The sequence below is a fragment of the Stigmatopora argus genome, chromosome 1 (genome assembly GCF_051989625.1).
Source record: "Stigmatopora argus isolate UIUO_Sarg chromosome 1, RoL_Sarg_1.0, whole genome shotgun sequence".
NCBI classification, from domain to species: domain Eukaryota; kingdom Metazoa; phylum Chordata; class Actinopteri; order Syngnathiformes; family Syngnathidae; genus Stigmatopora; species Stigmatopora argus.
Window position 1 is genome coordinate 24,919,624 of NC_135387.1, and position 60,948 is coordinate 24,980,571.

General features: G+C 40.7%; 1 protein-coding gene across 1 annotated transcript; it reads left to right on the plus strand.

Moving 5' to 3' along the window:
- The first annotated feature begins 2,204 nt into the window (after nucleotides 1-2,204).
- On the plus strand, nucleotides 2,205-53,631 carry tshz2 (teashirt zinc finger homeobox 2). The gene is made up of 2 exons (XM_077612161.1): nucleotides 2,205-2,825; nucleotides 49,261-53,631. The coding sequence occupies exons 1-2, from the start codon at nucleotides 2,786-2,788 to the stop codon at nucleotides 52,281-52,283; spliced, it is 3,063 nt and encodes a 1,020-aa protein (XP_077468287.1). The 5' UTR covers nucleotides 2,205-2,785; the 3' UTR covers nucleotides 52,284-53,631.
- The last annotated feature ends 7,317 nt before the right edge of the window (nucleotides 53,632-60,948 follow it).

The following is a 60,948-nucleotide window of genomic DNA, read 5'->3' on the forward strand; positions in this document are numbered from 1 at the left end:
TTAAGATCCCTTTAACCACTTCATTTTTATGCCCACATAAAATTGATACTATTGTACTCATCAAGTCGTCGAAGCATTTTATACGTATATGTTAAGTTGTTAACACTACCTTTTTTGTTTACATAATTAAAATATTTCATTAGATCCGAACAAGCGACATATGCGAAAGGTCAAGTATTCTTGCACAATTTACACATTTTTTTTGATGAAATCAGGGGATTGCCAAGATTTTTGTCATGCAACACTACTTATTTTGTATATATAATAAAATTATTTCAGTAGATCCGAACAAGCAACAAATGCCAAATATCAAGAATTTTAGTACAATTTACACGGTTTTGCTGAAATTAACGAGTTTTGAGGTGCTACCCTTGTGATACAGCACTTATCTAAGACTATGATACCGGCGACGAATTGTCCGTCGACGAATTGTCCGTCGATGAAATGTCCGGCGACGAAATGCCCGTCGACGAAATGTCTGTTCGAACGAACTGTCCGGGGACGAAACGTCCGTTCGACGAAACGTCTGTTCGACGAACTGTCCGGCGACGAAACATCCGTTCGACGAAACGTCCGATGATAAAGTGTCCGTCAACGAAATGTCCGGGTGCCCAATGACACAATGATGGGAAGGGATTTTCTCACCATGACAACTACGCATGGCTCTAGAGTGGCTGCCCTCAGTGACCCAAATATAAAAAAGCAATGGCGGATCATTTGCGAGCAGCCACAAAGGCAACAAAAGCAGGGACTACGTTTCAGAACTTCCTGACCGAGGGGAAAGGGCTAAGAATAAATTGACGCAAATTAAATCCCAAAAGAATACAACCCCAACAAACCTGTTTACTTTTTGTCGGTGAATCCAAAGACTGTAGTTATCTGTTTTGACCACATACCTCCAAAAAAGACGTTAATCTGCCGTCGACATCTGCATTGCTCCAAACACTGGATCTCAAAGAAGTTCTTGAGATGTGGGCACCAGCAGTAAATGCTCCAAGTGATAAGGTCCATGTCTGTGTTGGGGTGAGGGTGTCGGTTGCATAAACATAAGGTGCTTCCAACTGTCAGACAGGTACGACTCAGACCTGATCTGAGGCGTGATTGATCGCTTGAGTTCAGGTGGAGTTCAGGGGAGGTCTCCGGTATCGGCTTCAGCGTGAGTGAGTGACAGACACAAAATAGGCTGATGGAATATTATCAGGAAGCCATTTGTAACTTGGGCCGAGCCTGGATCTCTGAGGGGTGTTGTCTCTCTGGTATCAAGTCATCCATCACCTTGGCTTCAAGTTAGATGAAGTCATGAACGGCTTTTGAGGAAAGACAGACACTTCCCAAATGTTCCTGGACAAGATATTTAAACTGCCAATTTGTCCTAGGTATACAGAAACAAGACTCCATTGATTCTATTTCAGATTTTAAAAAAATGCTCCAGTTGTATCTTACTCTCTAAAGGACATTTTCCCAGAAGTTTATTATTATTATTTTTTAATTATTATTTTGCCTTGAATAGCTTAATTGTTCTTGATGGGCTGCCAATATTTGCACTTTGGCTGTTCATGCATTACACATCATGCCACCAAACAAGTGCAAGTGTAATCAGTTAATTAAAGTCAGGTGTTACTTATTTTAGAAGACACCTGATTGGTTAAAATATCGGCACTGGATCGGTTGGAACAAAGACCAGGACCCACTGAGGCCCTCGGCGGAATCGGTTTGACACATGTGACTTACACAAAATCGAAAAAAATCCACTCAAATACAGATGTGATCAAAACCTTAAGATTAGTTTAAACATTTTTTTCATCTTCATGAAGTTTTAAGTAGAGCTACAATATGCAAAAGCAAGAAGGGGGTGGGGCAAAAAGTTTTAAATCAGGGATTAGATTCAGCACAGTATGTCAGGTAGATATTTCAACTATAAAAATGTGCCCCCAAAAAAGGCTTCAAAACAATTTGACACCAGTAACTACAATATAGGAGTCTCTGTTCCTTTAATAAACTGCTGCTCATCTATTCCCACAAATGTCTCCTTGCCATCATCGTCGTCGTCGTCGACGTCGTCAGGTCCGGCCCGGTGGAAGGAGGGAGAGAAGAGAGGGAGAGAGAGGGAGAGAAAAGACAGAGAGAGGGAGAGAGGGAGGGTGGGAGGCTGGGATTGGAGGGAGGAGTTTTCAATGTTCAGTTTCTCGCGTGGATGTCTCCGCGCTGACATCGCCTCTCTTCTCTGCGCGTCCCCCCGGCACCCAGCAGTCCGCGAAAAAAAAAACATATATATATTTATATATATAAAAACAAGAAAAATTGTATTCCCCGTCCACCTCCATGCCATCTTCTCCAAAGAGTCCACGGAGGGAGAACCGGACTCGCACACACGCGGGGGACAGCGATCAGATGGACAAGAAGAGGAGATCGCCCCGTCCCGCTTAGAAGACGGAAGAATCCCCGATTTGATTTCTTTTTTTTTTAATTTTAATTTTTTATTGATAGCTTTTTTTTTTCTTTGAATCTAGTATATATCGCGTCTCATCGCGAACTGGATTCTGCTTGAGAGCCACGAGCGACATCCGGAAAGAAATATCCAAACAAATCCAAAACACAACAACGAAGAAAAAAAAAGAAAAGAGAAAGCACGCACTCCGCGCGCGTGTGCACTCTCTATGCGCGCGCACGAGCGCGGGCCCGCATTGTGGTTGCACCTGGGCACGCGCGTGAACAGACACCCGGCGGAGGCGGAACCACCACCGGCGGAGGTACCGGCACCGGCGGAGGGACCGGCACCGGCACCATGCCACGCAGGAAGCAGCAGGCTCCTCGACGGGCTGCGGGTAAGAAATCTCTTCTTCTTTTTTCTTCATTAGGGACATTGTTAGGCTTGTTTTGCCTTTGTTACCATGGTCACCGCCTCACCTCCGCTCATGCACTCCCCCCTCCATCACGCCTTTTCTCCCTCCCTGCAAACTTTTTGCACTTGTTTTCATACAAAATGTATCTTGCAGGCGTTCTTATTCTGCTGTAATAACTTTTGAAAAAGTCATCTACGGTGTTTGTAAGGTTTTTGGGGGGTTTGTAAGGGGAATCATAATCATTTATAAGGGCAGTTATCGGCAGAGGTTGACAGGTATACACATGAGCTGGAGTTTGGTGGGGTGCACCCTGGACTGGTCACCAGCCAATAGCTAATTATAATGACTCATGCAATGATACTACCTTTAAATGTGAATATTGCTACATTGATCTTTTTTACATGTTCATTGTTGGTGGGTGTAAACAGTCTGGGGTATACCCCGCCTCCTGCAGCTGGAATCGATTCCATCACCCCCGTAACCCTTGTGAAGATAAACGATGAATCATTGTTGTAGCTTCGGGAGAACATGAAAATAAAATGTAGCTAATAAAACGCACTGTATGTGTATACAGACTTATAGGGTATTTGTTAAATCAAAGTAAAAAGAACTCAATTTGTTTATTTCACTCACCAGCTCCTTCTAAGCAAAAAAAAAATCCCAATTTGGATCATCATCAAGTTGTAAACCTCCAATGATCCACACTTTCCGCCTCAAAGTGAATTAGTAGCAAATAATTTGCAAGTCCCTCATGGCTGCACGATGAGCTGCTGTATCCTGCTTGTGTGAACTCTCGGTGAACTCTTCGTCATCTTCCGGACAGAAATACATTTTGCTGGGCTGTAATCTGGATCTGTTACAATTTTGCATTTTTGCCTTTAGGGATTCCGAGCTTGCTTTACAATAGGTGTCATAATCAGCGGCCTCCGCCCCCATCCCTTTCAACCTTTAGGCCGTCAGAGAATGCCCTGTCTGTTTTTTCTTCTTCTTCTATTTCTTTTTCTTGCGTGTTAGGCTGCGTGAAGTTATCAGTCTTTATTATGGCTGCGGATGCTGTGAGCAGATGGCGATTATTTTCTCCGCCAATAATAGCGCAGCATTTCTACGTGAGGAAGATAGTGAGTTTTCCACAAACACACACACACACACAAATGGGGGCTCGCGCGTACACAAAAGCACCTGCTGAGAGATGTACAAAAATATTTACCCACATATTAATTTGTAATTGTCGTTTCTCTCATTCCTCCAATAAATTCTAACATGTTCTTGAAAATAAATTTGTGTTCAGACCACTGAGCACACACTTCAATCTCCATAATTTGTTCCCCAGTTAAGCATGATTGTTTATACCGTCATTGGCCATTCATGCATGTCAATCATAAAAGAAGCAGTATTGATTGGTGGCGTGTCCATCATTACCGCATGTGTTATGACAACCATCATATAGACAAGTGGCATTGTCATTGCACCTGTAAGTTTAGAGAACTCGTTTTAGTAGGATATACCCATTCTATATTTATCATTACTATATATAAATATATATTTGTCTATAGTATGTGTGTGTTCTAAAAATCTCATCAGTCTCCCAGTGGCTTAGTGACTTAGTAAAAAAAACAGTAACTACACAACATATTTTTATTGTTACAGCGATTTAGACATAAAAAATGTATTAAAACAACCCCATTTTAACAATTGGAATTTCATATGTTTTTTATTGAACTTCCCCTGAAAAGCTTTTGGTTTTTTTCCCATTGTTGTTTCTTTTAGTGTCAAAAGAGTCTATTGGGACTCGTATTCAATTTTGTGATGTGAAAAAGAACACGTTATTTTACTATTTGTGTTTGTGGGTATCGTTAAAGTCAAATTCTTTATTTCCCTCCAGCATACACACACACACACACACACACACACACACACACACACACACACACACACACACACACACACACACCACTCGATTTCTTTGACTTTCTATTTTTTGATTTTCAAAATCTAGTCACCCTGCTCCTTTAGGCACAGTATTTTTCCCACATTTCATCCTTTACAAAAAAAAAAAATGCTCTTGCTTTTATTATTGGGAAGGGGGTTGGGCAAACTTTTTCGACGGTGCCTAAGTGATCCTTTTACATGCTCCCTAAATGTGTCGGGCCTGTGCAAGCGTACAAATAAGCCCTCCAGAAGAGTTTCTTCATTGTTGAGGTAATTGTCTCCTGGCTGACAGGCACATTCATCAGTGGCTTAATGGTCAATCAAAAGTTGGCAGGCAGAGTGTTTTCATTCTTTCCTATCCACTACATTAGGAATACTTCATCAAAATGTCGGCCCGCTAATGGCTGTGAAGAGTTCATGACTGACTGATCCCTTGTCTGCTAGCCCCCCGCCTCCCCTTTCCCAACCCCCTCTGCTTGAAAATTAACAGCTTTGTGCTTGTGAGATGTGGGCCCACAGATAAACAAATTGTGCATTAATATTTCATCTTCAAGACCTGCGCCGGTGCCGCAGAATATTCTCGGCCCCGGTTGTCATTTTTCTTATTTTTCCGTGCCCCTCCTCCTTGAGTATTCTTGAAGGCTCTTTGCAGCTGTAACTCATTTCACTTGATGACTTTACTGAGGTTACGGAGAGTGACGACAAATTGATTACCTGGCAGAGCAAGAATAGAGCGAGCGGAGACGGCGGCTGACAGTCATGTTATAATAATATGTTTAATGATGTGTGCAGAGGGAACAAGGAGAAAGTAGGATGGAAATAAGCACAGGCAAGATGCAAAGGAATATATTTTTAAGTGTGTTCATTGTCGATGCGGGGGCTCTTAAAGACGCTCTGTCCCTCTTTTTGGAGTTCTTTTTTTTCCACTAGTCAAGATTCTCCTCTAGGAATTGTAGCATTTATTAATAGGTGCCTATGGAAATGTCAGATCATAGATAACCCCACTGGACATTACATTAAGCTCACCTGCTTACTATACTGATATCTAATATGAAAGCACTATATAGAAATAATCCAAATACTACAATAGAACCCCAAAAGGCCTAACAATTCTGAATTCATTTTCCATCCCTGCAGACAATGTATTAGAATAGGTTCATATGCCGTAGATTCATGCATGATTTGCTTAGTAATTCCGTCTGCGGACCTTCACGAGTCGTTATCAAATCGGCACGTGTCGCATCAAATAATCAATGTATAGGGCACGCTTCTACTACTGGATATACATGTAGAGTATGCATATATCAGATTTTCTGTCTGTCAATCTATTCGGGCTTCGGGGGGGAGGTGGAGGACGGGTTATTTTATAATAAAAAATCAGAACAGCTTTCAGATACTGATGCATAGAAAACACAGATCGAATTAATTCATCTTCCATGCAGTTTAGACTCACAGAGGTCGTGGGGGTGCTGGATCTTTTCCCAGCTAACCAACCCTGGGTAGTAAATAGGCAGGGTTTACCCCGAATTAGTAGCTAGCCAGTCACAGAGCCCAAGGAGAAAAACAACCATTCACGCACTCAGTGTCATTTTTTCTCATTTAATAAAATGAGAAAAAATCACACTCGACTGCACCCTCTCCAAAAAAACAAAAACATATATACACAACATTGGTATGAGACCTGCAGGGATCAAATCCATAGAAAATTAGCTGCTTATGGTATAGTCTGAAAATGACCATAACCTAAAACATTTTGGGAATTTGTTTTAAAAATGTAAAAAAAAGGCTGATAGAATGTGCAAATCTGGGCAACTTTGAACATTAAAAATGAACTCAAAGCATTTTGGGAAATAGCGCCTAAAGCATTACTATGAGACGTTATCAGTCACGTTGTCCGTTTACGCAGTTTAAAGGTGCCGTAATAGCGCAAGGTTCACGTTTGAGTGAAAGGAGCCATATGTTACTGTGCAACCCGTGGGAGGATCCCTTTCGCTGTTGTTGTTTTTAATTTTTACAATAGCGCTGTGCCTGTAACCCAATTTGCTGTTAACAAGATGAATTGGGGAGTAGACAAAGGCATTAAATGTTGCAGCGCCAGCTCGTGACTGACAGCAGCTTGTGGGAATGGCCTTGCAGAAATTCCTCCTAAGTGGTTACTTCAGAAAACATCCCAGCATCACGACAGATGTTGTTGATCTACTCAAGTTGGGAAAAGGTTTGAAACGGAAAAACAAGGCATGTTTATTTCTTTTCTTTAAACTGGGAAATATTTTTTTGTCTAAATGGATCATTTGTATACACAACTACTAAAACGTTATAATTTCGAGCACTTAAATATCGGGCTCTATTCTAGATGCTTTCCTTGACAACCTGACTTTTCAACTCAGTAAGACATGGAAGTGAAATTACCATATTTTTTGGACGATAAGTCGCACCAGCCAAACAATGCACAAGGAAGTGGAAAAAAAATAAATCACATTTTTGGGAGGGCAATTTTTTATTTGATCAGAAACCAAGAACAAACGGACGTCAAAATAACAATTGTGAAATGGAGAACAACAGGGTAAATAGGCACCTGTTAGCATAACAGTTTTCCAGATTTCAATAGCCTCAAAACACGGAAAATACATATATAAGTCGCACTTGAGTTCCAGTTGCAGGTTCAGCCAAATGATGAAAAAAGTGAGACTAGTATTCCAGTAATACGCTAAATTAGATTTTAAATTCGAAAAGTATTCAGCCCGCAAAATTAATGGCTTCTAACTTTGGCCTAGTTCCCAAAGTTTGGAGGAAAGCAATTAATGCGTTATCCAGCCAATAAACAAACAGCAATGCGTGTGACCTATATTTACTGATCTAAAATAAATTGCGCTACATTTTGTTATCCTTCCGTTGGAGTACCAAGCATAGCGTTGTGATACCTAAAATCTGATGACGTCTCGTGTGTTGATTCGAGAGCATAAAATGCTTACTCTTAGAATAGGAGCGACCATCGCAAAAAACAAAAACAAAAAAAACTTTGTTTTATAAGCAAAAATGCCATTTCGATTTATTTTGACGATAATACGAGCAAAACTTTAGCGTGTGTTGGGGGAAGACTAAAGTTTGGCTCCAGGTCTAGGAAGTTGCATAGTGATGCAATCATTAGCGAGCATTAAATCTTTTTCTCCGCGACGAGGTTGCGTCAACAAATGTTTTGATCAAATGCAGTCTCCTGAGCGCCGCACACTTCGCTGCAGCGTTCGCAGTTTTCGGCTCTCCACCCGTAGAGATTTCCCGTAATGAACTTCCTCTTCATCAGCGACTTTTTACTGTAAAAACACGTGGAGAAATTTGAAGTCAGGTGAGATGGTGGCAGGTGCCGCTAGCAGTGGGGACTCGGACGTTTCGTCGAAAGACGTTTGGTCCCCGGACGTTTGGTCCCCGGACGTTTGGTCCCCGGACGTTTGGTCGACCGGACGTTTGGTAGAACGGACTCTCTCTCTCATGATTATAATTTTGAGAGCAAGAGATTGCCTGGTTGCTCGCTTTCAACAGTAAACTGTCTCTCTCTCTCATAATTTGACAGCGAGCGAACCCGGCGACCAAACGTCCGGTCGACGGCCCGTCCGTTCTACCAAACGTCTGGTAGACCAAACGTTCAGGGACCAAACGTCCAGGGAACAAACGTCTTTCGACAAAACGTCTGGTCACGCTAGCAGTGTGCTCTAGCTGTTGCTACTTTGCGTGCACACGTGGATAATGGAGTTGTTTTCTACATGATGAGAAGCGAGAGTCCTTTGCGTGACTGGATGTTTCCATTATGTGCGAGTGGACAGGTAGATTGCGGACATACTAAATGCACACGGACACAAATGCTTATATCGTGTGAATAATGGACATAATTTTTTTCGACAGTATATAAATACTAGTTATGTACATTATGTCAACAGATATTTACTGAATCATATACATTGAATCTGTATGTGAGAGTATGTAAATGGATAAATACCTCTCAGGCTTTATTTATATTCGTGGAAAAACTATATTTACATTATGAGTGTGCAACTTATGGACTTACATACTATCTATATTCAGGTGTGTATGTGAACAGATGTTGACATTAATCTGTATGTAAATTGACAGAAAAAATGTTTATGTTGTATTGTAAACGGACAGACAGATGTTTGTATGTGTGGATGGGTGGATGTTTACATGATCTGGATCTGAATGGATGGACAGATGTTCTCATTTTCTGTATAAATGTATGTAAAGGTCGCATTTAGTGTGTATGAAATGGATAAACAGAATTTAAAAAAAATAGATTTACAGATTTTTACATTGTGTTTATATGAATTGCGGGATTTCACTCGGTCTGTAGTTTTGTAAAATATGTTAACATTCCTTTGGTGAGTGGTGAGTAATTTTTGCAGTAGTAAAAAAAATCAGAACACCTTTTCTCATGACCTTTTGACCCCTGCACTCATTGAGAGACCTGGAAGTTCAAAATTGTAACTTTAAGCAGTATATCATTGCTGTTTATTAGCTTTGAAAAACCACATAATGCTAGTTACTCAATGTAAGCATTTGGTATTATTATCATCTTATGTCACCAAATGTGGTTTCTCGCACTGTAAAGGAATATCTGTACAGAAAATGTACGTACAGGTATTTGTACATATGGATTGATCAGCTGAAAAATCAGGAAAACTCTCCAAGACATAAGAAAATGTCCATCTGTCCCCGTGCCGGCATTAGCGTTCATTTACCTCGCCATCCCTCTTGAGGCGTGCGCTAGTTTCCGGGCAAATGACACCATTTGATTCATGTATTGTATATACCATGCACAAACTAGACAATTTCTTTTAGCGGTGTCTATTTTTCACTTATTTCTCATTAGGTCTGAAAACAAGTTTGTGAGTTCAATGCAGAAAAAACTATAAACCAACCAAAAAAATAAAACGAGAATGATACAATGGCAAAGGGGACCCTGCTATCGATTACAAAGTGCTGGTGGGGTTGTGTGTTTTATGTTTCTTGCTCTGAAACGAACACTTCCTCGTGTGCCTTGTATTACTTTTACGACGCACATTCTTCCAGAGCTTTCGTCTTGTAATTTATACTTTGTGTCGCACGTCATCTCCGTCTTTTTCAAGCAGAGATTTAGACCTTCCTCTTGTACTTGTTGACCTACATGTGTTCTATCGGGAGGTGGGAAGTTGGGGGAGGGGCTTGTTGGCCATATGGAGGCAAATTACAAATGAATTATGTTCTGCTTTTATCTCGCAGCACTTTGAAAATCAAAAATAGTCCAGTTTCACCATTCTATTGGATTTTGACCATTTTGCGTCGACATCGCTGAGAAATTGAAACATTCGTTCTCAGTTAGTGTCATTAACACAGATTGATTTATTAATATCAAAACCTGAATTATTATTATAATTCCTATTGATTAGTCATTCTTGGATTCCTCCCAGACGCAAGCTGCATGTCCATTATCACATCCCAGAAGTGCAGTCTGATGCCGTCCACTGCCAATGCATCTGCAATAAGATCCAAAATGCAAACCGACAGCTGATTCTGACTGCAAGCAACTTCTCAATTCTCCAACGATTCACTAAATCTTCCAAATAAATCAACCTATTTTTATCTTGAAAATGCCTAGATAAATTTGTCTTTGAGTCACAGAGTACTTTTTTCAAGTGCTGAATCAAATTTAGCTCAAGAGCAAATAGACCGACCGCTGTTTGCCAAGATAGCCAAATGACTATTAAAAATGGGTATGGAATTAACAAAAGGGAATGTTTATTTTATACGTATAGGCCTAAAATGGGGATTCCCAGTGAATAGTTTTTGTGATAATTTCCGATTTCTTGTTGAAGTTTTTGTATGCTTGCCGATTTTTTGATAATGAAGTACCAGGTGATCTACCACGTCCTTTTTGAACATTTTCACCGAGTGAAATCTTTTTATTATTTATGTTTTATTATCCCCGAATTTCTCTATTTGACTTTCTATTTATTTTTCTACTCCAGATCCCATTTTGTTGTAAATGAAAATCATTTAGAAACAGCCTTCCCATGGGTCAGATAATTACTATATTTTTTTTATTAAATATCCTACATGGAAATACATGCTCTAAATAATAGCAGTAAAAAACATCCATCTTAAGGTATCTTATCTGCTTCTTATCAAACTCTTAATGAGTTGTAATTCTGATGAATTATGCAAATTAACCTTTGACTGCTCATGATGGCAGGAGAGATGACAACATTAGTGCTAATTCTAATAGAGCTTGGTAGTACGTAATTGCAAAGAAAAATCAGCGTTACAATACGTGTACGTGTACGACACCATACTTGATTCTTCGTGAGTAGAAAAAACAAATTCGTTACTTGACTGGGTGTTAAGAATTGACAACATATTTTGATATTATAAACTATATGACAAAGCAAGAAATACTGTTTAAGTCAACTTGAAATATGGTGCTTATTGTAAAATGTGCTTTCAATTTTCAGTGTTCGTTCTGAGTTTAATGACTGGCAGTGTCCTCTAGTGAAATTTTCAAAAAATATGAATTATTGTTCAGCAGGCATCTCATCAACATTATGCTCATGTCTATTTAACTATTACTGTTATTATTAAGTCAGTCCCTACCAAATATGAAATCTACACAATTGGATTGGATAACTTTAATTCATCCCGTATTCGGGAAATTTCATTGCATTCAATGCTATTTATGACGCTCGGGAAGTCATACATTGTAATATTGTGGAGTAAAAGTCATTAAATTATGAGATTAAAAATGTTACATGACTTATTTTTACATCAAGTGAACCAATTGTTTGGGTTCAGACATTAAAAAATTCAATTTTGGAATAGTATTTAGGGTTTATTTGATATTTGGCGATGGGAACGAGTTTATATTGTTAATATAAGTGATATAGTTAAATGAGACGGTTTTCAGCTGGAGGGGAGCTTTTGAGAATTGTTTTCATATTTTGGGAAACACTGGCCGAAAGCATCTCCCTTGTCTTAAAACAGGGGTGTCAGACTCGGGTTGGTTCGCGGGCCGCTTTAACGTCAACTCGATTTCACATAGGCCGGACCATTTTAGATATAATATTTAGATATTTTTTTTATATAAATGAATTAAAAGAACTGGATTAATAGCCCTGAATATTCAGTTTTTTAATAGATCTAAAACAATGTTTATTTTAGCTTTTTTTAAAATATATTTTTAGATTTTACCAAATGATTTTTGAACTAAAAACACAGAAAAAATGATTTAAAAATTTCAATTATTGATTTAAAAGGGGTAAAATCAGGAAATTTAATATACATCCATACTCTTCATTTTAATTTGATCCTAAAACATAAAGTCGACACTCATCATTTACTGTCCCGGGCCACACAAAATGATGCGGCGGGCCAGATTTGGCCCCCAGGCCGCCACTTTGACACATATGTCTTAAAACATTGGCTTCAGGCTCTTAAGGATGCTTTGCCCAAAGCCCCTTGGTAACGGCGAGCATGTGATCAGACGACGTGTTGCCAGACACGTTCCCGCGGCACTGTATGAAGTGCTGAACTTTGCACCTTTGGTAACTTCGTTTACCGCCAGCTTGATGGCGCCCCGACAGCTTTATGTGCCCCGTGTTTTATGAGTCGTCATGTGGGGCAATTACGCACCATCTAATTTGATGAATCAAGTCAATGCTCAGCTGCCATCGTTGACCTTGCTGGACCGCTATATTCCATCTCCCAGCGCAGGTCAAACCGAGGTCTTGTGCATCACTGATGAGATTTGGTAACTAGCCCTTGTTGGCGTCTTTTGGATGCACTTGGTCGTGCCGCTAAATATTTCAACTTTTTATCTTTTGTGTGCGGTCATAAAACAAGCTGATATATTAAGTGAACAGTGTAATGTAATAATAATACGCAGAGTCGCAAGAGCGGAAGCAAAAACAAAAGCACAAGAAAGGAATTTAGCGACATGTCTTTTGGCCGTATTTAGCCTCCCTAAAATAACATTCATTTGTCGAAAGAAAAACACAACAATCCAAAGAGGGTAGATACTGAAAATAAAAAATTTAAAACCAATAGCATACATTCTAATAATAGCTTTTCATACCTTAACGAAGACGCATCATCTTGCTAAGTCTAAAGGTGTCGATTTGTGCATTTTAAACCAGTTGATCTATGTGTGTGTATTCCCAGTCACCTGTAATTCCATGGATAGTCGCAATTATATTCCGTGACCGGACGTTTCGTCGAAAGACGTTTGGTCCCCGGACGTTTGGTCCCCGGACGTTTGGTCGACCGGACGTTTGGTCGACCGGACGTTTGGTAGAACGGACGTTTGGTAGAACGGACGTTTGGTAGAACGTCCGTTTGGTAGAACGGACGTTTGGTAGAACGGACGTTTGGTAGAACGGACTTTTGGTCGCCGGGTTCGCTCGCTGTCAAATTATGACAGAGAGTTTACTGTTGATATTTTGATATTAGATATTTAGATATTAAACTCACTCTCTCTCATGATTATAATTTTGAGAGCTGGTTTCAACAGTCTCAGATCAAACGTCTTTCGACAAATGTCCGAGTACCATTATATTCTGCATAGCTTCTTTTAAGAAGCTCGCTGTGAATGTGTTTGTCTGAATGACAGACCCAGATGCCAACAAGAAAGTAAGAACAGAAGCTTTGAAAAACAGATTAAATCAAGTCTAAAATGGACTTTATTGACTGACGGCCCAAGTTTAATCAAATCATCGTTAGCTGTCTACCGAGTTACAGAGACAACTCTAAATTTAATGCCCACTGTGGGTAAGAATGACAGTATTTCATAGCAAAAGACACAATTTTAGCTGTACTTCTCCATCTTAAGCAGAAGGCAATTAACGTATTTCTAGTTCAAACAGTGTGGATCTTCATTGCAAAATACTCATTTTGTCGTGTATTGCTTTTTGCCTACTTGATGGAAAGCACAACTTGAAAACATTTAACTTGACACAGTACAGTACTTATTTGCATTTAGTCTTTTTAACCTAACTAGAACTGAAGTCTTTAATTCCTCTTTATTTGTAAATGCTCATTTCCATCATTCCATTACTCATTCAGTTGTTTCTATAAAATCAAACAAAACCAAACAATAACTTTGAGCCCTAAATATGCAATCCATCTGCTAAGAACTGGCCTTCTGCGGCAGATTCCTGGCACATTGTGTTTGTAGTATGCACATTTTTCTTATTGTTTTGCCATCTTTTCAGCCTTTCAGAGAGATCGTATGTCGAGCTTTTCATAACTCGAGCGGACGTTTCCCATTGAAATGAATTGAAAACAAATTAATTGGTTCCAACCCTCTGAAAAAACACCAAAAACAGGATATTGGATTGGAAAAAATAGTTTATTTCTTCTAATTCGCCATCTATTAACAAAGTAACACATAAATAATGGTTTAATAGTAATAAAATGTGTTTAATAGAAGTAAAATTAGACGCATTTCGCGGAGGGTAGAGACAGCGACATACCCGGAGGCGGGGGGTATTCGGGGTGGAGCAACACACTCGTAACCGAACAAACAAATTTAAATGAACTTGGATTAATATATACAGACACACTCAAACATACGTTTAATGTAACTTTACACAAAACTGAATTCTAATTTTGTTTTAATTTTTTTTACCTTCGTTCTGGCCGGGTTAGCTGTTTGCCACGCCTTCACCCTCACGTTCGCTATTGATGGGCTGTTTGCTGTTGTATTCCCTTCAAAATATTCCGAAAATGATGCACACAAATGTCCTCACAATAGGATAACGCACGACCACTTGCCAACGAGAAGTAGTCTTGAATGAGCGATCGCGGGAGCTAACAGGCTAAGGAAGGAATAACAGCCTACCCACGTATTGATTGTGGGTAATGAAGGTTTATTCTGAGAAAGGGTGCCATTGCCTTGTCGGTGTTGTGTGCACGAGTATATTTCATTACCCAGAAAGCCCTCTTTTTGCCCACGCATGCGCGTTGTGCGTTTCCTGGTCAATGCGTAGGAGAAACTAGTCTGAATAAATCGTTCAGTCCTCGTAGATATCTGTTATACACGAAAGAGATGCGGCAAAAAAAGACAGTGCGCTACAATGATAAGCAGCCTCTCATGTCATGGCCACCTGGCTTGGTCGCATCTCGAAATTTTGATCGTATCTTGGGCGAATTATTCGATTGAAATTTTCATCGTACCTCGAGCATGTCGTAGGTAGAGCTGATCGCAGGTCGAGGTAAAACTGTACCTGTTTTGTTGTGATGCCTCAGGTTAAGGCTAACTCTTAAGTGATCATTTTAGTTTTTAACATTACATAGTAACCATCGACTTAAACCCTCTACTTACCATCTAATTGTATCCAGTTATTTTTCAATTTCAAAGAGTAGGGAGAGTGCTGTAGTTGTTGTTTTTCTCTTCACAAACATTCAAATGAAGCCGTTATTTCAAGCCAAAATGACGACATATTGTCGCATTAAGATCATTGTGCCTGAAGGTCTTTTGTGTTTGGAGGTCGTCCGCTTGTGTCTTCTCAACGTGCTGAGCGAGTCAGTTGAAACGACTTAATTGATACTCATTAAACAGCGGTGACAGCTTCAGTGTCCGTGATGGATGTGGAATAATTGTGTTGTGCTCACAACTTGATTAAGAGAAGCAACAACAGCGGCTGACGAGTCTGTCGGGCCGCCGCGCCCGCGGGACGTCCTGAAATATCGTCAAGCTTAGGGAGTCGTATCATTTATTGGAGTCAATTGGAATTTCTAAGGGTTGCATCTGATGTTGAAAAATGCATGAATTTAAGGTTAATTTATGTTTTTTTTTTAATAATTATAGGTTAGCCATGATTATAATACATTACAGTAGTGTTAGTTGTTAATTAGTTATTAAAAACCCTGAATTGGCCATATTTGCGAATGTGAGCATGAATTATTTTGTTAAGACCTTCCCTGCAAGTCTAGCTATCATGATTGTTGAACTTTTATTCATTTCATATATGATATTTTTGCATACCATAACGTTGTTTAATCTCAGCCAGATGACAAATGTGCTCCTCGTGTGATTTGAGTTTGATAATACAAGCATTTGGAATTGACTGTCGCACTAATAACTCCATGAAAAATGGTGCCATTTAGAAGAGAAAATGAATGCGGAGGAAACTCATTATTATTATTATTTTTTATTGTGCTTGCTTTAGATTGGCAGTATTCCATGAATCTGCTCTGGTTTGGTAAAATGCATCAAATCTTTCCCTGATACTTTTTTTGCAAGCTCAGTTGGTATCAGGGGGGAAAAAAAGCAAGTTTGTCACTTTGACATTCTAAGACACTTACAGCTGATTAAAGCCACACCCCTCGTAGACATTAATGCAAGTAGGATTTACAACTTTATCCCCACATGATTAATATTAGACAGGGAGGTCTTTGTACGGGAAGCGGCTCGCATGTCTGGCGTAGAGCAACGGCCGCTGGTGGGAACCGTGCTGACACGTCACGCGCACGCTTCCCGTGGGTGCGGCAGCTGATGTCATTGCCGCTATTCGCTACGTTGAGCAATTGAGCAAAGGCAGAGGCCTTTTCCAGATCTTAGGAAGCTTTGACGCGGCTTTTTTTTCTATTTTTACCTTGATTTTTTCCCCCAAATCTCACCTCTAGAATTAATATATCACCAAGTGAAAAAGCAGATCTCTGACAAACCTATCCAAGGTTGTTTTGTAATCATGCGGTAGATACTAGTACACAGACAGTGTTTGTAAATCTATTTATGTTTTCATTAGGCTTGATGGAAAACAAAGGTACAAAATAGTCTTGTCATTTTGACTTTGTATTGTATTGGTAAAATTAAATAAATGATTGCATTTTGATGCAAATTCATATATAATTTGAATAATCAAAATGCAGTATTTTCTTTTATGTGTTTTACTCTAAAACCACTTCCCCATTAAAGTGAACGCAGCCCCGTTTAAAAACCTACTAGTTATGAACTTGTTAAAACTACAGTGGTACCTCGACCTACGAGCAGCTCTACCTACGAGATGCTCGAGAGACGATGAAAAAGTTGATTAAATAATTCGCCCTAGATACGAGAAAAATTTCGAGATGCGAGAAAGCCAGATGGCCATGACATGAGAGGCTGTTTATCATTGTAGCGCACTGTCTTTTTTTGCCGCATCTCTTTCGTGTATAACAGATATCTACGAGCGCTGAACGAGTTTCTCCTACGCATGGACCAGAAAACGCACAACGCGCATGCGCGGGCAAAATGAGGGCTTTCTGGGTAATGAAGTATACTCGTGCACACAACATCGATAGCCAAGGGAACCCTTTCTCAGAATAAAACTTCATTACCCATAATCAATACGTGGGTAGGCTGAGCTGTTGCATTTTCTGTTTTTCCTTCTTTAGCCTGTTAGCTCCCGCGATCGCTTATTCAAGACTTCTTCTCGTTGGCAAGTGGTCGTGCGTTATCCTATTGTGAGGACATTTGTGTGCATCATTTTTGTAATATTTTGAAGGGAATACAACAGCAAACAGCCCATCGATAGCGAACGTGAAGGTGGAGCTGTGGCAAACAGCTAACCCGGCCAGAACGAAGGTAAAAAATAAATAAAATAAAATTATAATTCAGTTTTGTGTAAAGTTACATTAAACGTATGTTTGAGTTTGTCTGTATATATTAATTTAAGTTAATTTAAATTAGTTTGTTCCGTTACGAGTGCGTTATCGTGGAAAGATGCCCCCACCCCCTCTCCCCTCTCTTTCTGTTCCTCTCTGTACCGTCCGCGAAATCCGCCCAATTTTAATATACTATTAAACACATTTTATTACTATCAAACCACTAGTAATGTGTTACTTTGTTAATAGATGGCGAATTAGAAGACATAAACATTTTTTTCCAATCCAATATCCTGTTTTTGGTGTTTTTTCACAGGGTTGGAACGAAATAATTTGTTTTTAGTTCATTTCAATGGGAAATGTTCGCTCGAGTTACAAGAAGCTCGACATACGAGCTCAGTCCCGGAACGGATTAAGATCGTATGTCGAGGTACCACTGTATATATTTTCCAAATTCTTTTTTGTGGCCCCTTTTCAAAACCCACTGTATCTTGTGTAAATTTGGCAATGACCCAGGCAGAAGTTGCCGTGCTGTCCAGTCATTTCCTTGAGGGACCTCATCAGCCCCTCAACGGCCCGAGGACATCCATATTCATTTCCTTCTCTGATTTGGCTGAAATGATGAAAAGCCGCCTTGGCTCCCGCCCCCGCCCCTCTTATTTCCTGCCATAGGTCGCCCCCATTTCAATCGGTGGCAAAACCTCAAGAGCTCCCGCTAAAACACAAGCTGTGTCAGCTGCCGTCAAGAGGAAAATAGAAGGTTACTTTTCAGATCAGCTCCGCACAGCATGCGAGCGCTCCGTTCATAAACACTGTTATTGTAGTCAAGTTGGCCCATTGTCTTGTGCACATGACTGCTTCCTCTGCCTGTCTCTTCCCAGACATCTACCACCACCTCCCCATAAAATAAATATGGCATTCAGTGTCAAGTCACGAGGGCGGGGTGATATCACAGAGAGAGATAACTGCACTGTGATTATACTTGTGGGTGGATGTTTACTCTTTCAGCCTAGACGGGAAGTGAATGTTCATCAAAATAACATATGGCCGTAACTCAGCTCTCTAATTATCGCTAGTGTTTGATGACGAACCTCAGTTAGCCTATTCGCTCTGCTCCGCCCGCCCGCCACCACGCTAGCCAAGGTGTGGATATGTTCGCAGTAGTCACGGCAACGCCAAACACCTAAGTACACAAAGGGAAGGCCTTGCCCGGGGTGTGGATCATCTCCACCTCATGCCGGATAAAAAGCTGGAATGTAATTAGAGGCGTGTACAGCGGAGGGTTTTTGAACAGGCAACTATGATTGACATCTCACTACTCTTATCTATACATGGCCAGTCGATTTATTTTGTTTCTGTTTTGAGCCGTATGAAAAGAAATAATCCACATCACTGTGAGGGAAAGGCTCACATGCACATTTTTCTTTTTTTATAGCATCATCATGAAGTTTTAGCAGACCAAAAGGGCAGAACTAGAAAGAGCAACGTTCTCAAACTGGAGCTGTGCTATAGTGAGCTAAACGGAATGCGGCTGCCTGGTGGCTTTAGGGGTGTCTCGCACAGATTTATGTCCCTCGGAACCTTGTGTGTCTATTGTTGGCATGTGAATCTGGGCCACATGTGATAACAGCATTATCCTTTTGTGCAGTAAGCTTTTGGAGGTTCACATTTTCAAATGTTAGGAGCCTGAAAAAGGAAACATGTTGTGTGTAGTACTAGTTTGTTTTCTGAACCGGAGGGGACACACTGATTTTTAACAAATGGCTCATAAAATGTGGGTGAGCACACAGTAAAGAAACCAAGTAGTGTTTGCTGACTGTTCTCGTGGCTTGTGTTGTAGTTGAAATGACCATCACAGCACAAAATAAATAACGATATCAACGTCGACAATCTTGAGTGTCATCTTCCAGATTCATGTGATAGCACAGGACAGGAGATTTGCTCCTTACTTTGTAGGGATGAACTCATTTCATTTTATCTTATTGTATGATAACCAGTTGTTTCTCGGTTTGTTCCCATTATCATTTCTAAAGGGAATATTGTTCTTTGTATTCGACATCATAGCTATAAAATCACTGACACCACCCAACTATCTGGTTACCACATAGAGTACATAAAGATTTGTGACTATAACATCGAATAGGTTTAACGTTGGAGAGAATATGATTCATTTTGACTGATTATCGACATGTCATATCACGCAACACACAGAATTTGCTTCCAGTTAAAACATGACACAGCTTTATAATGTGTTTCAAAATAATATGGAGTCTCACGGTTTGAAAGTGGAAAACCAATTCTATAAATGGCAAGTAAAAACTTTTAAAAATTGCTCTGGGACACTATCCAGCTAACTGTAAACATGTATAGTTGAGGTGACTCATCAGATGGTCAGAACTTGAAAACAATGCAGTTACATCTGGCAGGGAAAACATGCAAATCTGCTAATTAGAGGAAAAGGCAGTGGGATCGCCCCAAAACAGATACAAAGGAGACAAAAATAAAAAAAAGAATTGATATCATAGACCAGGGGTGTCAGGGTTGGTTCGTGGGCCGCGTTAACGTCAACTCGATTTCATGTGGGCCGCACCATTTTAGATATAATATTTAGATATTTTTTTAATAAATGGATTAAAAGAACTGGATTAAAATCCTTTAATATTCAGTTTTTTTATAGATTTAAAACAATGTTTATTTTAGCTTTTTTAAATATATTTTTAGATTTTACAAAATGATTTTTGAACTAAAAACACAGAAAAAATGATTAAAAATTACAATTATTGATTTAAAAGGGGGAAATCAGGAAATTTAATATACATCTATACTCTTCATTTTAAGTTGATCCTAAAACAGAAAGTCGACACTCATGATTTAGTTTCCCGGGCCACACAAAATGATGCGGCGGGCCAGATTTGGCCCCCGGGCCGCCACTTTGACACATGTGTCATAGACAATCCATAAAGGATTTTCCAGTCAAGATTTGAACCACTGGTGTTATCCTGTTTTACACCCCAAGGAATTATTATTTTCAGGATGAGTGTGACAACATTGAATCATGTTTCTATTGGTGCATCTCAGGAGAAGATGTGATATTTCTTCCTGAGTTCCATAAGCAAGCAAGCAAGCCAAACATATTTTTTAATTAGAGAAGAGCTGGTTGAACGTATGGTTATCTTCTGGAGCAAACTGGAGGTGGCGAGAAGGATTTATGGGCACATTGCCACTCAGCTCTAAGTCTGGTCATCATTGACCCACTTTGAAGGGTCGTGAATGACAAAGGAAGGGCTTTAGCCTTAGTCACTGGCAAGTGTGCTAGAGTAAGAAATGCTCCTCAATGTCATTTATTTATGACAACGGAACGAGGGAGACTGACAACATATTGGTGCAGCTTAAGGAACTTGAAATTTCTTACATGTTCACAGGAGTCAGGTGGCAAAAACACGGCTAACCAACTAAACCGCAGTGTTTTTGCTTTGTAAATTTGTGTTGCGCTTCAACAAACAATCGTTTTGTGTTACATTCAGGTGCAACTCCAATACAAGATGAATAAAGTTATCTAACCTAATCTAATTACATGTCTGCCTTGAGGCATTTAAATTCCTTGTGTCCGGAAAAAATGCAAACATATGATCACTTAATGCAAAAGATGTAGCAGGCCATGTCACTTATTTGGACAATGTGTTTCAGATGTAATGTACACATTGCAGTTTGTGTTTACAATCAAATTTACAAACTTGAAGAACGTCCTCTAAACACAAAAACAACAATATAGGCCATGATTGTCGTTTGGTTTGGAAGACACATTTTAAGCTTCAAAGTGCAGAAGAATAAGCAGAAATGAAAGTGTTTGTACTCATTTTCAGTCAAAAACCTTGTCGTGTAAAGCTCACCTCACATCCTAACCGGGAAACAATAGAAAACCCTCCTCTTTTAGAATATAGCCATCCATCACTTAAAATGTCTTTAGTAAAACCGGCAGCAAAGTTTTGGTGATTTGATCCACATCTTTGGACAAAGCAATCTTTGATAGTGTGGCCCTGTCAGTGACTTTAGATTCCCTGAGTGAGACATGGGAAGCTAAGAGGGCCACAAACAACTGGGGTGTGCTTAGAGGCTGGAAATGAGGAGGAGATGAACTACACAGTTCCAGCACACAGTATATCATCAAGTGTGTGTATGTGTATGTGTGCGTATGCGTGTTCACTCCACTCATAAATATCTACCACAGGAGCACACAACCCTCCCCTCCACCCCCCTCCAAAAGGGGCCTCTCTGATAGTGATGGCTAAAGGATGTCGCTGTCCGGGTGATTGAGTGCTGCCCTGGGCACATCTCGCTGGGATGGCCCCACGCTGAATGCTGCATCGAGGGGTTGGGGGGTGGGGATGGGACGTGGTTGTATTTGGGCATGTAGTTGGAGGTGCCGTCTGCCCGGGTCTTGGGGTATTGACCCGATTTAATGAGTAAACTCTAGATCAGGGGTGTCAGACTCGGGTTGGTTCGCGGGCCGCGTTAACGTCAACTCGATTTCATGTGGGCTGGACCATTTTAGATATAATATTTAGATTTTTTTTATAAATGGATTAAAAGAACTGGATTAAACGCCCTGAATATTCCGTTGTTTTATAGATCTAAAACAATGTTTATTTTAGCTTTTTTTTAAATATATTTTTTGATTTTACAAAATGATTTTTGAACTAAAAACACAGAAAAAAATGATTAAAAAATTACAATTATTGATTTAAAAGGGGGGAAATCAGGAAATTTAATATACATCTATACTCTTCATTTTAATTTGATTCTAAAACAGAAAGTCGGCACACATGATTTACTTTCCCGGGCCACACAAAACGATGCGGCGGGCCAGATTTGGCCCCCAGGCCGCCACTTTGACACATGTGCTCTAGATCACTGGTGTCAAAGTGGCATCCGGGGGGCCAGATCTAGCTCGCTGCATCACCTTGTGCGGCCCACGGAAGTAAATGAAGTGTGGCAACTTCCTTTTTTATGATTTAAATCAGGGCTGTCCAAACTGGAAAATATGAAAATATCATTCATTATAGCCCGCAAAAGAATACAGCCAACATTCTTTGGGAATTTTAACACTAGATAGGGGTGGGCACTTAAACAGTGCCTCTCCATTATTTCTAATTAATGTTGGCAACTGTAAAATGTTAGTTTTTCCTAAAATACATTTGTTTAAAAAAAATAATCCTGTCTGATTAAGAGCTATCTTGGTTGTAATTTTTCTGACGTTTTTAGCGGTTACTGGGCACTGGACATATTCTCAATATCAAACATATTGAAAGCAGCAATATATGTACATATATATGTACATATATTGCTGCTTTCAATATGTTTGATTGAGATTAATCACATGCAGTGGTTGATTAATTTTGGCAGCTTAGTTGGCAGACAAAAAAGGCGATACTGCCTATAACATGCAGTAATAATTCTCAATCTGTATTTAAGTAAAACCGCCTGATGATGGAGGGGTTAACTTGCCTGACTTTGTTGCGGAGAGTTTCGGGCTCGATTCTCGCTGCTGGTGGTATGATTGTGAGTGCGAATGGTCGTCTGTCTCTCTGTGTGCCCTACGGGTGACCAGTCTAGGATGTAGCTTCCCTTTTTCCCGAAGTCAGCTGGGATAGGCCCCTGCAATCCCGGTAATCCTTTGAGGATGCGCAGTACGGAATATGTATTAAAGTAACTTGATTGTAATGATATTTACATAATGGAAAGTTTTTTTTCCTGCTGGAGTCATTTTCTCATAAACTGTGCTTTGAAACCAATTAAGCCAAACTATATAAATATAACGGTATTCTTCATGCCATTTATGTTTTTCCGTTTGGGACGCTAGTCAAGCACTGCTAAAGGTCACCCCAGATTTGGACATTAAGAAACATAGTCTATAATTAGCACATTTAGTTTCAAAGAAATGTCTATGGTCACATTGGATCCGTGCGAGTTCTTTCTCAAATCAATGACTCGCTAATTAGCCCTGCTCACAGCAGTCTAATTGGGGGCAGATGGAGGTTGCAAGATCTTGTTTTTTGTTTTTTTTCAACCAACCCTCCCCCCTACCTTGCTTTTGTTTTATTTTCGAGACTTGTGTGTCTTTCATCAGTGGTTAGAAGTATTTTGGACCTGCCGTTTATTCCCTTTTTGGTCTTGAGGAGGACCGAACCCGCACGCCTCCCTCCCTACTGCTTCTTCCCCAAGAGTTTGACGCTGTCCAGGTCCGTTCTACTTGGCGAGCGGGAATACTGCACTGAAGGGCCGAGTTTATTTCCTGTTCTTGTGAATCATATATCAGTACAATTCCCCTCTGTACTGTTTGGCAGCAGTGGAATGACGTGTGTCATTTATCATGCCGACTGAAAGAGGCTGTGGGAAAAGGGATTTGAACCCTCTTGGAAGCAAGTGGATGCTCTTCATGGTGAATCATTAAACGGAGGCAGGATATGAGTAACTCCTCACTTTGCTGTGTCGACTAGCTGCGTTGTTAATGGTCTCAAAGATACAATTTTCGGATTTGAAATGAACAGTTAAACTTTGATTTGTCCTCCTGAATCCTTCCCAAGTTGTTGTCAATTGCAAGGTTCCGTGGTTAGTTGATTAGCACTGTTTTTGTCATATCCTTGTCTGGCTTTTATCAACACTTTTCTGCTTCTTTTGGTGTTTCAAATTGTGCTTTATAAACATTTTGTGTACCGTTTGGGTTTCTCTTTTCACTTGTCAGCAATGGTTACTCTTCCCAACCCCCTGCATTTTTTTTTGAGTCGGCTGATCAAAGCAGTCGACTGATGACAAGCTGTCGCCAACGACTCAGCTGTGATGGCAGCAAATAAATGCGTGAAACTTTAACGTGTCCTCCAAAAACAGATTCCTAAGCCCATAGTGTTCTAATTGAGTGACATATCTTGAAAACTCCTTTTTTTAAGGTGCCCCCCCCCCAAAAAAAATCTGTGCCTGTCATGCTACCACTGCCCGGCACACTTGGGACGAGCACTGCTAATCAATTTTGGATCGCGAACAGTTTTAGTATAGTTATCTGACCAATCGTTATGTTAACCAATGGCTACTTAGCCTACTGGTCTCCATTTTGCAATTTTTACTTTAATGTTTGTGTTCTAGCCAATCATAGTTGGTGAAAGCGATGACATATCCCTACGCCTGCGAGAAGGCCTTGGTGTCACCAAATCGAATTCTGATTGGTTAAAGCAACAGTCTTATTGACGCTTGTTTAATGCAGCAAAGCCTGCAGAACAGATTGTGAAGGCCTTGAGGCCGATTTCGGACGCTGGCAACAAATAATGGCTGAAATGTGATTGGTTAAATGCTTCAATATGAAAACACACATCTGGAATTAGTGCAACCAGGGGGAAAGCAATGAAAGGAAGCTAACAGACAATTTGGAATTATTTAATAAGTATTCATGGACAAAATATAATTAACATCAGTCTGTGATTCAGATATTTCTTAGGCCAGCAGAGAAGGCCTTGAAGGCGCTGATGGCACACCACTGGTAAATATAGACCTAATTGTGGTGCTTGTGCATTAGCCTCAATTACCGGCCTGATGGCTTTAGCCGGTCATCTCCACTCTGTCTTGCACAAAGTTCTACTTACATTGTGGTTTCCCAAACCAAGAGTGTGTGACCCTTCCCGATCCTACCACTGCAGAGTGCAGATGCCCCTGAGGTAAATGAAAACATTTGCTTGTTGCCAGAGCAGCTCACGTCCGAGTTCATACGGGACAACACGACTTGGCAGGTGACGCGTGTACCAAGCAGAACTGGCGACCACGGCGGTGGCCTACTTATTTTCTTCCACCACAGGCCAGCACAACCCAAAAAAACACATCTCTGTTTCTTCCTGACAAAGACTGACCTGCGTTCAGGTGAAACTCAGCCTCAGCCACACTAACAGGCAATCCTCCCCTAGCTCCTCCTCCCGATGGTTCTTTTTTTTTAAGTTCTGCATTTTAACTTAACATGGCGACACCGTCATCTCATTTCAACATCTGCAATTACCAGACAAGCCTCACTCAGTTCTCACGGGTGTCTGTGATTGCAATTAAAACCATCGGGCAAATGTTAATTAAGAAAACTACTTAAGACCAGAGAGGGGCGATGTTGTGAATGTCTGTCACTTTTGACCTCCATCTGCTTTTTAAAATTATAGCTAATTTATACTGGAGCAGATTACAACACTTTTCTTTTTGTTCTTGGTGTTGAGTTGTCTGTCATTAAGAACATACATTATCTTAGAAGGGTTCTTTTGATTACCAAGCTGATAGGCTCTCACACTTCCATTTTGTTTAGTATTTAAAAAAGTTGTAGTTACTCTAAACTTTGTCTGTCCTTTATAACCTTGACATTGTGGCTTCACAATTAGAGTCATTCATCAGCACTGTGTGCCTTTTTTCTCCTACCATGAATGCTCCTGAGATACAAATACTATGGTCAGGAAATGATTTAAAAATGAAGGCTTCACCTGAACAGGTTTTTGTAAGTTTTGTGTTGGAATTGTGTGAATTTTCTCCAATTCAAGTTTAATCAGTACGCTGTACATGCATAGGTCAACGCTTGTTAAGAGTCTGTGTACTTTTTATTGCAAGTACCTAGAGACAACGGCATAATCAATTAATTGACTTGAAACAATTATTTTGGCTGTGCGAAATTGATTGTTGGCTAATTGCGTCTTGAAGCATTTGAGACCAAAAGGCATGCGTAACAGAAATGCCACCAGCAGAGGCACTTTTCACGCAGTTAATCTGCTGTTTAAAGAACTCCAAAGTATCATGAGCCGTGGATTGCTGGGATATAGAAATGCGACCTTGGTCTTGCTTAGCTCCGTGAAGCATTTTTCTAATTAATGAATCAATTTTACACACAGATCATGTTTTAAAATGTCATTGATTTTTGTTTAAAAAATTTAGGGCTACCACACCACAAAGTAATCCAAAGGTATTGGCAAAAAGAACAACAAAAAATATGCATTTTCTAATACTCAACACACTAGGAAATGGCTGGTAGCTGTTGGTAATGCAAGGGGAAAATATTGCCCCATGCAAGGATGATAATATTTCCAGGGGTACACAGTCGATTGGTCGCCGGTCTTTTGGTCGCCCAGAAGGTTATTGATAATTACCATTTAAATCGTTGCTCAAATTCCCTAAATACAAACTGCGAATTACTATTTAGTCATACTTAATGCCGTAGTAATTATTAGGCTAAAGAAAAGCTCCAAATTTCCCGGACTTTTATTGTTTTTTGTTGGAGAACTTGTTAAGACCCTGACGGATGTAGCTTCTTAAAGGGACAACGCATGTACAAACTCTTCTACACTCACACGTCGGCTCAGTGAAACTGCTTATGGCCATTGTTGGCTTTTATTGATGCGTAGACCGTGTTGTTTTACCTTGTTTTGTCTCCGGTCTTTTGGTCGCCCGGACCGCGACAACGGGCGACCAAAAGACCGCGACCAAAAGACCGGCGACCAATCAACCGCACACGATTTCCAGGTGGCAAATCATTTACTTTTTATGCTTTATTTTCCACTTAAAATTGGCTCCCCTCGCCACTAACTTGTAAGTGTGCTGATTTGGAAACCCATGCATGAGTCGAGTGCGCCAACTAATAGCAAAGCAAACCACCAGCCTTGGCCTTTGGCTCTATTGAATTCTCACTGGGGCTCGCCTGGAGTGCAATGCCGCCAGACCCTCTTGAGAGAAGGTGGGAGCCAGAGGCAGGTGCGTCTGTAACCATGCCCGTGAAGTCTACGCTTCACTAGGCTGTGCCTAGCAGCTGGCGAACAGGTCATTCTTAGAAAGCGACTAAAAATGATTACACACTGAAAAAGAAGTGGAAAAACCTCAGAGTCAGTCATCTTTTCCAAAGCAAGTTATTGAGCTGCTGATTTTTTACTTGCACCAGCACTTACTACAGGTACAAGTTTGGTTGGTGCCACGTTAATAACAGTGGTTGGAATCGAAACGTGGTTGGTGATGCTATGTAATGACACTATGTTGCAGTACTAAAAGAATAATTTACTCCGAGTATTATGACTACAATGACATGATCAGGCACAGGGTGCCTTTGAAGCAGCATAAAAAATAAACTTTTTCATATAGATGACTACCGTCAAGATTCCTGGAAAGTGCTGATTTCCAAAGTCTCCCGTAGTTTTTTACGTTACTTGGCACTTACCACTCGACAACAGAAAACTGGAGATTTGATTGTTTTGATGGTCGAAAATGTATTTATTAATGTATTTAGTTCATCAATCATTGATCTTCTCAATTTAATGCTTTATATTATCGGTACTACTCTTTATTCCTAATTTCGTATTAGTGATAATTAAAAAAAGAATAATAAAACAACAAAAACTCAACTTTTATTTATTCATGCATAGTTTTTACAATTTTAAGAATAAAATGTTTATCCCAGAATATTAAATCATCATTTGTGAACATTTCAAAAATACTGGTACATAATGAGAAATTTAAAGAAAAACTGTTTTTTTCTTTTCTTTATCAGCAGATCGTCAAAATGAGTCGACTCGAACTCAGATTTAACATTTTGTCATCGAGACCCCCCTGCAATGGATAAAAATGTGTAGTACTTTTTGATTGAGTGTAAGAAAATTTAGTCAAATTGTCATTATTAATAGTACGTGAATACAAACCGTTCTGGCAAAAGCCAGCCTAAAATACCTCCTCTTAATGCTCTCCATGAGATATTTACATTCGGAGCTCCCGGACACAAAATGCTAGAGGAATGTTCACCAGCTGACACTACTACAGTTCATCGGGTTATTAAATCAGAGCCAATACGAGGCCGACTTGCGGCCATTGTGTTGATTGATGAGCCAAGGTTTATTTGCTGAGGCGGTGCGTTTGTTCTGCCGTAATTGTCTACCAGATGGCTAAGCTAACTGCTCTTCAACGCCTTCAGACCAGCAGGGGTGTGAACATCTCTTCTCGTACTAATGACATCATGTCCCGAAACAACATCGGCTTGCTTTTTTTAAGATCCCTTATTTTCAGGATGGCTTCCTTTGACTCCGTTGGAATCTGCTTTTGATTTATTTGTATTTTTAAGTCAGAACAGAACACTTGAACGTGAGCGCAGTTTTGAGATTTACCTGTGACTAGTCAAATTGGAATAGAAAAAGGATGGAGGTGGCTGCGGGAGTCATCCATCATGGGCCCTCAAGGGGAGCTGGAGCTAAAGCTGCCCTGAAGTGCGATCTGTCAGCTGCTTTTGTGGTTTCGAAGTGGGGGATGTAGCTTAGCATTTTTGTTTGGTTTTAATAAGGGGGTCATGTACACATAGCGAATTGTTCTTGTCGGACTAACTCGTATCTTTCTTCTCAGTGGTTGAATCCACCCCCATCCTTTATTTAATGGAAGCATTTTTGGGGTAACTTCTACTTGGCCCCGCCCACCGCATTCAAACCTCCAAGCGCATCTCGCAGATGTTGAGCCACATCTGTCGATACGTCCCAAGATGGATTGTTGTTCTGAATGCTTATTGATTCGGCACAGGCCACAGATATAAGTATCATTAGTCATTTCTGGAAATATTTGGAGCCCTAGTTAAAGCCCAGAGTGGGAGGTGCACTGGGCCTTGAGGGGAGTGGGTGGGTTGTCGGCTGTTGGGGGTATTTTTGGACTTTGATGAATGAGTGTGCGGCTTTTGTTTTTTACTGCGAGCGCTGCGGCCCTTTAACTGCGATTTGCTTTCAGCGTCCTCCAAGAAAAACAATGCGACGGCTCTGAGCTCTGAGCAGCAGCATCCTGTCATGTGGCGCAACCCGGTCAGCAGGGTGGTCCCGGCAGAAGCGTCAGTAGTGGGGGAGAGAAGGGAGGGGTTAGGATTTCGGACAGAAAGTCCTGCAAGACATTGTGAGTCGGCCTGCGGGCCCTTTTACGACCAGAAACATGCTTTGAATTAGAATGCCTAGATGTCAAAACCAACATTTTATTGTATACAATAAATCCTCTCATACCCACACAAAACAATCTGTTTCTGTGTTGAACCTCTGATTTGTCCGGATAAAAATGCTGGGAAAAAAAACTCAAGTGGCTTATGAGCGTGCTTGCAGAGTAGTAACTGTAAGTGACGCTTTCCTTTATTTGACCTCGTGCTGTCTACTGCCTACAGTTTATAACACAGTAAATACACCAGGTCTTCCCTCGTCTCCTGCCATAGTCCCAGTGAAGCGGAGTGCTACATAAGATCCGTCATATTTCATCAGGTTAGCTACAGGCTGAATTTTTTTTGTCTCAATAGATCCCTCTCTTTGCGCATTCTTTCCAGTCATTCATTTTCCATACTGCTTATCCACACAACGGTTGCGGAGGTGCTTTAGCTTATCCTAGCCCGTGACCGGACGTTTCGTCGAAAGACGTTTGGTGCCCGGACGTTTCGTCGAAAGACGTTTGGTGCCCAGACGTTTGGTCCCTGGACGTTTGGTCGACCAGACGTTTGGTCGACCGGACGTTTGGTAGAACGGACGTTTGGTAGAACAGACGTTTGGTAGAACGGACGTTTGGTCGCCGGGTTCGCTCGCTGTCAAATTATGACAGAGAGTTTACTGTTGATATTTTGATATTAGATATTTAGATATTAAACTCTCTCTCTCATGATTATAATTTTGAGAGCTGATTTCAACAGTAACAACCCGGCGACCAAACGTCCTTTCTACCAAACGTCCGTTCTACCAAGCGTCCGTTCTACCAAGCGTCCGTTCTACCAAACGTCCGTTCTACCAAACGTCCGTTCTACCAAACGTCCGTTCTACCAAACGTCCGTTCTACCAAACGTCCGTTCTACCAAACGTCCGTTCTACCAAACGTCCGTTCTACCAAACGTCCGTTCTACCAAACGTCCGTTCTACCAAACGTCCGTTCTACCAAACGTCCGTTCTACCAAACGTCCGTTCTACCAAACGTCCGTTCTACCAAACGTCCGGTCGACCAAACGTCCGGTCGACCAAACGTCCGGTCAACCAAACGTCCGGGGACCAAACGTCTTTCGACGAAACGTCCGAGTGCCTCCTAGCCAACCGAGTTCAATTCATAAAAACTCTTCACAAACAGCAAATAGTAATTCCTGCGCATCATCTGACAATGAGAGCTTCACGGCCATCTTTAATGCAATGGATGTGTCGTCACACTTTTTTCTAATGCGGCACAAATTCATGTTCTCCCGGTTTACCAAACACCCCAAACATTGCACCACACCACCCAAATTGGGCCGCCCTAACATATGAGAAGATCTGCTTTGGAGTCTTGTCACATTAAGACTAAACATAGCTCGCTAGAGTGTCCGGTGTGCATTCCCTTCTTCTATTGTTATTGGTTACGTATTTGTTGCCTAGGAAGAAGCCCCTGGAGACATGTTACTACATAACAATCAGTTCCACTTCCTGAACATTTGAAAGACAAACACAAAATAAACCACACTAAAAGACTTTATTTATTTATATCTAATCTTCAAACAAACCCCGAGCTTCTCATTGCAAACCCTACAAAGTAATATCTCACATGATTATAAATCTGAAGATCAGTGGATGACAGAGTTCCATTTTTAAGTGAAAAGGGAACATATGGTATCACTAAAGATACTGATTCAGGCGGAAATAAATGCATGCAAATATTAACAGTAAAATTGAAAATGAAGTCTTCCTTTGGAGCTATTTTTATTATAATCTCATAATATCACGAGCTTAACTGTTGCAAACCCAGGAACCCTGCACTTTAAAAGGTCAAAAATTCAAGAAAGTGCCGCAAAAGTGTTCCCGTATCCCTTGAGAATTTGAGCAGTTCCCATTTTGGGCCCTGAGCCAGCGTCAGAGCTAGCTCTATTACAGTATGGATCATCTTTTAAGACAGTTAAACATCAGCAGGAACTGCAGTGTGCTAATGACTTGGAGGACTTCATTACTTTGCAGACCTTTGACTCGCTGAGCTCAACAGTCGATGAGGGACTTGGGTTTGAGTGTTTTGAGCAACCAAAAGTAACGAGAAAAAGAAATAAAACAAAATACAAGAAAGTAAGACGTTTGATTGACACCTTATTATTTGCCTTGTCTATCAAAGTGTTTTTTGATGTAGGGATGCGATCAAACATGAACCAAGCAACTTCAAGCCTTCAAATGGGAATGATTTCTTTAATGCGCACACACTCACACACAGGTCTGATTGTATCAGCACAGATTCTCAACGCTCGATGGCCATTGTCTATTCATTTTCATTCCGGTCTGCCAACATGTCTGCTCACAGCGGGATGGCGGGAGAACTATTTCCCCCTTTCTGGATCTCTTCTCATAGCACACAAGCCCACTCTGTCTGAATGAAATCAAAGACAAATTATTGCTCCACTGTTGTTTTTATCCACAGAAAAACGCCATTCTATTTATATTGAAACATACCTATATATTTATTTTTTCAGTCTGCAACATGTTCAAATTTGTAAGAATCATTATTATTCCTCCTTGAAATCCATTGTCAGATTAATATTATCGTTCTAATGTTATATTTCTACTTTTTTTCATTTTAGTATGGCTTTATGATGAATTAATGCAAATACACCAATTTGAAAGCAAATTGGATCACTTTATACGTTTTTAGAAATTATTCATGATCTGAGATCTGTTTTGGGAATTGTTAAACATTTGTTTTTTAAAAATGAAGCCCAGTTCATTTTGTCAGGCTCAGACATGTCACTCAAATATTCATTCATATTTCCAATTATATGTCAATTTTGGTGGTTCCAAATCAAATTTGGTTCCATCAATCTGATGCAATTGTTACATCGATCCTCCAGTCACATGATTGACAAGAATCTTGATGGACAAAAATCAATTTTGGTTGATTCATTCGGCTTGTCCTTATGCATTTTTTATTCAAGTATGCTTCAACGGATGCACGTTTTGTTTGTTAGAACAGAGCGAGGAGGGACATCAGAAGCTTAATCCCTCTGGAGGCTAGAGCATGAACTGATATCGTCTCTAACAGCCCCTCCATCAACCCCACCCCCACGTTCGAGTGTCTTTCCTAGAACTTGAACAAACGGCCTGTGCGTGTAGGACTCAGCAGACAGATGTTTAGGATTACTTTCACCTCATTGCTCTATTGTGTGCACGTAAAGCGAGCTCAGCTGATGTGAAATGCCACTCATTCTGGCTCCTGCAGGGCTCCTCCAGTTTATCCAGGTGCCATCTGCACTCAAGGCGCTCTGACGCCATCTTTAAGAGGAGCCCGGTGCGAAGATGGAGGCACTACTTGTGCATTTGTTTATTTTAAGAAAAGACATCAGATAGGCTAACGCATTTCCGCGCTCTTCTCCATAAACCCCTCATGCAAAAACATTGTGGCCAGTGAACAATGTGCAAACAGTACAAGACGTGAATGCATGAAAAGAATGAAAGAAATGGGGGCACTCATTTAGCCATTGACAGATGGCACGCTCAGCAATGGAAAGGCATGCAACTTAGGCTGAGATAATGTACAAGTTTGCTTTTTGTTAGAGGTTGGGCAGAGCTGGCCTTTTGGTTATTTTTATCCATCCATTGCCGACGTTAATGGGCACTCGGACATTTCGTCGAAAGACGTTTGGTCCTCGGATGTTTGGTCGACCGGACGTTTGGTAGAACGGACTCTCTCTCTCTCTCATGATTATAATTTTGAGAGCAAGAGATTACCTGGTTGCTCGCTTTCAACAGTAAACTCTCTGTCTCTCTCTCTCTCTCATAATTTGACAGCGAGCGAACCCGGCGACCAAACGTCCGGTCGACGGCACGTCCATTCTACCAAACGTCCGGTCGACCAAACGTCCGGGGACCAAAAGTCCGGTCGACCAAACGTCCGGGGACCAAACGTCTTTCGACGAAACGTCCGGTCACGACGTTAATGTTACTACTGCTACTACTCATACAATAAACAAATGTCAGGCATTGTGAACATACGACAGAAACTTTCATCTCGTCACGACAATCGCATACCTGTCAACCCCGGCCAATTGCTCCCCTTATTAATGATTACAATTCCCCTTATTAAGCAATAAAAAAAAGTACAAATGCAACGCGCCACATATTTATTCACGTAGGGCGCACTTAAAAATCTAAAATTTTCTCCCAAAGTGGACGGGGGGCCCAATCAGTATTCACTAAATTCAAGAGTCTGTAGATGTCGCTGACAACTTGACTATCAGGGTGCATTGCTTGCTGATGCGCTATAGTTATATAGTGAAAAGACATGTGTGAAAGGGGAATGAGTGTGCGCGTATAATGCTTAAAGCATGACAATATTAGCAGTTGACGATGGCCTTTTCATTTGCTATCAGTGACCGAGACGATCCGGATTAGAGGCAAAATGCGATCGGTTTTACAAAACAAGGGACTTTAAAAAAAAATCCCGTAACAAAGTTGTTATATGGCATACACAATTTGAAATGATCCAAAAAACGTATAAGTTGAAAGGTCTGCAATCGTCTTAGAATGTTACAGTCATCCAAAACAAATTTTTAGCTCTTCGCCCTTGCGTCATTATCCCGAAAAAAAATGTTCTTCAACAAAATATTTCCGTTACCGTCGTCGCCAATGACACCGACTCCCGTTGTGCATGCATATATGCGTTAAATAAATTAAGTTAGTCTAAAATATGATTCGTTTTCCAAGACTGAAAACATTTTAGTAGCGTGCAGCCTGGATGAAACAATGAAGCTCTATGCAAAACCGTATAAACAATTGGGTCAGATCTTGTTTAGGGAGGAAGTGCTATGGACATTATCTTTTGGCACGGCATTAATCTTGCGTGGCGGAAGTGTCTTTGGGCCAAGGATGCTGCATCTTTAATTACCATTGATAAGGCAATACAGAAGGCTGGGGGAGGACAACCGGAGGGGGAGTGTTGAGGGACCATGGGGCAGTGGTGGTGTGGGGGTGTGAGGCAGTTGGGGGTTGCTGGGGGAACCCATGTTCACTTTTTAATTAAGGCTCCGTAGTGTAACTCGTCAATGTACATTATTGGAAGAATGAACGTCAATGCCGTTGCTTTTTCTCGCCCTCCTTTATCTCTGTCAATGATACCCAGACATGATTTATGGTTCGTCTCCGTCTTTCAGTATCATCCATCAAGTGCCGCCTCTGCCGCAGCGCCACCCGTTGTAAATCATTCTGAAAGCCTGTCACTCATTTCCATTAAGCGTTCCTCTGTCGCACTGGTCGGCACAACCCCTCGCCCCCCGAACCCCCCGGTTACCAGCCTCATCCCTCCGCCCCCTCCCTCCGTGCACAATCTACAGCCGTGCAAGGTATCAGTTCCGTGCCGCTGCTTCGTCCGCCTACCTTCTTTTCAATAAATTAACGACTCTCCTCTCGTGCCGTGAACAAAGAAGAAAAGTCCACGACCTACTCCTCCTCTCTTACCTAGCAAATGTCACATAGGGAAAATATTGTTGTGCCACTGACTTCTAGTGGTGACATTTGAAGAGCTGCCACGTGTTTACGGCCAGGACTGTTGGTTTGAAAGCTAAGTTGGAGGCTAAGCCTCTTGTTGCAAAGCCAAGACCTCCACAGCAAGCTAGTGAAAATATGTTGTAGCCCCATGAGATTAAGAATTACACATATATTATGAACTTGGTGTGTATTGCGCACTGTATATTGCGAGGGAAGACAAAGTGGCATCCATTTTTCAACCTAGGTGGGTTCAGTCTTCTAGTGTTTTAGACCTGCTCTAAAAGCTTGTTATTTTAATGACTTATCTTTTTACAGCAATCCTTGTATGTTGTCTGAATATGTAATGCATCTCTTGTCAGGCGTGTGCAGTCGATTGGTCGTCGGTCTTTTGGTCGCCGTCTTTTGGTCGCCGGTCTTTTGGTCGCTGTCTTTTGGTCGCCCGGACCGCGACAACCGGCGACCAAAAGACCGGCGACCAAAAGACCGACGACCAAAAGACCGGCGACAAAACAAGGTAAAACAACACGGTCTACGCATCAATAAAAGCCAACAATGGCCATGAGCAGTTTCACTGAGTGTATAAGAGTTTGTATGTACATGCGTTGTCCCTTTAAGAAGCTACGTCAGTCAGGGTCTTAACAAGTTCTCCAACAAAAAACAATAAAAGTCCGGGAAATTTGGAGCTTTTCTTTAGCCTAATAATTAATAGGGCATTAAGTATGACTAAATAGATATTCGCAGTTTGTATTTAGGGAATTTGAGCAACAATTTAAATGGTAATTATCACTTACCTTCCGGGTGACCAAAAGACCGACGACCAATCAACCGTGTACCCTTGTCAGGTGTGTAATGATGAACACTTATTCCTCAAATCTTTTCATGATGCATATCAAACCTGAACCAGCTAAAAATGTGATCAAAGTATTTGCAGTTTAAGTCAAGGTAATTCTTAGATTAATGACTGCCATTTGATTTAGTTGATCAAATAAAAAATGCAAAGCTTATATCGCTTCTATATTGTATTGTTGGTCTTCTTCATCAAAGTAAATTGGTCAGCAAAGGTCTGTAGTGGACCTAAAATCCTTGGTCAGACAAAGGTGTATGCAGTATTTTCCGGAGTATAAGTAACACCTTTTTCGTAGTCAAATTCAAATTCAAAAGCCTTTATTGTCATCATAAACATCTGTGTATAACTAAATTGGTGGTGCTACGCCAAGCTTTTCAAAGTGTGTTTTCCCAGTAAAAAAAAATTAAAAAAATACATTAAAAAAATTAAAATAAATAGTAGTATAAAAGTATAAAAGGTCACATCCCGTCCAGTTTGAATGGACCTGCGACTTGTACTCAAGTGCAACTTATATCATTTATATTTTTAAAATACAGTAAACAGTTCCAGCTAATTGATTATTGCATGAACTTTGCAACAGCTTCAACTTTTCCTAATTAATTCCAAACCAGTAGTTTTTCAAGAAGCTTTGGAAACAAAAATAGTTGGAGTGACTGACAATGGCTGATGTGTTGCCCCCAAATGCCCAGATTTATTGTGTTTTTTTTCTTATTTTTTATTCTCTGTTCCAATCAACACTGCTGAATACCCACACACAATGAATGGCCTGTTTTGAAAAAGGGGAAATATCAAACTGCTGCCTGCCAACACCTTTATTTGGGAAGCCTTGTTAAATGGGACTGTCACAATGACAAAGCCCTATTGAGATTTTGCACTAGACATGATCATTTTATGGGGGGGCGCTCTTATGAAAATCTATATTCAATGTCTTTCTGCATTTTTCTCCTGTAAGAATCAACAGGCCGACACACACTTGCAGCTGTACCTTCCTTCCTTCCTTCCTTCCACAGCCTCCTCATTGTATTTAATGAAGGGAAAAAGTGGCAATCTACTATTAATGAAGTGGGAATGTTAAAAAAAAGTGCCTCCCTTTGCTGAAAACTAAAAAGTGCTTGTATGAGGAAAGCTGTGGCTGGAGCACATCCAACAGCCTCGTAAAAAAAGGGAGACAGGAGGAGTAGACACATGCAGATTGTTTTTAATAGGATACACACAGCTGCACTATCACATTCATCAGACCGACCTTGATGGAAAGCACTTTTTTTGGGGGAGGGCAGGTCATTGTTTTGGGTTCACATGAAGTTGATGTTGCCGGGAGAGAGTGCTCTCAGGGGGAGTTTTTAAAGATCCCATTGGGAAAGAAAGGGGGTCCACTTAATGAAATAACAAGTGACTTCACAAGGGCGTGCAAGATGGGATTATTACTGATCCATCGGTAAAAAAACTTGATTGCTTCAACATTTTCTTATTCAGTGATTTTTAAGAGCCTTTGTCATTGTCATTGGGACAATTAGTCACCATTTTTGAACTTGTAGTATGTTGAGCTTTTTACATTTCATTTTTCTATGACTATATGGTTTGAAGTACGCACAGCATGCCCCCTTACTGTGCCAGGGATGAGGTAGTAGAGCGCCCGTTGTGCCCAGGACGGCGTTTCTTTAAAATAACGAGACAACAATCTCTGTTCCTAACAGGAGGCCTTGCACATGGATGTGTTTGACCAAAGAAGTAAAACAGAAGGCTACCTTTATTCATCATGTTTTATGCAGTAAAATGAGACCAATTAGATGAGAGCTTAAAAGTGCAATTAAACAGCTATTTGACTTGCTCATGTTAAAAAAAGGTTCGATGTCAGCCAGTAGCAAAGCTACGTGTCATTTAAGAACAACAGTAGTCCACGTCTTTGCGATATGTCAAAGACCGTGTGCGGTCGATTGGTCGCCCGGACCGCGACAACGGGCGACCAAAAGACCGGCGACCAAAAGACCGACGACCAAAAGACCGGCGACAAAACACATCAATAAAAGCCAACAATGGCCATGAGCAGTTTCACTGAGCCGACATGTGAGTTTATAAGTTTGTATGTACATGCGTTGTCCCTTTAAGAAGCTATGTCAGTCAGGGTCTTAACAAGTTCTCCAGCAAAAAACAATAAAAGTCCGGGAAATTTGGAGCTTTTCTTTAGCCTAATAATTACAAGGGCATTAAGTATGACTAAATAGTAATTCGCAGTTTGTATTTAGGGAATTTGAGCAACGATTTAAATGGTGATTATCAATAACCTTCCGTGCGACCAAAAGACCGGCGACCAATCGACCGTGTACCGTCAAAGACACCACATGCCTTGCCAACGCTCACGAGGTACCTATGGATACACCTGCTTGTCCAACGGCCATTTAGAGCAAGTGTTGAAATTGGAATATCAACTATTATAATGGAATCCAGTTAGCTGAAAATAAATGAAAATAAATTGCATCTTATAAATGTAATAGCAATCTCCTAGACATCAGGAAAAATACACTTTAAGGAACACTAAAACTCCAAGATAATTTGGGATACATTCATTCATACATTTTCTGTCCCGCAATAATAATTTGAGATATGGAATTTAATCGCGTGTCCACAATTTCTAGGAAAAAAAACATGCAATTTACTCTTCAATTGTCATTGTGTGTCTTCAAAACATGTTATTGTGCAAAAGAGCTGATTGGCTAATCAATGCACGGAGAGAGATACACGCTCTAGACTAGTCGTCTGCCAATCACACTCATAGAAAAACAACCTTTTATTCACATATTCGCAACATCTGTTCAATTTAAAACCTTCAACAAAATTGAGAAAACCTATTGTATGTCAAGTTTATGCAGAAAGGTCTGAACTCAAATTTCACATTAAAACCTTTCAAACATGCCCAACATTATAGTTCTACAAATGCCGCAATTCCCAAATTGTATTGGAGAGTTGACGTTATTTTTGTGGACTGTCTTCATGTAGAATGTGTAGCAATGGCGCTGGATTGGAAAAAAAGAAGGCAGTTTTTGGGGATGTAGCACAGCGTTAGTGTGCATGCTCATCTCTCATCGTTCACACAGTGAGTGAAATGAGGCGTTCAGTGTCTCCTAACCAGAACAAAGGCCTCATGTGTTGCGAGGTCCTTTAAACGGCTGCCCACTTCCCTGGCGGTCGCCACGCAAACATTCCTGACTGACACTCCATCAGGGAAATCTGAAGGGGAGCAGGATGCTCTTTTATTAGCGCCGCCCTGTTTGCTGGAGCGGTCAGCTCCAATATGCGCGCCACTTTTTGAGTGGCGTGCGGCGAGATGATGGCTCCCCTACTCTGATAAGGGTGAACGAGGGGTAAAGTGCTGTTCTGCGGAAAGAAAGTATCGAACCTCATCATGTTTCTGCGGAGGAGCCGTGTCACAAGCATGGCCGGCCCGGTTAAGCCAATAGACTGGAAATGAGAGGCTGACTCAGTGGATCAGCCAAGGTTGGGCGGGGGAAAAAAATCACCCATAATCTGACAAATATACACTAGAGCACAGGTGTCAAAGTGGCGGCCCGGGGGCCAAATCTGGCCCGCCGCATCATTTTGTGCGGCCCGAGAAAGTAAATCATGAGTGCCGACTTTCTGTTTTTGGATCAAAGAGAGGTATGGATGTATATTAAATTTCCTGATTTTCCCCCTTTTAAATCAATAATTGTAATTTTTTAATCCATTTTTTCTGTGTTTTTAGTTCAAAAATCATTTTGTAAAATCTAAAAATATATTGAAAAAAAGCTTTCTGTTTTAGGATCAAATTAAAATGAAGAGTATAGATGTATATTAAATTTCCTGATTTTCCCCCTTTTAAATCATTAATTGTAGTTTTTAATCATTTTTTTCTGTTTTTAGTTAAAAAATCATTTTGTAAAATCAAAAAATATATTTAAAAAAAGCTAAAATAAACATTGTTTTAGATCTATTAAAAACTGAATACTCAGGGCTTTTAATCCAGTTCTTTTAATCCATTTATTTAAAAAAAATCTAAATATTATATCTAAAATGGTCCGGCCCACATGAAATCGAGTTGACATTAAAACGGCCCGCGAACCAACCCAAGTCTGACACCCTTGCACTAGAGCGTTTTGGCTTCCTCACTTCCTGCAAGCTTGTGAAGATAATTTTTTTCTTTATCTTTGCCTGTTCGCAGATAAATGCGTTGGTATTAGTTGTTTTCCGATAGCCCAACAAACCTGATTTGGGTCGGCACCAGATTGTCTAGTACTTTTGTAAAGGAGATAGCACACACTTCCTGTAGGGGGCCCTACCAGGGGTCTATAGGGGGCTCGGGTGGGCAAAGGGATGCTCTAAAAATCATGACAATATACACGGAGCTGTAATACAGTGTTTAAGTGGGCGTACATATCATGCTGACATCTTGCACCCCAACCCCGCTCAGCTTGGCGGGCTCCGGTGGTACTCACCGCACTCACAGTGTCTAAATTTTTTAATTGTATGAATCTTAAGGATTTGTAACATGCACTCATCACGTGATAATACCAAAATTGTGTCTAGCTATCAAAAATCAGCGATGATTACATGTAAATAATATTTAAATGGTATAAATGTTTATCAATAACCGTCCCCTTTTGCGCACCTGATAGTTGTGGTACTTCTCGCTTCTTGTGGCTGCTGTCTGGAAAAAGGGGAAAAAAAACTATTCTAGTTGGAATTTTTTTTTTAGGGCAACTTATCCTCTCTCACAATGTGCTTTTTTGTTGATATACTCAATGCCTGAAAATTAATTAAGAATCTTGCCTTACTTTGTCTCCACCGGTAAAAGCATAGCGCTCCAATTTATCATAATCCGTGGGCAGAAAAATGCCAATATCACATTGAGCAAGATTGAAGGCATAAGAGTGCTGAATATATGTAAACGTGATTGGATCTAATAGGAAACATATTATTATAGCATGTATGTGTGCTATGTCAGTACTCGAGATGTTAAATAAAATAAGATAAATAAGATAATTGATTGGATTTCTCCTCGGGGGCTCATTATTATTATTATTATTATTTCCTACATTTGGTTCTTTGTTGTTCATTCAATACAAAGTTTATGTGTGTCCAATACATTGATATCAGTTTGAGTTGGATCCATTTCAAAAGCTGTGTTGTTAGGATAAAATGATCTCTATGCAGTCTCTTTTTATTTTAATATATATTTTTAAATGACGTTAGAACATAAAGAGCACTATTCTTCTGGTCGATTATGCATTAAATTGAAGAATCTCAGCACAGGGACATTATGGACGTGTGTCAAAATATGCATATATACCATGCTGGTGTGTAAGTGTGTGTGTGTGTGTGTGTAGGCTAGTGCATGACTAGCGTCTGGATCTGGTCGGTGCAACCTCACGTGATGCATCCATGGCTGGTTCAAAGTGATGACTCCCGCTTCTCAGGAGCAGATTGTGCCGCTCTCGGACAGTTCTCTTCCAATTAGGCTTTTGGGCCGAACCATGTGGAATGTTCTATCATCAAAAGGGGGGGTATGCAGAAATATATGGCATTAAGAGCTGAGGGGAGGCTGGTCAAATTTGCTCATTAGCGTTAGATATACTCCATTTTTTTGTTTTTAAACTTTTGGAATGTGGCAACGTGAAAACATTTTTTTGATTAATTGCCCTAATTATTGTGATCCTTTTTGGCCAAATGAAGAAGCAGATGGCAGGAGATGGTGTCGCGTTCGCCATCCCATCGTATTAATCTGGCTCCGGGTCCATCTGAGCGTCATTTGCTGCGTTCACAATCTGTTGTTCTCTTTTGAGCCGTAAGTTTCCATGTGATTATATTAGGGCATCAAATATTCAGGTTGAGGGTGTACAAGAACGAGGCATTTATCTGCATGAATAACTTGTGTTTAGTGGAGGGCGTAATGTGCTGAAAGTAGCATCTCCTTCATGCATACAGAAGTCAAGATGGGCTTTTTCTACACTGCTCCTTTTTCAAGCCTAAACCAGCACAAGCATGCTTCGTTTAAAGACATTTTATGGTCTTATTTCTGGATGTGCACGAGAAGTACATGAATGTGTCTTTGATCAGCGAGGATTGTGGTGACCATGCAGATTTTTAAATTGAGATGACTGGTCAAATAGCAATCCGAAAAGATAATCTTTGTAAATTTTTCACTGAATCGGTATTTTATTGCTGTAAGATATAACCTTTTATCTGAAAATGTCAATTTTGTAATTCTATTAGCAATGCTAACACGTTGGCATCTGTGTAACAATAATAATTCTGTAGTTTCTCAAATCATTTTAAGATAATAATGCCAAGTGATGTAGAATTTGAATGGCACATTCGTCTCATTCATTCAGCTTCGGTACACGGTCGATTGGTCGCCGGTCTTTTGGTCGCCGATCTTTTGGTCGCCGGTCTTTTGGTCGCTCGGAAGGTTATTGATAATTACCATTTAAATCGTTGCTCAAATTCCCTAAATACAAACTGTGAATTACTATTTAGTCATACTTAATGCCCTATTAATTATTAGGCTAAAGAAAAGCTCCAAATTTCCCGGACTTTTATTGTTTTTTGTTGGAGAACTTGTTAAGACCCCGACCCCTTCTTAAAGGGACAATGCATGTATACATACAAACTCTTATACACTCACACGTCGGCTCAGTGAAACTGCTCATGGCCATTGTTGGCTTTTATTGATGCGTAGACCGTGTTGTTTTACCATGTTTTGTCGCCGGTCTTTTGGTCGTCGGTCTTTTGGTCGCCGGTCTTTTGGTCGCCTGTTGTCGCGGTCCGGGCGACCAAAAGACCGCGACCAAAAGACCGGCGACCAAAAGACCGGCGACCAAAAGACGGCGACTAAAAGACTGGCGACCAATCGACCGCACACGTTCAGCTTCTAACTATGAGCAGGAGGCCTATTGCAGGGCACTCATCTTGACAAACAACCAGTCTCACACACAATCACACAATTTATTGTGATCAGATAGCTTACCATGCATGTTTGTAATGTAGGAACAATACCTGCAAATTTGCAATCTGCACAATGTTGTGAAATTTTGATATGTAGTTCTACCTTAACCAATGACTACAGAATTATTGCAATTAACTGGCCACTAGGGTCAGTGAGAGTTAATTGTCTTACAAATCCAAAAGAAAATAAGTCCTTGCCCCCATCTCTAAAGTGCTTATAGCCACACTCTCCCCCTAGCTAAATCCCTGAAAAGATCAGTCGTAGCATGTCAGGGTCGTTGAAGTCCCCCAAGGGCTCCATCAGAACCGCTTGACTCAAGTTTTTGCAAGGAAATAATAGGTCAGAAGGGAGGTAATGACACACTGTTGTTTAAAGGAAAATCAAACAGTTTTTCATCCGGTGATGTCAATTAACCTGAAGACATATTTTGTCAAAAGGAGGCAAGCCGAGCTTGATTGTTCTGTCTGCGTCCTCACGTGCAGCAAGCTGTTTCCTGACAGGAAACGGTGACGAGGAAAAGCATTCACAGATATTTACAGATGGCTGCAGGGCTTGGAATTAACACTTTGTCTTTTTTTTTTTGCCTGCATTTTTGAGACTGTATTCGGAATTAACTTCAGACGTCAAGCGTGTCATCAAGTCTGTCATCGCCATGTCTGACAGCGTCGCCGTTTGATCGTGATTCGCACACGTCGTCAGATATCAAGATGTCAAATTTTGCACCTTGTGGCGGGTGTGCACCGCCTTCTAATCATAGCTCACTGAGGACATGACTTTTATTTTGCTTGTTCTCCACACAAAAAGAATGCCTGAACTTTGTTTGCAACCCAACTTTTTTTTGTCTTTTTACTGAGCCTGCCACACTTAATTTAAGTCTTTTGAAATTGACACACATCATTAATTGGTACTTTCATGTGAGGGAGTGGGTGATGGTTACGGGAGCAACCCACAGAAAATTCACGGGTGCCATTTTTCTTGTGCTTTTACGTGGCATAAATCTAGAAGATGAAAATGTCACGGGGCAGGTTCATTTTGCAAAGAGGTTTTGATTGCCATGCACATGTAATTGATTGTTGCAAGGACAGCGGGAAATCTCGAAATGTCATAACAGTCCTGCTTAGGTCGCTCCCACCGCTAAGCAATCAATAAGAAGTAAAAAAAAAAAAAAAGATATCGACTGGCGGGAAGCAAAAGTGAAGCCTGAGAAAGCCTGAGAGGATTCACGGGTGTGGTTGCGGGTGCGGGAGTTGATTGTATGTGGGGGGCAGTAGTTGAGGATTAAGGGTTGCAAACACAGTAATACCGACCGGTATGTCATAGAAACTATGAATGAACCAGAATATACTGTAAGTGCTGCTGCAGCATGTTGTTCTCTTTTCAGTAAAGCATACAACTTGGTATGTTGGACCTGAAACCAGATTCATGGTCCACAGTCTTTGTAGTAAGGGCTATCTTGTCGGTCTTTGATGTGACTTTATATTATCTGTCTCCGCCTAGTTTTATTGAAGAACTATATACATATTTTGCAGATTAGTCAAAAACTATGATTCTGCGATTGGCTGGCAACCGATGCAGGGTGTACCCACAGTTAGCTAGGACAGGCTCTAGCACCCGGTACACGGTCGATTGGTCGCCGGTCTTTTGGTCGCCAATCTTTTGGTCGCCGGTCTTATGGTCCCCGGTCTTTTGGTCGCCCGGAAGGTTATTGATCATTAATATTTAAATCGTTGCTCAAATTCCCTAAATACAAACTGCGAATTACTATTTAGTCATATTTAATGCCCTAGTAATTATTAGGCTAAAGAAAAGCTCAAAATTTCACGGACTTTTATTGTTTTTGTTGGAGAACTTGTTAAGACCCTGACTGACGTAACTTCTTAAAGGGACAACCCATGTACATACAAACTCTTATACACTCACACGTCGGCTCAGTGAAACTGCTCATGGCCATTTTTGGCTTTTATTGATGCGTAGACCGTGTTGTTTTACCTTGTTTTGTCGCCGGTCTTTTGGTTGTCGGTCTTTTGGTCGCCGGTCTTTTGGTCGCCCGTTGTCGCGGTCCGGGCGACCAAAAGACCACGACCAAAAGACCGGCGACCAATCGACCGCACACGCTAGCACTCCCACGGCCCAACACGGAACAAAACTGAATGAATTAATAAGATTGTACAAATACATAAATGCTATTGAGATTTTTTAAAATCTTGACATTATGCTTAAAAATCCAGTATTTGGTGTTGTTTAATGAGTTTGGCTAACGATTTGAACTTGTTAAGTCTTAAATTGCCACCCACGCTTGTCCTGCATGGCGCTAATGTGCACGAGGGACTAATTTCTCACACACTTAGCAAAAATCAATAATCAGTAGTGTTAAATTTTACTTTGTCAACACTGAAAAAGTTGAAAACATAATGTTCTGTCTCATGCTTGAGAGCTGTAACAAGCACTTCTACTGTTAATTTAATGAAGTACGTTTTGACCTTTGGTGGGTTAACCATTCTTGCATGCCGGCGTGTTGAAACAGGAAATTCCTCAAATGATTGACACATCCTGAGAGTCCTCTCTGGAAAAGACAAGCGAGCACTCTGAACTTGCTAACGTTGCACACTAACTATTTGGTAATGCATTCTTTTCTCACCTATCGGCTTGGACATCTCGCTGCCATTGGGTGGATGCAGCTATAAAAGTAATCTAGTATGGCCGAAGCACTTAGCTGCTTTCTGTAGACGTGAGGAAAAGAGCGCGTTGGCTGACAAACAGGCAGCTGCCTCTGTAAATCTAGGCCTCCCTATGCCAAGCGCCTGCTTTCACGGATAAAGGTTCTAAACACTTCAGTCGCTTGATTAACGATGGACACCTCGGCTTTTTTGACCTTTGCATATCTCAGTCTGAAGATATATAAATTTGCGTTGACACAGATTGGAGGCTTTAACAGCGGTTTATGACATGCTAAATCTCTGGTAAGCTCTGCCAGCTTCTTGTTTTGCAAGCTAGGTAGTCAGGTTGCCTTCTTTCTTCAGTGGCAGTATTTTGAGGCAAATCTTTGAGTTGCTATCGGCTTGTCTATACTTTCAGGTTTGTTTTTTTAGTAGCTGTGACACTTGGTTGAGGCAGTGGGTTAGCAGATTTACAAGACATTATCCAACTTCAGAAAGGTGTTTATTTCCCACAAATACGGTGTATGGGGACATCCATCTGTGCTAACGATGTACAGTGAAAATCCGAACAGTTGAATGTTTTCCCGCAGCATGGCAGAATTTGACCTATTAAATCGACAAAAAAGCAATTCAACCTGGTATCTGTTTGTGAAAGATACACACAAGCTCCTCAATAGATACAAAATCTGCCATTAATCTTGAGGTACATTGATTTTTGAGCTGTGCTATTGTGAAGGTAGCAGTTTGGAATTCCAGATTTCATTTGTTTTCCTTTTTTAAAACACTTTAACCACACCAACGTATTTTTTTTCTCTTTATAAACATTGTAACGGCTCTTTTTGGGGGAGTCGTAGGGGAGTTTTACTGAGTTCCTGCCATCTCTCTTTTAAATGTATCGTCAGTGTGAGTCCAGATTATAGAATTTGGCAGTAATCATTGTAGCTTGGAGACTCTGCCCAAGACTTGACATGGCCAGAAAACTGAATTTTAGCAACTGCATTAACCTCCATCTCTCATTTTTTTGTCATTGCTGCAATATAATCCGTGCCTCAACTATAGTGGAGTGCAGCATCAGCTCTCTTGAACAAATGCAATCCTTATCGAGGTAGAAAAAAGGTGGTGTCACTAGGCAGGTGTTAACATCAACAAGGTCTGGACCGGAGTGTTACAAAACATACATCGTCAGTCGTCAGTTATCAGAAAATACCAGTGAAAGGAAGACAGATGTTGGATCGTAAATCTTGTCGACACTCACAATAATAAGATTACCGTATTTTCACAACTATAAGGCGCACTTAAAAGTCTTAAATTTTCTCCAAAATAGACAGGGTGCCTTATAATCCAGTGTGCTTTATATATGGAAAAAAAATTAAAATGTGTCATTCATTGAGGGTGCACCTTATAATGCGGTGCGCCTTATAGTCGTGAAAATACGGTATATACTCATTAGAACAATTTGTGTGTGAAATAAATGTCTCCTCTTTCAATGGCTGGTTATTGAATTGAATGCCTTTATCTATGTTTGTGTGTGCACATAGTACGCGAGTGTGTGTAAATTGAAACCCCTAGGCTTTTTCGCCCTTGAATCCCAATTTAAATTAAAGACTGCAAAGGAAATTTTGAGTTACAAACGTCAAGTGAAAGGCAAAAGTCAGACATTCTGTCAATGCCAGCCCGAAGGTTAATTGGTGCCTGTGGAAGTTTGCTACTCTGGGCATCTGATAGGAGCACACAGAAAAACGCAGAGGCGAAGCTGTTAATCTTCCACAATTCCTCCCAGTGTGATAAGACGGACCTTCATATTAAGTTTGATGTAACAGTGGCGAGACTATCTTGGGGGATGCACTTTCTTTTTCCCAAAAAAGGGATTCTTAAGTGGAATTTTTGAAATTTAAAAACTAGCCATACTGTTCAGTTTCCCCGTGGCCCAAAAAAAACGCTAATAGCTCCACTTTGACGTTTGTTCTTGCCAGTCGAGCTTGTCAGAGCCGCCAGTGTTTTCTAGCCTCTAAATAAAACATACATCCGCACTCCCTTAGCATCAAGGGTGTTTTAGAGGCCATCACAGATGTCGGCCGGCCAATCAAAATGTCGCTTTTACGATGGATCAAGGTCACAGTGTGTTCGGGGCTTCTTGTGTGTGTTCATGATGCCGCATTCTCTATATTTGTTCAAGAAGTCCAAAGCACATCTCCATCTTGTGTCCATTAGTTGGCAAGCAACTCACCTCCAGGCTTTCTCTGGAGGCACTTGTGAAATATTGATTTAAAAAGGGGAAAAGTTTTATTTTCAGAAAGCGAAAAGCCCAGCCATTCCTGGAGCTGCCCAATGTGGGACCGGCGAGCGCAGCTCGGCAGAGAGAGGAAATATTAACCACGAGAAAGGCATAAGTGCACCCGGACACGGCTGTTATGTCCCATTCATTTTTAAGTGAGAGCACATCTGCCAAGTTAGTTTTTTTTCTCCCAAAATGCACATTTTTCCCCACATGGCTGTGAGGTTGAAAACATCTCTGATTTGTGCCTGACAAACTTGATTTAGGGCAAAGTGCCTCCTGAAAGGGATGCTGTTCCTGATCTTGTTGACAGACGTTTATGGAAGATGTTTTTTCCTGCGTAAAATCTCCGTGCTGAGTCAGACACAATTGCGTGACGGGAAACGTGCCAATTAGTAATACTGTTGTTTAATTATCTGTTAATGAAAGCAATAATGTTTGTGCAGTATGAGTTGGGGGGAAGGAACAGGTGAATAATGAAAGATGTAATTACTGTTTATGAGGCTGTCGGGGGGAATATAAAGACCTGACAGATTGCCCGTAATCTCTCGAAAGTTGTTATTTATGTACAGTTTCATTGCGCTTCATCATCGCTCACATTTGCGACATAATTCTGCTTCACCGTCACCAAAATCAGTTTCCTGATGTCGAACTGCTCACAAACCATCTGCTGAAGTCATGTTTCCCGAACGTCTTCTAATTTGTGCCTGGTGTGTGCATTAGTACGTCAAATTTTTGTGTTGGCCACGGTGGAGGCAGAAATGGGACTAAGAAGCACAAGACTCGCATTTTCACGGCACTTTCCTGCCTCCTTAATCACTTTGGAATAGGTCATTTGCAATAACAGTTAACAGGCCTCAGAAGAATCAATTTGCTTTTGTCACTCACTCGCCAATGACTGTTGTAAACACATCAAGTTGAGGCCTGAAAAGCCATGGACGCAGCACTCAGTCGATGGGCCATCATGAATCACATAGTGCAGCAGTGTGTTAGTAAAGACATTGTGTCCAGCGCCAGTCTTCCAAGGCACAAATTTTGTTTACAATGTGTCTGGATTTTTCCTTTATTAGGAATGAACTTTTGCAAAAGTAGCACCTAATTCATGATGGAAAATGAACCTAATTCACAACCTGAAGTGCGTTACAATAAGCGTTATGTGCAATTAAACGACTTCTCTTATGCCTTATGCACTTAAGTAGTTCCCTCACATTATAAGTTTTGATTTTTTTTTAACGTGTGATATATATATAACTCACGGTAACACTTTTCCCTAAACATTTTGTCATTTTCATGACTGAGAAGAGTTGACAAAAAGTAGTGGGCAAATTTGAACATGGCATGCAAGGAAGAAGCTTTTTATTCCTTTTTTGTTTAAACATACAATCTCCATTAAAACATAACAAAAAGAGATTCCCTTCAAACTTGTTCATGTGGGTGCTCTGGGGTGCTCCCATATCCCCCAAACATGCGCTATAGGCTAATGAGCCCCTCCAATTTTTTTTGGTCTGGGTGAATAGGTCTTTTTGTGCCCTGTGATGCAATCGCGAACCCCACTGAGGATAAACAAATCGGAAAATAAAAAGGAATGAAAATAGAGGTCATTAATTTCTCTATGTCTTTGATTTGTTGTTTTAGTATACATGCCTGATGACGAAGACGTCGAACTGCACGACTCCATCATAGAGGAGGATGGTGAGAACGACACCCAGACGGAAGAGGAATCCTCCGAGAAGGCGAGCCCAAAAGTGCTTGAGGACCGCGAGCTGGACATCAAGAGCACCAACAGCTACAGCAACCAGAACTCTCCCGCCAGCTTCCTCTCGAACCAAGAGGCGGAGCTGGAGTCGCATTTGAGCGACACATGTGACAGACTTTCTGACTTTAAGACCTCCTCGCCGAGTGAGCCCCACCCGGATGATGATAGCTCTAAACGTAAAGATGAGTCGGGCAACAGCTTGCAGAAAATGAAGGCGGCATATGCAAACTTTCTTTCAGATTCCTACTGGACAGGAGTGGGAATGGAATTAAAATTAGGCAAAAGCACCAGCAAAGCCAACTGTGACAGTACTAATGGAAGTGCCAAGAATGAGTTCGACTGGCACCAGGATGCCCTGTCAAAGACGCTGCAACCGACAGCCTCCCAGAAGCCAATGTCCAAACCTAACCTCTTCAGTTCTGTCCACCTGTACCGACAAAGCAGCAAACCTTGCGGCTCAGTATTCACGGGTGCCAGCCGCTTCCGCTGCAAGGACTGCAGTGCCGCATATGACACGATTGTGGAGTTGACGGTCCACATGAGCAAGAGTGGCCACTACCAGGACAACAACCTCAGCAAACACGGTAATTCGGCAGCCTCCTCCTCGAAATCGAGGAAACGCAGTTTGCATGATCTGGAAGGGAAAGAGGACGCGCAAAAAGTTCTGAAGTGCATGTTCTGTGGTCACTCTTTCGACTCACTCCAAGATTTGAGCGTCCATATGATCAAAACGAAGCATTACCAAAAAGTGCCTTTAAAGGAGCCTATACCAGTCATCACACCCAAACTACTGCCACCAGCAAAGAAGCGCGCCTTTGAAACCGCCAGGCCATGCTCCCCCGACTCCACTACTGGGGTTTCCGGGTACAGCGACAGTCAACGCGCTGGTGCCGTTTCCAATGCTAATAATAATCGCTATGGCTATCAGAATGGGGCTAGTTACACATGGCAGTTTGAGACCTGCAAGTCGCAGATTTTAAAGTGCATGGAGTGCGGAAGCTCCCATGACACCCTGCAGCAACTCACCACACATATGATGGTGACCGGGCATTTCATCAAGGTTACCAATTCTGCTTCTAAGAAAGGTAAACAGCTCGCACTCGACCCGCTGGCCGTGGAGAAGATCCAGGGGTTAGCTGAGCCCAATGCCAGTGAGCAAGAGGGAGAAAAGTTGTCTCCTAAGAATGTCTCGCCTGTCAGCAGTGAAAGGGACAGCCAAGGCGAGCTCGCATCAGAAAAAATGGAAGACACGGAGGCAAAAGATGACAAGCAAGAGAGTGAAGATCAAAAGACAGGAAACGGGGAATTGAAGTACCCTTATCTCCGGGAGGAAGATCTAGAGCAGGACTCTGGTGGAGGGGGGGACATTCTTAAATCTTTAGCCAACACAGTGGCCTCTGCCATCAATAAAGCTCAAACAGGGACGCCGAGTTGGAGTGCCTACCCAAGCATTCACGCGGCCTATCAGATCTCTGGCCTTATCAAAAGCACCCCTGTCACAGCTGTGTCACCCCCTGCTCAGCTGAAGCATACATTCAACCAAAAGCTTAGGTCGCTGGCCCCAAAGGGGAAGCACCACCGTGCCACGGGCCTCGAAAGTCCCGAGGGTTCTCACAAAAACTTGGACATCAAACAAGAAATGGTTGTGATTAGTGACGGCAAAGACAGTCAAAGTGTAAAGCTGGATCTGATGGAGACAGATGACAGCGATTGTCAGGATGATTCCTCTTTCTCTTCAAAGCCCGATGCCGACTGTGGGAACGACGTGAGCGAGCCGATCAAAGGGAAGCTGAGCCCGGATTTCTCTGACAGGGGCAAAACTCCCAGCCCTTCTGCTAGCGCCACAGAGCCTCTCAAAGACACTCTGGATCTCCTCACTGTGAACCCTCTAAGTGCTCTGCAGTCTGTTCTGAACAATCATTTGGGAAAGGCAAATAAGAACGATCACTTGCGAGCAGACAAACTATCTTCTCATATCCGGTCTATTTTTGCTAATGCTAACAATTGCGGTGACAAGCCCTCGTTAGCGCTCGCTAATCCGCCGAGGAATAAGATGAAAGAGACATTTCGTTATGCACCGGCTGACCAACCAATAGACCTGACTAAATCGAAACACGCCAAGCCCAAGTCTTCGCTGCTCCAGCCATCCGCCCCGATGCCACAGAAGTACGCGCTGTCCGACATCGCCGACATGGTTAAGGTTCTTCCCAAAGCCACCACGCCAAAACCCCCCGTAGCACCCAGGCTCCCGGCCGTAAAACTGGAATCGGACGTCCGGCGCTTCGAGGACGTGTCTGCCGAGGTCTACTCCGTCCACAAGCGCAAAGGACGCCAGTCCAACTGGAATCCTCGCCATCTTCTCATCCTTCAAGCTCAGTTTGCCTCTAGCCTCTTCCTCACCTCTGAGGGGAAGTATCTCCTTTCTGACCTTGGCCCCCAGGAGCGAATGCACATCTCTAAATTCACGGGACTCTCCATGACCACCATAAGCCATTGGTTAGCAAACGTCAAGTACCAGTTGCGTAAAACGGGAGGCACCAAATTCCTCAAGAACATGGACACGGGCCACCCGGTCTTCTACTGCAATGACTGCGCTTCCCAGTTCAGGTCGCCAATCAGCTTCATCTCCCACCTGGAGTCCCATCTGGGCTTCCAAATCAAAGACATGTGTAAAATGCCCGTGGAGCATCAGATTAAGGTGGACGAGGCAGAGCTTCCGAAAGTCCTCGGCGTCCGGGCCTCGGAAACGTTGGTCCCGGAGGAGGACGTTGACTCCAAGTTTAAATGCAAGCTGTGTTGTCGGACATTCGCCAGCAATCACGCCGTCAAACTCCACTTGAGTAAAACTCATAGCAAATCCCCTGACAACCATTCACAGTACGTGGAGATGGACAAGGAATAGTTTTTCACACTTCTCTTTTAACACACGGGTCGGACATTTCAACTGTTTTTCCCAGTTAGCGTTGTGTAGTACTGTATATTTGATGAAGTGGCTGCAAAGACACACTGGTTAGGAACCGTTAGGAGACACTACGACAAATGTTTGCACCCTGCTCCGATGCATAACCAGTAATGGATTCTATTACTGCTTGAAGAAACATAAATGCTGATGTTTGCATGCGTAGCCACGGCTTTGACTACTATTTATTATTTGTATGATATGTCAAGTTTCAATTGTATTTCCAAGGCAAGATGATTAAAAGATGAAAATTGTACTTTGCGGCTTTTGAATACAGAACACCTGAATACATGCGCGGCAGGTGCAAATCTGTACAGTCTATTTCTATGTAAACGTGGTTTCTGTCGCCAACATAGATGCAAAATAGTCGAGAGAGGAAACAAGTGAAAGCACTTTAAAGTTTAATCAGCAATCTGGATTCTGTAAAAGTTTCAAAATTGAGTCGAGCATTTCAAAAGCAAAACTCTTCCATGTGTAAATTATGTTTTAAATGAAAAAAAAAATCACATGCAATGAGGATAAACTGCAAGACAAATGATATCTGTGATCCCTGCACCTTTTTTTACTCATTGAAATAAAGAGTTAACATTTGATAAAAGCTTGCATTGTTATTTTATTCTTTGACTGAAAAATATACAGTCATGGAAAAATAAAACATCAATACCATTGTTGTTTCTAATTCATTTTTAATTCACTAAAGGAACGCGTTTGGATGCATATAATTTGATTCGCGTCAAACACATACAGAATAATGATATCTACCAAAATAGCTCAAAAGAATTTAATTTAAGAACGGAGATCTAGCAGTTTTCCATGGATTTATTGACAGCAAAATCATAGTTCTTTGTCCAAGTTCTTCCATTAATAGCTTTGTACAGGCAAGAAACAGTGCTTTCAGGCTTGTCATGTTTTCTTTTCTGTCTTTTAATCGATTGAAACACCTTTAGTGGCACCAGGAATTAAAAATGAGCTAGAAATTGAATAAAGCAAGACAGGTTATTTTTTTCTATGACTATACTGAATGTTAATGCATGCAATGTTGTACCAATTACGGTTTTAACCAACGCATGTTTCAATGGTGGAATTTGTACCTTTGATAGCTTCAGCGGTTATCACAGAAGACAGTGGCAGCACGTTAATAGCTCAACATTTTTTTCCTTTTTTTTACATCAAACGATAAATGTAACGTGCTATGACGTGACAGCAAATAAGAGAGATACAGTACTGTATTCTATTTTGGATGTATTTGTTTTTTCCTCGACTACTTTATAAATAACTCCATTAACTGTCACCTCTCGGTCTGCTTATATGAATAATCCAAATTATTTTACAGTAATATTTTTCCAGACCTTGTAAATATTCAACATGTGTATGATGAAGTAAACGAGAAGGGGCATATGAATATTTTTTTAAATGTGGTATATTCGGTCCAATACAGCTGGATTTTCAGTACAAATATTTTATGTACCCATCTATTTTGTAAACCACTTATATTTTTCAAGGAAGGGAAAGAGGCGGAGCCGACGACAGCTGACTTGGACGAAAAGAACGGAACTGGTCCCCAGCCAATCACAACGCAAACACAAAGAGACAATACCACCATTCCAATCAGGCATTAAAAAAAATGAGACATCTGAAGGAATGAATGAAATATATTACTTGAAATTTTAAACGTGCAAGAGATTAAGTAGATTCAATGAATCTAAGTGTTTTATTTATTTATTTTTTCATATAATACGGCCATCAAGATACACCAAGGGGAAACCCCAAAAAATGTTGCGACAAGTGACAGTATTCAGGATACAGGACTACTGCTATTCCTTCATGACAAATGTGTTTTATTACTTGTAAAACACCCTTATAATTTAATGCCTTGTTTTTAATCTTTCGCCAACACATAATATTTATTGGGAGTTTTTTTTCTTTAGTTTCCGATTTGCACAGAAATAAATGGACTCCTCCTTTGCCCCGATTTGACGACTCACCCAAATGTCGTAAAAACGGCCTCGATGGCAAACGGCGATGGTGTAAACAACATCTAATAGTGATGAATATTGCCCTGGACTTGAAGTACCACGTTTTCTCTGAGGACATTATTAGGAAATGATGGAGCTGCAGGATGCATCTAATTCAATTGTGGGAACAGGAACATGCTTTAATCCCACAGTAAGAAGCAATGTGAGATAAAGGACAACCAGGCTGTACTGTACAATATACTTCCTCATCTCCACATAATGGCGTTTAGATGCGGCGCCCAGATATTCCTCAGCCTTTATTGCTTTCCTGCAAGATGGTATCATAACAATTAAACATATTTCCTCCAGCTCTATTATTTCAAGGCTATTAAAAAATAATTGCCTCCTAAATTCATAAACATTTTATGCAATTCATCTCTTTTTTTTTTGCACAGCAATCAAGTCCTCAATTAACTCCAGCCATCAAATCTCTATTTTATAACAGGCGAGTGACATTTGATGGCAAATGAGGGGAAAGCGCCGGCCATTTCAATGTGTGTGACACCGACGTGGCCCCCATTGTTAGAAATGAGTCGGCAATCACCTCTTTCATCAGATGACTCCTAATGCAGTTAAAGTATTCCGCTATAATTTCTGCATGCATTTATAATTACTGTCAAAGAGCCCACACCTCGGTGAGCAGATTAAAGTGATCAATTATTTAAAGCCTTTTTTTCTGATTGGTCCGCAAGGCCATTATGTTAGAGAGCCAGCGCCGCTCCTAGGACGCCCTTTGTACGGGAGCAACCAACATAGAAACGTGGTGACAAAATTCAGATGCTTTTGCTTATGTAAATAGATATATACATATATATTCACTGTCTAATTTTTTGTAACTAAGATTATACATACTATAGCTTTTTATATATACTGTATTATATATAGAGTGCACTGTTTTATTTTGCTAAATGCATATTTTATGAGTATTTATCAAGAGAGTTTCCCTGATAATCCATTGAAATATTTCTACTATATTTACAATTATTTTGTTTTCTTCTGTAGTTCCCAAACAATTATCATTATTATCATTATTCATATTCTGCATTTTTCACTGCAGCTTGAACGGAGAGGTGCGAACTCGCTCCAATTAAAAGGCACATGCGCAGAAAATATCTGCGGAAATAATCAGCTAACACCATTTTTTCCTTTTTACATTTAAGCAATCAAATTGTCTCATTTTATTGTTTTTTATTTCAATGTTGCCTTGGAAGAAGGGGAAAAAAAATAAAAATCATAGCATCCCCTCATCAAAATTAGCATAGATTCTTAACAACAGTAGAATTTGTGAACCATCCCATAACAGTGCACATTTACGCCATTTTCATTTTTTTTTTTCAATTTGAAAAAACACTTATTTAGACACTTGTCATTAAAAGAACAAAGAAATCTAAATCAGATGACACTTATGTGGCGCTATAATGCTGCCCAAATGCCATCGCTGGGCTCGACAACAATCGTTTGGTATGTAGGTGAGCCCCCGCACCACACAAAAAGGGGCCCTCTGCATCATCAAGACTGCGAAACGGAGGAAAAAAGGTGATTGGCTGGTGTGAGGTGGGCGGAGATTGTTCATCAAGTCTGCAGCAGGGTAATGACTAGCTCATGTGTTTAATGAAGGCCTTTAGAACTTGGAGCCATAATGACCCACATCCTGACTCCCTTTCCTCCAATTTATCCTCCCTGTGCAGGTTATTACATTCCTTTTCACGAAATATCCTGCCGTGAGCCTCGCATCATTCCTTTTCTAAGAGATGATTTCATTTTCCTCTCACCACACTGTTGAAAAACCACAACAGATTAATGTGCACAGGAATATGAAGGTCAAACACCATCCACTGTGATGCTAGGTGACCTCCAATTTGTTCTGTTTTTAAAATCAATTCTCCAATAGACAATCAGAAATAAAATCCATCAGCTTTAGACAGAACGTAACGTCAAATCATTTATATTTTTTTCCATAATTGCATTATAACGATATCCTTTCAAAAGTAAAATGTGAAAACATGACGTTATTTCGGCTAACATTTGCATGGATGGCAAAAGTGGAATGTCAAGGTGAGTCACACGCAGCTATCAGATATCTAATTATCATAAAAATCTTTAATAACCAATCATAGCAATATCCCAGGTCTTGAGTATAAATGCTGTTTCCTCTGTTACATCTCAAATGTGTATACTTTACAGTATATTATTGAATATAATTATACATAAGGGCACATCTGCCTCACAGTTCAGCGATCAAGGGTTCAATTCCAGGTTCCAGATTTCCCGTGTGGAGTTTGCGTGTTCTCCCTGTGTCTGTGTGGGTTTTATCTGGGTACTTTGATTTCCTCATACATCCTAAAAACATGCTGGTTGAATGTGAATGGTTGTTTGTCTGTACCCCATGATTGGCTACAACCAATTCGGGGTGTCCCCCACCTAACTACTCCTAGTTGGCTAGGATAGGCTCCATCTTTACCGTGAACCTTGTGAGGATAAGGGAAATGAATGAGCAAATATATACACAAATATATACCAAACTGAGTAAAATTGAATCAGAATTTCTAAAACAACTAAAATAAATGCCAAGTACAGTAACTTTCATACTTTTTTTGCTAAGAAACAAACCAAATAATGATTTTTAAAAAAGATACCTAGACTGAGGTAGCAATAGTATTATGGAATAAATTATATTTCTTCTCAGACTGGCAGGGGTGATTTCTTGCTTGTGATGATAGAGAACCCTACTAGACAAAGAGGAATGTCTACTCATCTGCATATATACATCATATCTTCCAAATAGCCCATAGTGCTGCACTCTTAATGGTGTTGCCTCAAATATGCTAATTAAGCACAAAATGTGTGATGAATGGAATACATTTGATCAATCAAGTATCGGCCCAAGCCGCCGGTGCTGCATATTCATTGAGCATCATGAATATGAAAGCCCAGTCATTTATCAAGTATCCGTTGCGCATTTGTATCTTATTAATCATACACGCCGAAACTAGTGTCTCGTCTAGGGGGGGTTGCTGAAGGTTGATGAAGCGCTTGGAAGATGGATTAAATCCATGGAAGTCTGAGTAATGTTTCATTGAGCATACACACACACACACAACTGTAGGTGAGGTTGTGTTTTTAGTTTTTTTTTAAACATTGGTATTGATTGTAGTGGGCTGGTTTCATTTTTGTAGGATTAACATGACAGATTTAAGGACTGCAACGTGATGGTTGGTATTCGACAAAAAGAGCATGTACAAAACATCCATTTGCATGGCGGTTGACTCCTTAGCATGTTTGTGAATCCATTACTACACTGTTAAAATTTCACTGAGCATTTTTGTACACCATTAATAGAAACTAAAGCTCGGCTTTTGACTTTGACTGAGATGACAACCGTCAGTGCTTGAAATTAATTAATTGATTAATGTACTTGGGCAGTCTAACTCCCAAATCTTTGCACGAGATTCAAAAGTATAAACTTTGAAAAGCTACAGAATCAAAGAACCAAACAGTACTTGTACTCACAACTCCCGAGGACATGTCAAAAAAATAATGAGCAAAGGGAACTTAAATACACAGACATGGGTTAACGAGCTATTGGGAACAGGTGGGCGACACACGAGGCAGCGGATTGGCTGAGACAAATGAGAGGACAGGTGAAAACAATGGACAATCACAATAACAAGTTACACAGAGGGAAAAAGCCCCCCAAAAATCACAAAAAAACACCAAATATATCCCAAAAGAACATAAACCTAACAATGCCACAAAACATATCAGAAGTCTCATAATTAGCACAGTAATTTGGCACTAAAAAAGTGGATGAAAAGGTGAGTGGCACCAAGTAAAAATATAAATACATTTAAAAAAATTAAAAATTAAAAATTTATAATAATAATAACAATATTAATATAATAATGAATGAATAATAATGATAATAATAATAATGATAATAATAATAATAGTAATAATAATGATAATAATAATAATAGTAATAATAATGATAATAATAATAATAGATAATAATAATAATAATGATAATAATAATAATAATAATAATGATGATAATGATAATAATAATAATAATACATCCACCTAACATGAGCAAATATAAAAAAATCAACTACATTCAAGCAATCACAAATGGCTGTTTTGAATAGAATTTTAAAGAATCTGCATATCATGGCTGCTTTCTGACAATCCAAATTACCTCTATTGCTCCACTGGGAAATTTAATTTAAAAATAAAGTCAGACATCTGGTGTAAAATGACCAAAATGGGGGACATTTTGTGTCAGTGCATTTGTTTGTGTGAAGATATTGTTTAACTATCAAACATTTTAAGTGTTGTTTTCATGAAAGATTTGAAAAGCTGCTGAGGTCTGACAATTATGAAAGTTTTGGGGAAAGATTGCCAGAACCGTTCAAGGTCGCCCTTGCTTTCAACTAACTAGCGGAATTGAAGGCAATTGGATTTGGACCTCTTAGATTGTGTCAGGAGATTTGCTGGTTTGTTGGCTTGGTTGCAACCGACAAGGACACGTGAACACTTTGCTTTTCTATGGGTAAGGCTGAATAATTGCCCTTCTCTCCTTTTTTTAGAGATCAACCACAATGGGAGGCCACGCCCATGTTAAAGAAAATATCATTAAAATTCCCGATTTTACAAAGCACAAACACAATATTCACCTGTTGTTATTCCAGCTTTGCCATCGTTGTTCATATAAAAAAAAATCGTACAAATATGCAAGGTCTTACAGAATGCATACCTGTCAACCTCTGCCGATAACTGCCCTTATAAATGATTATGATTCCCCTTACAAACCCCCAAAAAACCTTACAAACACCGTACGACTCGTAATGTGGGGACAAAGCAAAACTATAAACCCATTATAAGACTCTGAAATTCCACAGTCGCATGAACAGCAAGATGACACTTTGCATTTACGTTTACCTTTCAAATGTGATTCCTTTTACATGGTTCGCTCTCGTTTAGCAGCCAGCTAGGGTAGATGGTGGCCAAGAAAGGGCTGGGTGATGGATGGAAGTGGGGGGCCGCCACCTCTTGGCCCCGGCCCTCCCGCTTGCCCCCTCCCACGTTGTCATCATGCTGCCTCACAGCAGGCCAGGGGTTATGTGCATTTAGCTGCCTTGTAATCCGTCTGAGTGTCTGGCTGCGAGCTCTCAGGTCAGCTGTCACTCAACGTGACACGAATCAGCATTGACGCCGGCGTGTTCAAAAGCACGTAAACACACACACGCAGGTCCGGCGGCCTCACGCAAACGTAAATAAAAAAATAAATTAAAAAAACAAGCTGATGTTGCCCTGCCCACAACAAAACGACTTTGGTGAATGGCGACAGCCAAAGTAGGCTGTTGCAGGTTATTTGCGAAACAGCTAGGTTCTAATGTGAAATGACAGGCAGCTAATGTGACATGATGTGCAGCTGCTATACTCAGATTCAGCCTCTCATCAAAGTGACACGTTTTGACGACCTATCACAAGGCCATGTGTGAACAAAAACTTGGCTCATTGCTTAGCTAATTATTTCATTGTTTTATTGGGCAAAAGGAAAATTTGGGTTTGAGATGAAATGAAAAGACCTCACACTGTTTCAAACCTTCAAAACTCTCCTTGAGCGCCTGTTGAAGGTGAACTACCGTATTTTCTCGCATATTGACCGCCTCTGCGTATAAGCCGCACCCTTAAAATTGCTTTAAAATCGTTGAATTTTACGATTTTAACGCTGCTATTCCTGCACTTTCTCAGCAGTTTCCATAGTTTATCTCACAGGTTAGCGGAGAGTCATATGCACCCATCAAAAGAGCCATATGTGGCTCCCGAGCCATAGGTTCCTTACCCCTGGTCTAGTGAATTGATTTGAATTGAATGCTTTTATTGTCATTATACAAGTGTAATGAGATTTAAAGTAATAAATACAGATATAAAGTGCTTCAATGCTTTATGTTTCTTGCATGTCATGGTCGTTTTTCTTACATGAAGAATATTATAACAGTTTTGTGGTTGAAAATATGAAGATTAAAAGGTACTATATACCATTGGTGTGCCGTCAAGGCCTTCAAGGCCTTCTCTGCTGGCCTAAGAAATATCCGAATCACAGACTGATGTTAATTATATTTTGTCCATGAATACTTATGAAATAATTCCAAATTGTCTGTCAGCTTCCTTTCATTGCTTTTCCCCCTGGTTGCACTGCTTCCAGATGTGTGTTTTCATATTGAAGCATTTAACCAATCACATTTCAGCCATTATTTGTTGCCAGGGTCAGAAATCTGCCTCAAGGCCTTCACAATCAGTTCTGCAGGCTCTGCTGCATTAAACAAGCGTCGATAAGACTGTTGCTTCAACCAATCAGAATTCGATTTGGTGACACCAAGGCCTTCTCGCAGGTGTAGGGATACGTCATCGCTTTCAACAACTATGATTGGCTAATATTTTTTGAGGGTTGGATTGATTCCGATAGCTGAAGGTCCCACTAGAAAATGCACGGACCGCCACTGAACAAACAAACAAACAAATACTGTTTATATAGTATATACACAGTATTTGTTTGTTTGTTTGTTTGTTTTGAAGCTACAGAGAGGGCA

Bases quoted from the DNA above. Each gene is read 5' to 3' on its own strand.
- tshz2 (XM_077612161.1), top strand. From the start codon at position 2,786: ATGCCACGCAGGAAGCAGCAGGCTCCTCGACGGGCTGCGG. The intron at 2,826-49,260 runs GTAAGAAATCTC...TTGTTGTTTTAG, and splicing joins GGCTCCTCGACGGGCTGCGG to TATACATGCCTGATGACGAA.